This window comes from Chionomys nivalis, chromosome 16 (assembly GCF_950005125.1).
Source record: "Chionomys nivalis chromosome 16, mChiNiv1.1, whole genome shotgun sequence".
NCBI lineage: Eukaryota > Metazoa > Chordata > Mammalia > Rodentia > Cricetidae > Chionomys > Chionomys nivalis.
This window is the reverse complement of record NC_080101.1, coordinates 57,969,112-58,041,200: the sequence shown is the minus strand read 5'-3', so window position 1 is coordinate 58,041,200 and position 72,089 is coordinate 57,969,112. Positions and strand designations below refer to the sequence as shown.

The window sequence follows — 72,089 nt, the reverse complement described above, 5'->3', positions numbered from 1 at the left end:
ATTCACTAGACCTCATTTCTGTCTGCATATACTTGTCATCCAAGAAGCATAAAAATTTCCCAAGGTGAAGAGATTGCTCAGTAGTTAAGAGCACTTGCACTTCATGCAGAGAAACCTGGTTTGGTACTCCAGTCCCAGGGTCTCATTCAGCACACACACACACACACACATGAGAGAGAGAGAGAGAGAGAGAGAGAGAGAGAGAGAGAGAGAGAGAGAGAGAGGAGAACAAGGTAGAGAGATGAAGTGAGTGTGTATGTGAGAGAGAGACAGAGACACAGAAACACAGAGACAGACACATACATGCAGACACTCACACAGACACAAAAAATAAAATAATAAATATATCTTTAAAAAAAATACCCAAGCCTCACACAGAGATTCTGAGGGCAATACTTTAGAGTGAGGCCAACTCCAATTCCCAATATTTAAAGGGACCTAAGCAATCAGAAGTTGAGAACTCAAGGCAAGTAGTCAGAGGGTGTCATCAGCCTGTTTTCTTCTTGTGTTCCTCCATTTGTTGCCCAACATTGCAGTGGAGGTGACCTTGTCATTCCTCTCATTCACTAGCACCTAGATTAACGGAGTAAGAGGAATGGTAGTAAAAACAAGCATAAAGAGACAGGCATACGCAATATCAGCCCCAGGCCGAAGGACTCTAAAGATTCCCCTCACTGGTGGTGAGACGATGAGCAGAAAGTCTGCTGTGGAGAAATCCAGTTAATCAAGTGAAACATCTGCATTTTCCAAGCTAAGGTCTTGTCTTCTTCGTGATCCTTTCAGGGCTACTATATAGCATTATATATACACATAATGATTCCAGGAAGGAATATGCTGACAGCCCAAGTTCTAGATTGACTTCTCTCTACAGGGGACTTGATTTTTGTTTAAAAGCTGATTCCTACTCTCTATCCGATCCAGTTCTTCTACTGAATTGCTAGCTGTCCACTAGGACTTAAAGGCTTTCTGGACTCTAGTTTCATGTGTCCGACTCTAGAGAAAACATGTAGCTCTTGTCCATCTCTTCCTTCGTATATCTAGTCCTTATTTAAAAAAAAAAAAAAAAACCTATTCCAAGGCTTGTCTATCCAGGGATCGCTGATGATCTAGGTCTGAACTTCCCAATGACAGTTTGAACCAAACCATCTAGGAGCCATCTGGAAGGTTGTAGGCAGTGTTGCCTGGTATTCATACTTCCAGAGCAAGGAATGAGACACAATAGAGCAGTTACTCTTATTGCCCTATAGTGGCCCTCTACTCAGCCAGCCTTGACAGCAAGGTCAGTGTCCCTAGACTTATGACTCACATTCTATCTTTTGTCACAGTCTCAGCAAGCCCAACTCAAAAGCAATAGCTGAAATGTTATACCAAAGAATATAACTCTGAGCTCTTTCCACAGCAGCAAGGAAACTATAAAACAAAACCTCTGAAATCAAGCATGAGAAAAATATCCTATACACTATGAGCCCTCATATCTTCTGCAACAAGTCTGTGCCTGGGCCTCTAGACTGTTAATGAATTCCTTTGAGATGTAGGTGCCAGAAGCTATGCCCCACAGCGCTGGTGTCCTGCATGCTTGCTGAATCAGTGGCACTGGATCCCTTCCAGGTTTTACCATGTGTGTCCTCTAGACCTGTTACCCAAGTTGACCCCAAGGCTTCTTGAGGCCTAGTACCCTATGCTAGGAACTGTACAAGACTGTGGGTGGGATAGTCCTGACACCATGACACTAGACAGCAAGTCCACAGAGAACATTTAGTCCTTTATTCTAGAGCCATTCTGCCCTTCTACATCACTGGGCTTCTGACGGTTTAAGGCAACCTTCAAAATCTCTGAACTACGTGCAGAATGTATTTTCATTATCTTGACAAAGAGCACCGAGCTTTCTTTTATTCATGCCCATTCATTTATCAAAGGGTAGCCTGACCGCATCATCTCCTCTTCTTTGTTTCCTTTTAATTATAAATTTCATATCTAGTTATTTTGGCCTCTCTGTACTCACCTACAATAAGGCTGTGGATCCTTAAATATTCTGCTTAAAAGTTTCTTCCACTAAATGTCCCAGCTCACTGATCTTAAACTTCTCCTTCTACAAAGCCTTCAGGCACGGGCATAATGAAGCCAAGTTCTTTGCTACTCTATAATAGGGATGGCTTTTATGGAAGTTTCCAATACCTTTTCCCCATTTCTTGCTAGTAGCATCAAAATTGGTTTCATTGTTTATATTTCTCCCAGAATTACATAATGCCTAAGAAAACTTAGGCTTTCCTTGTGGCCCTTCTCCTCTTCCAAGACACTGCCAGAATTCCCTTTAATCAGACTTTCTAGCAGTATAGACCTTTTATTTGTTTGTGTGTTTGTTTGTTTGTTTTTCGAGACAGAGTTTCTCTGTAGCTTTTGGAGCCTGTCCTGGAACTAGCTCTTGTAGACGAGGCTGGCCTCAAACTCACAGATATCCGCCTACCTCTGCCTCTCGAGTGCTGGGATTAAAGGCGTGTGCCACCACTGCCCAGCGACCTTTTCTTTTAAAAAATGATTTTAATCATTTTGTACATGACTACTATATTTACATCATTTAACCCCCTCAACTTCTAATTCCTCCAATGTCTGCTTTGACTCCTCAAATTTATGTTATCTTTTTCTATAATTATAACTGTTACATACACACAACTTAGCTCAGTTAGAGTCATTCTTATATACTTTTGTTCATGGCTTGAAACTGGATAACTTACCAGGAAGTTCATCCATAGGAAAAACCAATTATCCCTCTTTAAGCAGTCATTGATTGCTTTTATATACTCATGGGGGTGCAAGGCCTTGTGAAATTCCCCCTAACCTCGATGGCTTTGTGGAATGATACTACCATTATGCAAGTCTTGTTTGGTCAGCCATGATGTTTACATTTTATGGGTGCAGCTTCCCTGTCCTGTCTATATGACACTATCTATCAGTAGACATCCTGGTCATCTATCTTTTCAATTATTCTGTCCCCTCTTCCAGGATATTCTGTGATAGAAGTAAGTGATCAGGGCAAAAGACTGTACTTTTAGGTAAGAAAAGAAGCTGAGCATATACTGTTCTAGGGAACCTACCTATGACGAAAAACCTACTCTTGTAATGATTAAATGAATCTATTCATGAGTACAGAGCCCTCATGGCCTAATTATCTCTCAACATTATTGAATTAGGAGCTAAGATTTGTACCAGGATTTTTTTTTTTTTTTTTGGTCCACCAACCAACTCCCAAGTCATGATATGGAGACTTCTTATTGCTTATGAATGTTCTGGCTCCCATAGGTTCATTTCTGCCTAGCATTTTTCTTTAACTTAAATCAACCTGTTTCTCTTTATCTACCTTTTGCCTTAGGGCTTTTTACTTTTCTTTCTGTATGTCTTTCTTTCCTCTTTTCTCCAGTGTTTAGCTGGATGGCAGATGCCTGGTTTCTGGCCCTACTCCTTCATTCTCTTCTTTCTTCCTTTCTCATTTTTTTCTCTTTTCCTATGTATCTCTCTGCCTGCCAGCCCCATCTATCCTTTCTCATACTGGCTATTGACCATTCAATTCTTTATTAGACCAGTCAGAAAATGTAGTAGGCAGGCAGGTGTAACAGCAACGCATCTTTACACAATTAAAGAGATATTCCACAAAAACATTACAAATGTTATGGTTTTCACATAAAAGGACATTTATCCCTTCAGGTCTTGCAGAGGACTTTGATTCAGTCCCAATCATACATGCCTAGTGCCTTATAATTTACTTTAACACCACCTCCATGGAATGTGGCATCTTCTTCTGGCTTCTGCAGGCATATGCATGCTTGTGGTTCATATAAACTCACCAACTTGCACACACACAAAATAACTCCTTTTAAAAGAGAATTTCAAATGACCCAGAAATACTTAAGGAGATGTTCAACATCCTTAGACATCAGGTAAATGCAAAATAAAACAACTTGGAGATTCCATTTTACACATGTCAGATGGCTAAAATAAAAAACACAAGTGACAACTCATGCTGGAGAAGATATGGAGCCAGGGGAACAGTCCTCCACTGCTGGTGGGAGGGCAAGCTTGCACAGCCACTTTGGAAGTCACTGTGGCTACTAAAAAACTGGGACTCAATCTACCACAAGACCCAGCTATACCCCTCTGGGCATAGACCCAAAGGATTCTCAATCATATCACAAGGACACTTGCTCAACACTGTTTATAGAAGCTTTATTTGTAATAGGCAGAAACTGTAAGGAACTTGAAGTTCCTCAGCTGAGAAATGGAAAAAGAAAATGTGGTACATTAATTCAGCTGTTAAAAACGAGGATGCAGGGACATTTGCAGGCAAATCGATGGAACTAGGAAAAACAAAAACATCCTCAATGAGGTAACCCAGACCAATAAAGACACACATGGTATGTACTCACTCATAAATGGGTATTAGCTGTAAAGTAAAGGATAACTATGTAACAATCCACAGACCCAGAGAGACTAGGTGACAAGGAAGGTTCAGGAGGGAATGCCTGGATCTCCCTGGGAAGGGGAAGGAGGAGAGATTTTGTGAGTGAACTGAAGGTACATTAGGATGGGACAATGAGCACTCAGGTTGGGAGCAGTTAAAGAAAAGTGATGGAAGAGACTATTAGAAACGTGGGGGGGGGGGTAACTCAGAGCCAGGTAAAAACCTGATGCAAGGGAATCTCACAGGCACCAAAGATGACCCCAGCTAAGACTCCTAGCAAAAGCAGATACGTAGCCTCAATTGACCATCTTCTGTGACCAAATGGGTACTTAGCTCAATTGTCATCAGAGAGGCTTCATCCATCAACTGATGGAAACAGAAACACATACAGATCCACAGTCAAACATTAGTCAGAGCTCAGGGAATCATGAAGAAGAGGGGAAAAAAATTGTAGGAGCCAGATGGGTCAAGGACACCACAAGAAAACTCACAGAATTAACTAACCTGTGCTCTTAGTTGGCTCACAGAGAGTAATCTGTCAACCAGGAAGCCTGCGTGAGACTGACCTAGGCCCTCTGCGTGTATGTTATAGTTATGATGCTTGGTCCTCTTCTGGGATACCTATCCTTGGAAGCAGAGACTGTCTCTGATTCTTTTACTGGCTTTTGAGACCCCTACAACACATACCGGATAGCCTTGCCAAGCCTTAATGTATGGTAAGGTGCTTAGTCTTACTGCGACTTGGCATCCCATGTTTTGTTGAGACTCATTGGAGACATGTCCTTTTCTAAACAGAGACTGAGGAGGAGTGGATTGGGGGGGGGTGAACAGAGGAGGGGTGAGTGTGGAGGGACTGGAAGGAGAGAAGGGAGGGGAAACTGCAGCTGGGGTGTAAAAATAAAATAGTCTTTAATATCTAAATAAATAAGCAATTGACTGTAAATTTGGCAATTTTAGGAAATTATAGCATCATACCATGATTCTCAATGGATCTTTATGTTACAAGAGCATTCTTTAAAACTGCTGGTCTAAGAGTTTGCTTGTAGGACAATGAGTTTTTTTAACAGTGCTTTTAATTCATTCTTTTTTGTTTTGTTTTATAGTTTGTTTTGTTTTATTTTGCTTTGTTTTGAAACAGGGTCTCACTATGTAGCCCTGGCTCACCTGGAACTCACTATGTATACCAGGCTGAATTCAAACTCAGAGAGATCTGTCTGCTTCTGCTTCCCAATTACTGGGATTAAAGAAAGGCTCATGTCTGCACTCCCAATCCCTTAATGCATTCATACAGTTATCTCATGGTTTTTGTAAAATACAGGTAAATGTACTTCTTCCCCTCAGTGTTCCTTCTGTACAGAGGGAGGATGATGAATCAAACAAATCCTTCCATACACCATGCAAGGCATAAGTGTTTGCTAGGAAACAAAGAAAAAAGGAGAAGGAAAGGGGGGAGGGATTGCTTTCATGATTACTTCTGCAAGGCTAATTAATGTGCAAAAGACCTATTCATTCCTTCTAACTGCCTTACCTATAGTTAGGCAAAAGAATGCTGTCAAAACAATATTTTTCAGAGTCTATTCTGATAATTTATTTTTCACCTGCTTTAGTGCTTCATAGAAAGCACTAAAGTTATTGGATTCAAAATGACCCATGAAATATTACACATTATGACTGTCTTTTTAAAATGCAATGGTTTTTTTTGTACGTTAGTGATGTTGAAAGTCATCCAGTAAATAATCCTGGTGTAAATCTGCTCTGGTTGACTTACTTTGAGAAATTCTTCATGAGAGAGAGGTCATTCAGACAAGTGTTCACAGATGTTTTGATCATTGGGGTTCATATGAAGAAAAAAGCAGGGCCTTCTTGTGAAAACCACCTATCATGTCTTCTCAGAATCTGAGACAAATTTAGTCATAGATAAAACCCAGAAGAAATGCAATTGAGAAAGAAAATGCTTGTCAGTTCTGAAGCTAATAAACACTGCCAACAACATATCGCAAATTTTGGTGTGAGTTATTATCAAATATAATAAATAGAGGTAATTGTGAAATATTTTTAAAAAGAAGTATAACTTCCTTTCCTAAAAATACTCAGTTAACAAGGAAGTGAAATAAGGTCTTCCAGTTCTCAAAACAGGTGGGTCACTGGGGAACAAGGTAGAAAGGCAGCCTTGAGAAAAACGGAACTCTGCCATGGACTGTCTCTGCCCCAAGGTAAGTAAACATAAAAATGTGGAAAGACTTTCCTTGGAACTCCTTAGTCTGTTGTCAGTGTTCATTCAATAGATCTTCTTTTTAATATAATTATTAATGCACATTAATTTTATATATCAAACTGATATATTTCACTACAGAGCTTGTCCCTTCTTTTCTCCTTTGCCTTTCACCCTTTCTTCTCTCTGTGTCTATGACTCTCCCTGTTTCTGTCTCTCTGCCTCTCTCTTCTTTACCCTCTACTTCTGTCTTTTCTGAGACAAGGTGTCACTTTGCCGATAAAACAGGGACACTCTATATAACCCAATTTGACCTAGAACTGTGGATCCTCCTGCCTCAGTGCTAGGATGACTAGTCTGTATCAACACACATAGATCCATATTTCTTTAAAGCTACAGATTTTCTCTCACATGACAGAGGCAAAGGTATTGTCATAGTCTAGGCTGAGGAAATCTCACAAATGCACACACCCTTGATGCACAAGTTCCAGGAGGAGAGAACACTGGTCAAGAGACCAAGAGACCTAGTCTCTGGGCATTAGTTCAGCCCCGCTTTTCAGCTTTTCGGCTGTTGTAGGCGAATAATTCAGGATCAATCCAGGACAAACAAACAATCTTCCCACACCCTGCCAACTTACTCATCTTAGAACTCACACAACGCATTAGAACTGAGAAATGATGCATTTTCTTTCTCACATACACATACAGAAGCAGAAAAGCTTGTCACGGCTACAGCTCCTCCCCTACTCTCCTCAGGTATACCATAATTGAATTTACATTTATTTTTGAGGAATTCATTTAAAAGATAGACAAGGAAAACCAAGTAGAGACTCAAAAATAATCTATTTATGCTACTAGGGGATTAAAATGTACTATTCCACAGTCTTTATTCTAAGAGGAGCAAAAGTTCATTTAAAAACTTTTCAAAAAAAATTTAAAAAAAAAACTTTTCATGTCAGAAACCACAATGTACAAAATATATTTAATATATTTTATGAAAAAAAATCTGTAGGGAAAGGAAGAAAATTTTAAAGAAAAACCATAGTGTTAAGAGAAGTATAAATACAAGCTATAAATTATTACTTACAGGGAATTTCACTCATCTTCAATTTCCAGTAAGGTTATTTTCTTCATATAAGGCATTTTCCCTTTTCATGCTTATATGTCTGAAAATCTAATTAATATGTTTCAAATTGTCACCAACAAATCAATGATAAAGGAAACTATGGGCAAAGCTGCTATTTAACAATACTGTTAGAGGAGAATTCTTTCAGACTTAAAATTGTTTCATTAAGCATGGAATCAATGAGCACATATTTGATTAAGTCAGTGTTAAGTCAAAATCAAAACATAACTAAAACAATGTAAAAAAAAATTAGAGCCCTAAGTCCACCTGATCATATCTTTAATATCAAAAATGAGGAATAAAATGTGAAGATTTGCCATCCATGACTGTACTGAAATTCTGTAACATAACCAACTCTTAGGATGAAACAATGTCTTGATGCTAGAAGGTTAGTTAAGATGCCTTCCAAAATTGATCCATGAGATTTTAAGTCCATGATTATGAAGCCAGAAAAACTTAACTCAGCAATAACACTAAATTGCTCTATAAATATTGAAGAAGTCATTGAAAAATGTTTCCTAAGAATAGGAGGGATAGTTTGGTGGAAGAAGGTGTCATATTAACAAAGATTGAGAATCTATCAAATACTTATTAATTTGTAGATAAACATTTTCTCCATTGATAAAATAAGGCATTGATTCAATATATTTTAAAAACAAAAAACTCAGCAAATTCATAAAGTAAAAAGAGAGCTTTCCTATATCATTATAAAACAAATACAGTAAAGCAATTTGTCCAACAACCTCATAAACAGCAAATATTATTAGTGAGAAATGAGGCTAAACGTACTGATTTCCACTTTTCTGTTATTATCCTACTTTCAAAGAAGCTATGAAACTGGAGGCTCACTATTGTTAGTTGTTCGGAAATGAGAATCAACAAATTTTGCCATTAAATTTTAATAGATGACATGGTTTAAATAATGTGTAGAACCATTCATTCTTTAGTACTAAAGGAGTCTATATAAAGACTTGCCATTCTAGCCAGAATTTTCAGATGTGAAGGCTGGTCTCACAAGTGCAAGGATTCGTTTAAGGTTTCCAGTCAATGATAAAGTTGGCAAGACCAAGGCTCAGGACTGCTTACTTCTTTTTTATTTTCTATTTTGTTTTAGATTTCTAGTTTTGAACCTATATTTCTTTCATTTCTCTCTAAATTTTCTTATCCATTTTATTCTACATTATGCTAATAATAACCTTAGCTATTTCTAGGCTTTGTTAGGTTTATCTTAGAGCATTAATAAAGCGTTCCACCTCACTCTAACGCTTTAAATTGGAGACACATCTGTCAGTGGAGATATCCAGACTCCCTATGCTGTGGCTGGGAAATCCTTGTATATATTGTTCTCAGGCAATGGAGAAAGTCCTGACACAAATAAATAGTTCTGCTAGCTTGATATACCTAGAGTAGAATAATTCCTTCTTCTAGTTTTGGTTTTTCCTTTCTGTCCATATAAAATCAGAAACTACTAAAAAAATTCCTTCTAAAACCTTAAACACACATGTTTTTTATTCATTCATAAAACTTCTCTGAATAAAAGATTTTACCTCCTAAATATTACTTCATTAATGCAAAAGTTACACTAAATCATAACCATGTTTCTATAACCCAGTCTACAAATTCAATTCAGAAACAAGTAGATCCTTAAAATAAAATTTAAAAAAAACTTAGTTTATAAATTCATGCTTAGCTCAACATGGTTTCCACCATCAACATTAACTATTAATGCAATGAGGAACTAATTTATGACATGCAAACAAAGTAGATAGTGCAGAAATCACAAAAGTGCAAGCAGTACAGTTTAGCTGGTGAGAGGAGAAATAATTCAACTTGGACTTTTCAAGAAGCAGAGGCAGAGAGGAGGAAAACAAAGAACTCAGAGATATAGTGGGTTTTCTCTAGTCCTAGAGTGCTGAGCAACCTAGAGTTGACGTTGCTAGAAAGACACCTGCACTTACACCCACTCAGCATTCCTTATGCATGATGAATAATTTGGTCATCCTCCTAGATGGCACTTTTCAGAAATGCCTCTCTCCCTCCTCGTGTCTCTAACCCCCTCCCCATCTTCCTCTGTCTGTTTCTTCTGTGGTTCCTACCTTGTTAAGAAATTTTGCTATAATCCTATTTGAAGCCAACCATTGTGCTAGGTTGCTTTCAACCTTTCTAGCTCTGCCTTCCCCTACAGTTGCACTTTCCCCTGTGTCCTGCATGGTTTTAATTAGTTCATAAATATGATGCTATCTCACTTATATTGTTTTATTCCTTCCTTCTTTCCTTCCTTTATTCCTTCCTTCCTTCTTCCCTTCCTTCCTCCTGCCTCCCTCCGTTCCTCCCTCCCTCTGCACCCCCTCTTTCTTTCTTAAAGAGCACACACATCCAAACTATTTGACTCATCTCTCTTTTCAAATCTGCCTTTTCCCACCCTGGTTCTTTTCTTCTCCTGACTTTGCTTCTCCTGAGCCATGATTAGGTCTTAAGTAGATGTCTCCAGTGACCTCCATCTTGCCAAGCCCTTTCCTACTGGCTTTTTAACCTCATTTCATCAGTGAGAAGCTTGACTGATTATTCACTTGGCTTAAAGTGCACTCCTGATTTCTTCCTATCTTCATTGATTACTCTACTCAGTTACTTCAATTCTAGTTTCTTTTGAAAGTCCATTTTTTACCAGCCTTTTGTTTTGTTCTTTTGTCACAAATAATTTGGTTTCTTCGCACAAGGTCTTGTTCTGTTGCCAGTGTCACTCTTAAATTTTCTATCCTCCTTCCAACTCCTAGGATTACAGGAACTCCGTATTCTGCTCTCCAACATCTTTCAGTGCTCAAGTTCTTCATTGCCCAATTCTCCAAAACTCCTTTTACCTTCAATGGAAAGATTATGTTATTGAATGTGACTTTAAATACCACACAGTCTTGGTCTACTTTCAAACCTATGTCTGCTGTTCACTATTATCATTTTAATTCCAATGCCATATATGTGAAGGCTAGGCATGACACATTTTGATTATCATGTCGTGGGTGGGGCTTTCCATCTTCCCAAATGTTAGTCTCTTCTCCATACCACTTAAGGATTCAAGGTTCCACTCAGGTGCTCAAAAAAAAAAAAAAAACCTTCCACTTTTCCCTGGCATTTCTCTCCATGACCTATACCTGATCTGCTAACATATTTTGATGACTCTGTCTCCCAACTTTATACAGGTTCTCATCTCTCCCTATTACCTGCCTTGTTACCTTCCTAGCCTAAGACTAATTTCTTCTACTTCGATGATTACAACATTCTCCAAACTGGTTTCTCTACTTTGAACCTAATCCAACCCAGTCTGCTCTCAGGCACAAAAGGTAGCTTTTTAAGATGTAGAGGCTTGAAACAAAAAGATCCTCATCTTCTATTAACACTAAATTCTCAGGGTTATCTACAAAGCCCTGTGCATCTGGCCTCACAGTTCCAGTAAGCAAGCAAACTCTCTACCTTGGGTCTGCAGTAGTTATTCTATATCGTTCATCAATTCTGCGAACAAGTGACAGTACCTCTCATTTGTTCCAAACTTCATTTTTTGTCAGAATATCACTAAAGCTCACACTTAGCTCACAAGTCACTGTATAATGGAACAAACCATGACTGAAGGCTTCAACTGTCAAGGCATTTACCAACCATATATTTTGCTATTTGTTCACATGGCATTTGTTGTCATCATGCAACTTAATTATTAGCCTTTTTATTTTTTTATTTATCCCATACCAGAATAAAAGCTTAATAAATATTCAGAGATTTTCTTTTCCCACTGTCTAAAATTATACATAGCGTATGATAGTTAGTCAATAAATAGCCTTTGGAGAAACAGAGATATATAGAAGATTTATAGAAGATATTTGAAGACATTTATAGATATATACAATATAGTTGAAGATTAGAGACATATAGCCATACTTGACCTTTTGTCTTCAGAAATTTAGATCTGTGACCCTGATGATATCTGGAACACTCATTGTTCAAACAAGAAAATTATTTGCACATGTGGAGTTATTCTTACCCTCTTCCAGTTGTTAAAGCACTAGAGAATTCACAAAGCAAGATCCGATACTGTTAACACCAATTATTCTTAATCATCTCTCATATTAAACAAACAGATAAAATCTGTAGCCCTTTCTAATGTTATTTTATTTGATATTGTGGATCTCTTCCAGTTACTTTGAGAAGTGGGTTCTAACAGCTGAAGTCAGCTATAAACCAAGCATCTTCAGCAGTATACCCCTCTCTTTCAAATATCTACAGGCTTCATATCACCTTTGTCTGATTTTGCAAAGGGACTATCAGCATTATCACAGAGTAAACTCTCTCTCTCCCCCTCTCTCTTTTTCCTTCCTCCCTCCCCCTCCTCTCTGTCTTTTATAGTTGCTTCAAACCCCTTTTATTGTCTTTTGACTTTCTTCTTTCATTTATTCAGTTGATTCAGCATCCTCCATGAGCAAGTATAGGTAGTAGTTTAGAGCTCAGCCTAAGAGCAAATTACCTCAGTTCACACACTGAGACAGACCGGTCATTAATATATTACTTAGTGTCTCCATATCTCTGTTTCTTCTGAAATAAGAATAACAATAACATCCATCAGTGCAAAAAGCTGCAGAAGCAGTATTATTTCTTTACTTCTATTCTGAATCTATTCTCCACCCATTCAAATTTGAACTTGTGTTGTGAATCACTCTGTCCAGTTAAACACATAAGACATAGCCTGAGCCTGGGTTTCATGAGGCCCTGGGTGTTCCTGCTCATTCTCTTTCAAATCCTGCTATGGGACTGACTTCTCTGTAATATTGAATGCATGCTAGAAAATGGTGGAGAATACCTTAACAAAACCTAAGGGAAAATATTATCAACATGAAAGTCTGTAATCACTATACATTTCAAATGCGGGGAGATAAAAAGATCTTAAGAAAAACTTCTCAAAATATTAACTAGTATGCCTTCATGTAACACTAGAAATTCAGAAGAAACTTCCAAGTGAGTGGGAAGAATGAAATAAAATTCTTGAAAGTACCACTGAGCTAATAAAACCAGAGTTATCAGAGAAAACAAGAACTCAGACTGGTGAGCCCAACACTAACATAGGCTCTGAAGTTGAGCTGAATACTTTGTGCTCTCCTGGAGCAATAAAGCTGGAATCAAAGACTGGGTCCTATGATAAGAGAATATGCCAAACATTCACTGTTTTATACTGAGAGACTAAAAATTGTCTCTTCATCCTAAATTATAACTAAGCAAATTAATCCTTTTGTGGAATTCCAGTTTAGTCCTCACAATTGGATTATCTGTGCAATGAAAATAATTTTATGGTTGGGGTAGGGGTCACCACAACATGAGGAATTTTACTTGAGGGTCACAGCATTAAGAAGGTTGAGGACCACTGTTCTAATGGAAAGTATTTATCATAGTATAAATCCAATTATTCTTAAAAACTAGGTTTAAGGTCTATGTCTATCTCACATTGTGATTATATTTACTACCATCCATAAAAAACATAAAACCATGAGAAATTAACCAAAAAGCAATACACCCACAAATACTTTACATCTTACTACAAATAGAGTTTATATTCATATGATGAATGCCTAGTCAATAAAATGTACACACATGAACAAATACACACTAAAAACAAACAAATTAGTAAAGTGACAAGAGGACACTAGTGTGAAGCATGAAAAAACAAATGGAAAACACGGTGAAGAACATCGGAGACTCTTCAAGAACAGTGAGAAAGCATAACATATCAGAAATAGGTGTGAGTTTATAGTAGAGGATGGAACTGAAGAAATAGCTAATTTCTAAACTGTAAAGCACACTGAACTGTAGGCTCAAGAAAATTTATAAATACAAAACAGTAAAAAATAAACTTGTGCCACTGCACACTAATGAAACACTTTGGAAACCAATGGTAATAGGAAGAATCTTAGAAAGCAGCCACAGGAACAGAACGCACCATTTTCTAAGACTCACTATATTCTGGTACTAAAATAATTCTGCCAGTAAGATTTTACAGTGCATAATCTCAGAATAGGAACTCTAGACTAAATGCTTTCTGTGTGACAGGCTATTTCAAAACCTACAGGCTTCTTCCCTTGGCCAGCGTCTCACACCTTCCACACAGGGATGTGCTCATAAGTTACAGGATATTTGTATCATTTTGCTGGTTTGGGGGAGTGGAATTAATCATGCAATGGCTGGCTTTAAGAAAACAATGAGAACAAAATTTTAAGAACATATGCACACACTCATGTCTTGTTGGGAAGAAAAAACTATTACACTGCAATTCATTATTCTTAAGCCTTTTCTTCTCAAGGTTAAATATGTGTACTTCTTCATCCATTCACTCAATTGTTGGTCATCTGTGGAGCATCTATTTATTTGACTAAATTTCAGAAGCTTATTCTTATTTCTTATTCTAGAAGGTGAGGATACATCTGTGGAAAATAAAAAAAATCTCATACCGTTTGTGCTATAGTGGTAAGAAAATGAAAATACCCATAAATGAGTGATCTGCTGGGGATGGAGGAGATTGTGTGTGGAGCATATGATATTTTCCATTGCGCTCACTCTTTGTGGCAGAGTGTAAATAAATTGGTGAGGGAAATCCTTGAGATAAAGGAATTTCAGTTTATTAAAGGTTGGAGTGGAGCTTCCAAGGAGTAAAAACGCTAAAGAAGGCTATTGCTATAGCTTATAAAACCAAGACTACAAGACCAAGTCCTCAGAAAAATTGAGACATCATTTAAACACTGGCAAGTTCCAGTAAGCAATGCAAACCATCAGCCTAACCTGCAAGACAAGAAAGCCCAGTGATGCCAGTTTGCATCCCAGCCTGCCTCAGCCCAAATCCAAGTCCTGTGGCCATGATTGTCCCCAGCAGGCTGGAGCCTCATTTCAGCTCACCTGCCTGACTGCTGTGAACCATGAGTCTTCCAAACAGAGATCATCATTTCTGGAGGATTCTTAAAACTTCTTTATTTATTATTTTTCACTATATTCAAGAATATGCCCATTATTAAATCACAAGAATCTACTAAATAACAATAGATTGACATTCTGAAAACCTACTTTATGAGCTGTTTTCAAATACTTAGTTCTAATTTTATTGTATTTATCGGTTTATTAATCTGTATGTGTGTGAATGCCATGACTAGCACATATGTGTAGGTCAGAGAACAGCTTGGAAGAGTTGGTTCTCTCTTTTTACTATGGGGGTCACAGGTACTGAAATCATGTTGCCAGATTTGACAGGAAGCACCTTCATTCACAGACTTATCTTACTGAACATCAAAAAACATCTTGAGTATTAAATAGGTATACACATCCAGGAGGAAATTTTGGAGAAAATTCATTTTCTTCAGATGCACGTGGTAACATATTTACATTAATGGCTGAGACACACGGAGACTCATTGTTGTCCATTCATTATGTCACAATATAAATGGTCAGTTTTAGAGAAGTGTTTTCCTGCAGTCATTCTATCCTGACAGCATGACTGAAATATGAGTGGCATGAGATACTTTCAAAGTATTTAAAATATGGGGGTATTTAAGAAGATTATTAGAACTAAATACAAATATCTATTAATCAATGAATGTGGCTTGATAGTGATCAACTTAGATGCATGTGATTCAAGTTAAGGGAATATTTTAATTTATAATTTCCAACACAAACTCAAAACCACCATCAAAACAACTCTTGAAATAGTTTATAAAGCATGTTTTATAGACACAGTTTTTGCAACACAACCTTCCATCTGCCAAGACAGTTACAAAATTGTATTTACAGGGCCACCTAGAAACCACTGGCAGTCACCATAAATACTGCTGAAACCAAAGAGCTGCCATAAATCAGTGTTCCAAATAAAACTGGGCCAAGCTGAATTGCTTTCTAGATGTGATCGCCTCCCCAAGACATGACTTCTTTATTCTTCAGAGGGAGTGGGGACATGAAAGGCAAAGCTACCCTTACAGTGAAAATGAAAACATTCTAGCTCCTGGGCTAATGGTAATAGTAGTAGAAGTAGAAGTAGTCGTATAATAATGAAAGGCAACATTTGAATGTTATATGTAGGAAGCTTTTTCATGTTTAATTGTCTTTCTACTATTAGGCTTATAGTAGTTCATCTTTTTATTACAGAACACACAACTTGTATACACACGTGCACGCAGAGAGAGAGAGTTGATTTTAGGACGACCTGCACACAATGTTTATAAGAAAGTCTTATCATTATGTATTACAGTTTTTAAATATTTATAGTTATTAAACACAAGGTACCAATTTTCCCTTATCTTAGAGCTATGTTTTGAACATAGTTTTATATGTTAGTTAACACTTTGGTATCAGATAAATATGATGTAATAGTGAATTTCTCTTTCGAATATATGACAAATTCAATGTCTGTTAAAGGTGGAGTCAATTCACATTTTAGATTACCAAGAGGTGGGATGGTCCACCTAATCTATACTCTAGTTTCCAGTTGATAATGCCAGAGTGAATGATTGCATCCACCTCTCATGTGATATGTGATACTCTTATTGAGCCTTAGGGTGTTCAAGTACTGTGCTAAACATTGAGTGTACAACCACAGACAAGATGGCTGTCTTATTTTGAGAACTATGAAAGTCTAATAATATGGTTTGCGCAGCAAAACCATCTATCTAGTCAACAGATATGTATTAACTACATAATGCAAGGCAAACACTCAATATCACAAGCAAACGAGAGGGCTAGTTCTCAGAGTACATTACAATGTGGAAAATTGTTAAAACAATCAGAATATAACCAATAAGCACTTGATAGGAAAAAATGATCTGTTACATATGGATGGCCATAAACAGATTGCACCCAAGGGAGCAAAACTTAAGTTTAATTTTAAGGATAAATGGGATATACCTATTGACTAAATGACTTTTATGAAGATTTAGTATCCCAGTGACAGGAGAGGTCATAAGCCATGAAACATATTGTGTGCCACGCAGTTCCAGGAGAAGCACAAACTAGAAACTGGAAGCCCCTGAAAAAGTGACAACAGTGTTTCCTAAAACATTTTAGTTAGAAAGGTTTGTGTGTGTGTTGCTGTTTTTCTTTTCTTTTCTATTGTTTTTAATGTTACACATTTTCTTCTGTTCCCCTCACTTCCTTACTCCTCCCTTTCTACCATCTCCCATGATCCCCATACTGCCAATTTTCTCAGGAGATTTTGTCTTTTTTCCTTCCTATTTAGATCCATGTATGCGTCTCTTAGGGGCCTCATTGTTGTCTAGGTTCTCTGGGATTGTGATTTGTAGGCTGGTTTTCCTTTGCTTTATGTCCAAAAGCCACTTATGAGTGAGTATATACGATGTTTGTTTTTGTGGGTCTGGGTTACCTCACTCAACATGATGTTTTCTAGATCCATCCATTTTCCCTGAAATTTCAAGATGGCATTAATTTTTTCCACTGTGTAGTACTGCATTGTGTAAATTTACCACTTTTTTTTTATCCATTCTTTGCTTGAGGAGTATCTAGGTGATGTGGTATGTCCTTCTGCATATGTATTGCTTTTATTGGATAATGAATAAAGCTGTTTCAGCCAATGGCTTAGTAACTAAGTGAGAAATCCAAACAGAGATAGATATAGAAAGTAGGCAGAGTCAAGGATATGCCATGTAGCTGCTAAAGGTGAAAGATGCCAGAAAACCTTAAATTAGGCCACAGCCTCATGGAAATACATAGATTAATAGAAATGAATTAATTTGAAATATAAGAGTCAGCCAGGAGTATGCCTACACTATTGGCAAAGCAGTGTGTTTGAAGATGGGCCACTTGTTCTTCCTCTTCCCAGAACCAAAGTAACCACACAGAAACTATATTGATTAAAACTTTGCTTGGCCCCTTAGCTCTAGCTTCTTATTGGCTAACTCTTACAATTTAATTTAACCCATCTCCATTAATCTGTGTATCACCACATGGCAGTGGCTTACCAGGTTTCAGCATGTCTGACTCTGGCAGCTCCATAGTGTCTCTCTGACTTCGTCCTCCTCCTCCCATGCTATAGGCCAAGCCAGTTCTTTATTCATTAACAATAAAAGCAACACATAAACATAAGGACCTCCCACACTAGCAGCATTATAATTAATATAATTTCTGTATGATTATTCAGGTTTGAGTGGCCAGGAAGGAAAGAGCAGTCTCTGGTTACATGTAGGTTGTTTCCAGGTTGTGGCTATTACATATAATGTTGCTATGAACATAGTTGAGCACATGTCCTTGTGGTATGGATGAGCTTCCTTTGGATATGTAACCCAAAGTGGTATTGCTGGTTCTTGAGGTAGCACAACACAGCAGCATACAGAATAGGAAAATATCTTCACCAACCCCACATAGGGCAGAGGATTGATCTCCAAAATATGCAAAGACATCAAAAGAACAAATAATCCAATTTAAAAAAAAATGAAGCACAGACCTAAACAGAGAGCTCTCAACAGACGAATCTCAAAAGGTTGAAAGACACCTAAGGAAATACTCAACATCCTTAGCCGTTAGAAAAATGCAAATCAAAACAACTCTGAGATTCCATCTTACACCTGTCAGAATGGCTAAAATCAAAAGCATTGATGACAGATTATGCTGGAGAGAATTGGGGTAAGGGGAACACTCCTGCATTGCTGGTGAGAGTGCAAACTGGTAAAGACCCTCTGGATATTTGTATGGTGATTTCTCAAAAAAATATAAGTTTTATATTTAGATAGCTAGACGAAAACCTAGCCCAAGGCAGCAACAGTTAATGAGAAAAGATGATACTGGCAAATAGTGGCTATCAGAGGCTAGAGGAGTTTCTTTCACTGTTTCCTTGTTTAGAACCAGGGTTTTAACTGGAGCTGAAGTACACACTCGGGGAGGGTATAGAGTGTGGAGAAGGAGATCGGCAGAGTGCATGTTTGTATGTGGTGAGCTTTGGAACTCTCTGGGATGTCTAAGCATAACACACCCTAGCTCGTTGGAACCACCCATGGATGGCTAACCTGGAAATGCAGAAGGTAGCTTACATGTAAGGCTGTGGTTAAAGACATCAGGGTGCATCATGTGACACAGAAAGGGAATCATTCAAGTATGGTGATAAAAGCAGCCCTGCCAAATGGAAACATGATAGTGGATAGGCAGACAGAAAAACATAAAGAAACAAAAAAACATAGAAGTATAAAATTGGAATAGTTTAGGAATGTGACATTAATGGAAATGAAAGGTAGGAACTCAAAAAAGAATAACATGCTTCATTCATGTTGAGTATAATCATGTAAAAAAAAAAAGCATCAAACACGATTTACAAGACTGTATCCAAACTAACTGCTCTGTAAATAAAGTGTTAGTTTAAAAATTCTTGGTCCTCTACAAGACATATAACTAGTCACAAAAAAGATATTTATATTCACATATGGAGAAGTATTGGCAAACTGGGCTCAAAAATGCAAAGCAGGAGGAACTTTTCACACAAAACTTCTGCTGCCTGCATTTCTGTGTAACTCGCATTTTAAATAAGTATGTTTGAAACAAAAGAGCCCAATCATGCAACTGATTAAATAACCATTAAAGGAAATATTGTCATTTAAGTCACTTTAGAATAGAGCATTTTCATATTGCATATGTCTTTTGGAGGATGCTACAAGAAATAAATAAAAATGTTAAACATAATTTCAACTTCCCTTAGAAGTTATGGTTTCAAATCCTATTTGTATTTATATTCTATAAGAGCTGTATAAGCATCTAGTGTTAAATATGTACAACAGAATATAAGTAATTGAGATAAAGCCAATATTTCCAGAGGAAGAAAGTTATGACTTCATGAAAATTAAGTGAAAAAACCAGTATATGACAGAAGAGTCTAGTAAGCCCTAACAAAAACCAAAGACCAATGTAGTGAGAATACTGAGATCTACTTTTATTACGTGGATTCTTTCAAATAAGAACAGAAATCAACATGAAGCAGCAATCTGGAGACTCACGGCCAAACACAGCAGACTGTGGAACCATTATATGGAATGTGATCTTCTTTGGGTTAATATATACTTTTATGGGGGTGATGTGCAATATGGTATCAGAATGTTCATTAAATCAAGGTAATAAAGTTTCACATTTTAAATAGTGAAAATTTAAAAAGTGCAACCTGAAAATCTAAATCATGGGGAATTCACAGAAATTTTGTGAGCACTTTGACATTTTTGGCCTTTAATATTACTTAATCTATAAATTAAAGGTAAATGGGGCCTGCATTGATTCTGTGGTTAAATTTTGTTGCAATATTTAACCCTTAAGTGAATACAATCAAGCAGAATTTATTTTTCTTTATTGTACACTGAAGTAGTTGCTCACCTGGAATATTGCATGGCACATAGTATTATTTGGTTAGCTGTGTTGAATTCAAAGGGCCAGAAAGGACAGGCAAATGATAGTCTATCTTTATTCCCAAACAGAAATGAACCTAATAAACGAAACACAAGATGACTGAAGTCCCTTGTATAGTTGTAGTATATTTAGAGTTGTCAAGGAATTCACAGGCCAATGAAAGGTGTAACATCAACGGTGTGTGTCTTTGCTGTGTGGTCTTTATTGCTAAGCACTATCAGCACAACGAGAGTACAGACAGCCTGTTTCTGCACTTCAGTGGAAGTAGGAGAGACCAGATCCTTGGCAAGAGGGTCCCTCAGAAATGCATTACTGTTTAAGTTGCTGTTTTTCCATGGGGGAGCAAAGTTCCAGTTAATTCCATCTGCTGATATGCTGCATTGAATTAGCTGCACCTCAAGAAGGGAAATAGCTAGAAGACAGATACTAAAAAGGTTTGCTTTCAAGAACGGGTTCGTCATGGAGTTTATCTCTTTTGGCAAGTTGAAATTCAACAAAGATCTCATTTAAAATAATAATAATAAAGAAATAATTGTACCAAATCTAATCCAGGTCATAAGACAAAAGATTTTAAAAAATGATCCTGGGACTATTAAAGTCATAAACGAATGCTGTAGCTCCTGCCCAGATTGAAATACCAGCTACAAAACTGAGAATTTAACTAGACTGACGTCAACGGTTTCGTAGATACTAAGAACTTTTCTTTTTTTAGTTTTTTTCTTTTTAAGTTCTTAAGAATCCTCTATTTTGTTGTTTTTTATTTGGTTTGGTTACATTTAGGCTTTATTTTCAGAATCATTGGCTTAAAAAAGGGCTAGCACTAGCAAATGCTGGCAAATGCCTGTAGTCATGAGCTTTGGATTATTCTTGCCTGTTCAATAAACAAGTACACACAATAATGTTTGATTTATTTGCCATTTAATTGTTTTAGTCTAATTTTAGGACATACAGCCATGTAAATAAACCAGAAGATAGGTATATAAAAGCTCACATAAATCAAGTAGATGATTATGAAGAAAGCAAAATATTTGTTTTTGGTAAATGGCTTCAAATTTTCATAAAATTTGTTTTAGAAATTTAGTAATTTGGTTTAGTTTACAATTACCATTAAAGAGATCTGTTTTTTAATTTTTCTTATTTTTTAATAATAATATTAATTTCTTTTCTTTTTTTCAGTCCTGCCCCCAACCTGCATCCAGTGCCCAGCCTGCCCCACCAAGTTGAGACCTCACTTTTGACAAACAAATTATTTAAAATTTATCTTCATGTGTGTGTTTGGGTGTATGAGTAAGTGTGTGGGGGGATATGCTATGTGACAGCGCTTGTGGAGACTAGAGGCCCTGAGCTGTCAGTGCCTGGCTCCCGCCTTTCCTGAGGCACTCTCTTGCTGTCTCCATATGTACACAGCCAGGCTAGCTGGCTCATAAGCTTCCAAGGGATTCTCCTGTCCCTGTCTCCTTTCTCATCACAGAAGCACTGGACACAGGCCACCATTATCTACGAACCCTAGCTCAGGTTCTCAGACTTTCACATCAAGAATTTACCTGATGGCCATCCCTGTAGCCCTAGATTGCAATAAAGGATTTAGAGAATAAAAGGTATACAAGTTAACACTTTAAAGGAAGCAAATCACACACACACACACACACACACACACACACACACACACCACAACATATATAAAGGAAGAGACATGACTAAAAATCTTCTAGTAAAATATCAAGATAATTACTAATTTAATTAAAGACACAGGAAATCAAAGTAAACAATTACCTCTTCATAGGACATAATATTCCAGCATTATATCATGCCCTACTATCTGTCTATAGAAATCATTTTCCTCTTCAAAGGACATAATATTCCAGCATGATGTCATGCCCTACTATCTGCCTATAGAAATCATTTTCTGTCACAAAAGCTTCAATCACTTAGTATTTTTGTCTCTTGAAAATTCAGTTTTTTGGAGTTCTTACATCCATGGCAGTTAGGGTGCCAGATAACTGACACATATCGTAGTGTGACGGCAGAACCTAAGAACTTATGGAGGTACAATATCTCTCTAGACTGCTTTACTAATGTCATTATTGCCATCCACATCACATATAAGAGGTCGTGATTATCCCAAGAATCTAAAGTAACGACAAATATTTTGGAATAAACCTGGTGTAATGAAAAGAGAAGAAAATCAAGCTAACCTCTAATGTGACAATAAAAGTATTTAAATGAGATAGCATTCCATAATAGAGAATATTTAAATTTCTGCTAAGTGTGAGGACTGACTTGTACCAGAATCTTAGGCATATAATTGCCAGTCAGTAGTTGGGATTCTAACATTCCTATATATTAGCATAACTTCACTCAGAGTTCTGATCTCTGTGATCAAAGCAGGTCAAGACTTGTTCAACTAAGTTCTCCCTTTACCCACAGAGATAAATGGGTAAAGCATGTGATTCTGGAAGCAATCTACTGACTCAAAGGACTCTAGACTGACTGGAATTGCAGCGGTTATCCGAGAGTGCACAACAGCACGATATCTTCAAACAGCTGGGCAGTGCAGAAGGAAGTCACTGAGTGCTTTAAGCAACACATTTTCTGTATTCTTCAAACTCCTTCCAAGGAAAAATTGTTTTAGGAACAATTTCATTGACTAGCCTTATAAAAGGCAGAGGTTTAAGGCATAATCCCTTCCCAGATCTACAGATATTGTAAAAGCCCCAACTCTCAAAGACATATTCATTAGCACACAAATGAACTAAGTAAAACAAACTTCTTACTCTATGGCAACTCTTTCTAAAAGGTAACATGAGCAATAATTGACCAAGTAATACCTGTGCCTACAGTATCTGAGTGTTCAGGGGATATTTCAAAGTGTTGTAAAACTATTGTTACATAGCAGATTCTATTGTTGAAAATTATAAAAGTCTGAAATTAAGCTGGAGGGTAGGAAAAGTATCGGGTAAGTTTAGTTTCTCAAGTCCATTCTTCCCACTATTGCAGAACCTAATTTTGCCATTTAATATGCAGATATGCTTCGACACGTCTCAAAACTGAAAACTTCCCCTGCGTCCATTTGTGAAATCTGGGGCCGCTGTTTTCATCATTACCAAACATCTCTGAAAATTTCCCCACTCTATTCCCTCACTTCCATGCCCTCTGAGTAGACCTACACTGCTCCATTTGTGTGGCTGTCTTCAGGATGAAGCAGAACAAGGGGACATGTGCTCCGATCCCCCTCTTTCTCACACTCTGTGGATTTGGAAGATACTTATTACTAATTTGAAAAGGCATCCTCCTTTGCTTTATGAAGTTCTTACTTTCCTACTTTGCTGCCATTGTGTTGGCTTTGTTGGTGGGCACACATTTTGTTCCCCCATTTACTTGGCAGAGACTGCGGCACTAGGTCTTTCCCCACATGTGTTATGACTTCAGTGTTTTAGCATCTACACTCATGAACTTCATTTTGTTCCCATGGCTCTAATAATCCCTGAGATTCTCAACAGCAGAGTTCCTCATTTCTAACTGAAACTTCAGAAAAAAAAAAAAAAAAACTATTCATTTTTCAGTCTTGTGTGGCCAAAGCAGAGTCTTTGGCCCTATCCTTGAACTTCATTCCATTTAACTAAATATGTTTATTCTCGAACTCCAGTATGTCTTCCAAAATTTGAATAGTTTCATGGGACATTTTTACAGAGTTTTAGAAAACACAGTTTACAGCTCCCTTTGTGCTATTGTTAAAATCTGATAAAATTAGCTGAATCTCACAAGTGATGTAAAGAACAAATATATCCCGGTTATGAGTATGATTAGAAATTCCAAACTGAATATTATCAAATCTAAATGTAGTAGCATTGTCAATTTATGATTTATTCAGGAATGTAACAAGAAAAAGTTACGACACAAATAGAGGCTCAAATACCATTTTCTAATGTCCAAAATTCATTCCGTGCAAATACATAAAATGTATATCTGATTTTAAATTATAGGTCAGGAAATTATTGCGGTTTTCCTCTTGAAAAGGTGGATTAACTCTTGTACACTCATTTCACAACAAAATGGTCTTAGACTCTTTTACTCCCTGGTTAAAATAGTGTCTTATTTTATTTCTTATAACACACTGAGTTTTTAAATGACACATTTGACATCATTTCTTTTTCCATATAAAGCCACCTTAAAGACATTCATTACTATTCATGTGAGCATCGTCAACTCAGCCTCTAAATTCATGAAGCTCAAGAAAAAGTCAGGAGTCTCCTTGTCCAGATACAGTTCAAATTATCTATGACCATAACAGTAGACCAAGAATGGATTTCTCAAAACATAGGTCCCAGTCAAGCAGTGGTGATTCACGCCTTTTATCCCAGCAATCGGGAAGCATAAGAGGCATGTGGATCTCACTGAGTTTGAGGCCAGCCTGGTCTACAAGGGCTACCTCCAGGACAGGCACCAAAGCTACACAGAGAAATCCTGTCTTGAAAAAACAAACAAACAAACAAACAAAAACAACAACAACAAAAAAAATAGGTTCCAGAAGCTATGCATCTGTGTGTGTTTGAAATATTTACTATTTTAATCTTTTTGCCTCAAATATTAAGTCATAGAAACTTCAGCAAATTCCCTTGAACAACATAAGAGTTTAGATCTCATAGAGCACAGATATGCAGATAGATAGGTGGATAGATAGATGATAGATAGATAGATAGATAGATAGATAGATAGATAGATAGATAGATATCCTATATGGTCAGGAAAATGAGTATAGATAATTAGTCAAAAAAGTAAATTTTCACTGTGAATGTTGGTATATGCATAGAATCTCAATAGTCAGGAGGCTTAAAGAGTGAGTGCCCGTTCAAGGCAGGCCTGGGCAACAGAGAGATTAATAATTGACTATTTGATTAATGATTGTAAAGTGTAAAAGTTAAAAAGACATTTGCTAACCTTAATAATTTTCTCTCTTAAGTCAGCATCCTATCATTTATTTTAGTATTTCCTATTACTCAGTGTTAATCATTTTTTATAACTGTCTTATTTCTTCTCTTCTTCTCCTCCTTCTTCTTATGATTTTGGGGATGGAGCCTAGGGGTTCATGCAAATTAAACAAACCCTCAATATTGGAGCTATATCCCCAGTCTTGTTTTCACTCTGTTATTTTTAAAGACATGATCTCACTAATTTTACAAAGCAGGAACTGAAAATTTATTTCTCCTGCCTTCGACTCTTGAGTGGCTGGGATGACAGGTCTGCACCACCAGGCCTGGCTTCCTGCTTCACTTATTCCATCATCAATATTCTAAAACTTCATAAAACAGTTATTCTTTCCCATCAGTATGTTCAGTCTACACTATAAAGCAAACAACTGATTTAGGAATCTGTATTGATTCTTTCAAAATGACACTTAATTTTCTCGGAATCCTCTTATAATATGATATGGTTCAATAGTGTTCATTAAAAATAACCTTTAAAATTCCAAATGCTTTCAAAATATTTTCTTCAGAAGACACTCTTAACACTTAGGAACAGACAGAGTCCTATAAAAAAAAAAAGTGATTTTCCTCTCCTGGCCCTCTGTTTTCACCTCCTTCTCCTCAGGATTCGTCTACAAACCAGTCTTGTTCTGTCCGTCTTTCTGGTGACTGCACCAGGAAGGAAAAGGATTTCCCCTTTGGTTCATTGTTGATAGACATTCTTTGACTCTACCCCCAAAAGTCCAACAGCATAAGAGGCAGGTGGGGGTGGAGGGCGGGGGCTCAGAACAAGAGCAGCTTGTTACTGCTTCAACCCCAGGGCCAGGGAGTTGCATATTTTTATCACAGACCTGGGCATGTTTATGGAATTAATCTTTAACAGTAGCTGCAACTTCTTCTTTTTCTACTTCCGAAGTATCAGTGACATTTTTGGAAGTGCGTGAGTCTTCCCACTCGGCCTGGTTTCCTGATTTCATTTGCCATCTCTCCCCTGTTTTCCTTGATTTCTCTGCCTGCTTTTGTGGACATCTTTATTGTCCTTCCTTGAAGCATTTTCTCACCGCATAGTTCTTGTCCCATGGCAATATTGGATTCTAGTCATATCCCAGGTAAACCGTCTCAATGGAGGGGAGCTGTCTGGGGAACAGGGAGAAAAGGCCAGTGGCTGCAGTGAAGATGAGTCAGGACCCAAGAGAACAGGGCCCAACTCATGAAGGAATGCAGAAACAGGGAGCCGTGACAAGGAAGAATGATCAGGGTGTATTATGTGAAATTTCCAAATAATCAATAAAAATATTAGGTTAATAAAAATGGTAGGTGCTCTCAAATTCCCCGATGCTATGAGAGGATGAAAGGGCTGTTGTAGGCCAGAGAGACTGTGGAAACCTCCCTAAGCAGCCTCTGTAGTCACCTGGTAACATTAATTCAGGAAGAGCACTAACAGCACGGGTCGACAGAGTACCAGCAGAAGGCACAGCCAAGCGCCCGGCTTGAACCTCTTCATTTCACACTCTCGCACAGAGCCGGTCCCTTTTCACTGTTACACCACAAGAGAGTTTGAAGCTCTCTCTGTACCAGCTCCGAGTCTGATCTTGTTCAGATGTCAGTTTAGGAACCACAAACCTTCCCAAGATTCCTTAAAGACTTAAGGGCATACCCAGAACTCCAAAATCACCTTCCTTCTAAGTATCCTAGTGTCTACACCGCAGGATTCGTGGACTTTTCTTACACAGGGGAGGATGGAAGCTGACTTTGAAGCCAGCCTGCAGAAGGATTTTGTCCTGATTAGGCCAACTGTGTTAACATAGCTCTGTTCAAGGAAGCCTCTGTTCCCACATCTGTCTTTGAACTGCAGATAAGAAAATGGCATGCCTCACAGAAAGCTTCGAATGCCACAGTACATGTAAAATGCTCACCACAGTACTGGCATAGATCAGATGCTAGATAAATGGGAGCCATCAGCGAGATCTCTGATCTTTCCTGCTGTTGGTTTGCTCTACCCACCTTCACCTGAGCAAGGTCTCTGCTGCTTATGAGAAACAGCAGTAAATTAGGAATCACCTTGGTGATTCACACCTACTACAAATTTTTTTTTCAATAAAGCAATCAAGATAGATAGTTTATTAGTCTGTCAGGTAAACGCACCTGTGGGGGTTAGTTAGCAGTTACTATGAGTAACTTCTACGCCCCCTACCTAATGAGTTTTAATTTTCTAAAATACCACTGACCAACTATACTAGGTGAGCTCACAAGAATTATTTTTCTTTAAAGTCTCACCTGAGCAGGTGCATTGCACAGAAGACAAGAAGGAAAGAAACTAGTTAGAGAGCTTGGAGGGGCAGAGGGCGTGACCCTCTTAATCGTTCTTCACTTCCTTTTTTTTTTTTTTTAAGATGACTTGGCAACGTCCGCCACATCAGCGGCAGAAGCAGCTACGCCTCCTCAGTGGAACTGACTTGCAATAGCGAGCCTTCACACTGCTGCACTTTTGCGGCTTCTGTGGACATATTATCAACCGATGGTTTTAGCTCCCAGTCTCCCAGGCTTGCCAAAGCGGTTAGAAGTCATTTGGAAAGCCTTTTAGCCGAATCTCTCTGATCCAGAAGGCCAGCTGGCTTCTCCTGAAGTACTTTCGAAATTTGCAGCGACCACTGATCCTGGTCCAGGTGCATGGAGAAGACGCTAAGGGTATAAAACCCAAACATTGAACCTGAAGACCCAGCGCAAAGTAGAAACTGAAAGTACCCTGCCTACTCTGCCGGCAGAGCCTACGGAAGTTCTGGCAAAGTCAGAGCGCCTGGCCAGCGGGTGATGCATGCGGCCTCTCCTGGGATGGTTGGACTAGGCGCGGCGTGGGTGAGAGGAGACAGCTGCCGAGACTGTCCTGCCCAGTACCGGCGTGCGGCCACTCGGCGGATGACCGGGGTCCAGGGCGTGATTATGGGTGTTGAGAGCTCGCTCCTGCTGCAGTCCCAGTCATCATGACTACACCCACCTCCCGCAGACCATGTTCCATGGTAAGCGCTGCTCTCCGGTGCGCACGTAGGTGCGCCTAGCGCGCCGGGGACTCTGGGACACTCCGGGACGCGCAACCCGCCCCCGCACGTCCGGGAATAGCCCGGCCTTGCACTTTGGACCGGCTGGGAGCACGGCCTCTCCCATGGTCAACTACTACCCGCGCTGAGCTCGGTGGCCCAGAGACATTGGCACCTGGGCGTACAGCCCGGGGCAGGCGGGGAGGAGCCCTTCCTGACGCCGGCTTTTGATCCCCGGACCCAGAGACTCAGAGTAGGAGTCGCCCCGTGGTGGCCGCCTGCATCAGGTCTCAGTAGTCAGTAGCTAACAGTCACACTCTGTCCCTAGTCAGCGACATGCCCAAGCAGCCCTTCCCCGTTTCCTGACAGCGCAAAGTTACTCACAGGCTGCCTGTGTTCAGGGAGTCGCTGGGCTCTGGTAGCTCACAACTTCATGCAGAATGAAAGAGTCGCTCCCGAGGATGCGCTTTTAAACCCTAAAGGACAGATCACTGGAAAACCCCCTCTTCTCCCCTCAGTAATTCTGGGAGTTTCCGACCCGGGCTGTATGTTGCGTTGTTTACTGGGAACACAAGTCCTGCGGCTGGGAATTGTAAAAAGCCAGATCCCCCCCCCCACACACACACACACACACACATATTTGCTACAAAAGGGAGATAGGACTATAAGTATCTATGAGTACAAATTCTTAGCACCTTGATCAGTATAACAGCTTTGCATTTGCTTGAAATAAGTAAGGACTTTAAATGGACAAAAGCAGAATTGACAGTGGCTGGAATCCACTTGTAGCTAGAACTAAAATAAATAAACAAATGCTGAAAAAAAGCATAGATGAGAACAGAATGGAATGTGAGGAGAGAGGATCTACTCGAGGAAATGTTTTCCAGTAAATACTTCCTAGAACCTGCTAGGGTGCCGGAGCAGGGAGCCTGCCCAGTGGTATTCCTTCCGAAGCTCTGTGTCGTTTCTTTCCAGGCCACTCCTTTGGGTCCTATTATTTCCCATCTTTTAGGTATTAGAGAACCAGGAACTGGGCATAATGGAATAGTTGTCAGAAACCAAATAAGAGGTGTGGAGACCGGAGAGACTATGCAAGGAAGCATGGAAGTACTCTTTGTGAGGGTGCGTCCAGGAGTTTAATTACAACCAGAAAGAATGTCCCTGTTTCCTTTACAATGCCCCTGGTTCTGAAATCGCTTCTTTTAACTCCTGACTTTAACCCTTGACTAACGTATGATCTGGGGAGATAAAAGGACAAAAGAAAGCAAAGGTATATAATTTAAATATGGAGGCTTAATTTAGTCATTAATTAGTCAAGCATCATATGGTGTGAGTACACAGAATATGAAAATCTTTAATTCATGAGTTAAAGTGAGTGGCTTGCTTCATTTTTGTCCCAAAATGCATCCCCTAGGAAGGAGCTTAAGCTCCATTTAGGCTGTGTGCTGTGCTGGTCTTTCTTTCTACCGCTTTTTTGGGCAGTAAGTAAATGAAGATTCACTATTTGACCTACAGTTGTGCTGCCTCACTTAAGAATTTTATTATACATTTTATTTGCTAATAAAGTGCAATCATGAGAAACACAGAATGACTAGGAATGAGTAGGAAGCTTCAAGAGCTCAAAAGGAGAATTAGAAATTTCACATCACTGCATATATATCTAAAATAAAAATGGAAAGTTCTTTCATAGAACCAATGTGCATGGCCCACAGGTATGAAGTGTTTTTATCCTGACTCTTGACAAATAAGTTTATTCTATGTCCAAATAGTTACCGTTTTCCTTGAAATGGGACCAGATGCTGTAGTTTCAGAGCTTCATCAGGAAGTACCTTGGTGATGTTCATGCAGAAAAAACTATTTTTTTTTACTTCTTTTGACTATCTGTACATGCAGTTATAGGAAGTTCATTGAGTAGCTGAAAGCTGGATTCCCAGACAAGTCAACCTGAGCATGTCAGATGTAAATCCTGATTTCTCCTAGGAACACTATCTTGGAGAAATGTTCTCTGGGCTCCAGATTCTTCACTGTAAAATGTGAATGACCTGTATGCATGAACATCACAAAGTGGCTGTAGAACTGAATTCTCTGTTTAAATAGACTTACAAAAGAACATTCAATGAACACTCCTTAAAGTGGATGGGAAAAGCCCCCAAGGCCTCAACCCTAGACAAAGGATTGCAGGCATCCAGAAAATGCTGAGTGTGGGAGAAATTGTCTTCCCCAGGGAAAAGCATGCCAATTGTTTATCCCAGTGGTCAGCCTGGAAAATATATACGCAAGTAAGATTATACAGACTGAGCAGGTAGTGTTTATGTTTTTAGGAATATATATGTATACACAAACATAGATAACAACAATGAGGAAAGAAGTCATGAATTTGAAATAGAGTAAGGAAGGGTATATACAAAGGTTTGGGGTATGAAATGGATGAGAGAAATAAAATTATTTTGCAATCTCAAAAAATAAAAGTAACAATTAAGGAAACTGATAAATGACTGGATATGATGGACTGAAGAAGCCAATTTATTTATGTTCACTTTGACCTCATAACTTAAGCAGCTGGAGATCGAATGTATTATTTGGCTTACATTAAAAACCAACAAGAATTTTTCGACAGCTATCATTCTGGTTTAACCATATTCCCTACTGAAAACAAATTCTCCAGTTTCAAACCCTTCGGGAGATTTCAAGACAATCCTACAAGCCAATGCATGTCTTGTATTGTTGCTCCAGTTTGTCTTATCTGTGACCTAATGAGAAGTTCAGGCTTAGAAGTGTGCTATGAAACAAAAAGAAGCAAGATATGGCAAATATTGAATTCCTTTCCCATTGAGACAATAGTGTTAGAAACACCCTCAAATCAGAAAAATCTTAATTTGTGACTGTGCATGTATTTGGAAGAAACAACTGGAATTACAGAAGAAAGTACACACTATTGAGGATAGAGCCAGGAACCTATGAGATAGGCATCTTGGGCCCTTTTGTTTATGAAATTATGCCTGGGGCGATTTAAATGTGAAGGGTTTCTCTACTTGGATTATAAAATAGAATCTGAAAAGTTAAAGTGTTTGAGAGATGAGAAAGAAGAGAGATACATTAACAGATCATTGAAAGTTTGAGATTAGGTATAGGAAGTTTAAATGTAATTCAGCTATTTAGTCAGTCACTTAGTCCATTGTCAGATCAAGACAAAACCCCCAATTATCTATATTTTAAAGTCTCCATGGTCTGTGAATAACTACCTTGCTTAATTGTTAGGATCTTCAGGAGATGAATTGTATTTTAAGAATAGTTTTATAATTGAAATTTTCATGTAGCACACATGTGCAAAAAGTATTCCACCAAACCAACACTATAGAGCATTGACAAAATGCTGTCCAGTGAACTATAAGTCCATATGAAGTATAGTATTATTGAAAACTGGCATGAAGAAGAAAACTGGTAATCTTATAAAGTAAAACAAAGTAACTTACTAAAGCACAGAAAATTGACTTTTGAAATAAGATTTAAGTATAGATGCAAATTAATCTCTTTATTAATAACATCATCACACTCTTCTTTGAGTTCAAATGACATCCCCTATCTCTTTCCTCTGTCTATTCCTCCCAAAGCCAAGGCCAAGAATGAAATAAACAGCATGTTGCTATAAAAACTTATATAGATATGATAAAATGTGTTAATAATTGATCAGTGTGTATCCTGGCTGGCAAAGGGTAATAGGAGAAGAGTAGATGTTTGATACTGTGGGGAAGTGGCTTTCAATCAGAATACCAGTGTGATAATATGCTATCAAGTGACTGTGGGCATTTTAAAATCAAATCTCAATGAAGTAGAAGACTCAGGTTAACATCTAATCTTAGCAACCATTGTTTGTGTGCTACAAAAAGTAGGCTGACTTGAAGGTCTCTCTTTTGTTATATATAATAAAATATGTAGCATATACTTATATCTATACATATATAAATAGATTATCATCTTGATAGATACATAAGAAGGTAGATAGATGGACAGACAGTCCAATTAAAAGCACCTAGGATCATAATCTTTGATCTGAAATGAATTATTTAGTGGAGAATTTTGAATAGATTTTATGTCCATTCCTGGATTATTTTTTGAGTCTATCAAGTTTTAGTTTTATATAAATATGGGAAGCTATGAGTTATGGGGTTTGGAATTAAAATATGATTACATCATTTCCATTCTTCCCTTTCCACCCTTCAATCTCTCCTATTTACCCCCATTATGCGCCTTCAAATTCATGGCCTTATTTTCTTTGTTATTTCATTCACATACACACATATGGGAGAAGGCGGAGAAAGAAGGAAATGGAGGAGAGAGAGATTTATAAATATGTAAATACAACCTACTCATTCTGTATAATGTCACTTGTATATATAATTTTTCAGGGTTAATGACTTTGTAATGGATAACCAATTCAGGGGTGTAGGCTCTTGACTGTACTTAACATGCCTTAGTTGTCTGTAGTTCTTTGTCTATGGTTGAGGTTCTATGAGTTACCAGAACTTCTACCAAGCCCATTTTCTCTATTTGTTAAAAAAAAAAAATGAGTCAGTTAGATTGTAATTTATGGTGAACACTTCTGACTTTTAAATATCATTGGACAATAGTATAATATATGACATATTTATGGAGTACTTTACAGTTGTTAGGCTGCTGTCAATGTCAGTTCCTTGGGTTTAGAAAAACATTGTTTAGACAAACAGAGAAGATGCACATATAATGCTGAGCACTACATGTTATAATGCTATTTGATGTTGCATGGTAAGTATGTCATTAACACAACCAAGTTCATGGAGCTATGAAAGCAAGATGTGCAGACTCATGAATAAATAGGTTGGTTCTAATGTTTCTAGGTACCACTTGGTTTGCATCTTAATTATTTACCCCAGGTGATTTGAAATTTCATTCCTTTTGATTGGACAGTTGTCTCTAATTGTCAAGTCTTACAAAAAGCAATCATAAACCATCAGCTGAGAAAAGCATGAGTCTATTGCTTGAGATATTCCTACCATGAAAAGAATTAAGAGACAGCATTCCTGAACAGAATCTAAGTCTTTGTGAAAATATATGTGTAAAATTATAAAATATGGAGAAGATCAGAGTTTGAGGAAGTTAAAGTTCTCTAAGATTCATCATTACAAATAATGAACCACCATAGTGCAGAAGCAGAGAGGTACCACCCACATCACTTTCTCCAGAGAAGAACTGGATTTGCCTTCATGAGGGCTATAGTTCGGTATAAATAAGCATTCATATGACGTCTTTCATGTATTTTAAATAATGTGTGACTTTTCAGCATGTTTGCTACAAATCCAACTGACAAAACTGTCACACTCTCCCCTACTGAATATCTTTCAGAAGTCTTTGATTTCCCTTGTCAGAAAATTTTATTATATATATAGGGGGGAGGAGATGTTTATGTAAATTTTTTTCATTTTACATACCAATCCCATTTCCCCATCCCTTTGCTTCTTCTGCCCCCTACTTCCTCCCCATCCCACCCTACATCCACTCCTCAAAGGGGGTAAGGCTTCCTTTGGGGACTCAACAAAGTCTGTCATACCAAGTTGGAGCAGACCCAAGTTCCTCCCTCCTGCTTCAAGGCTGAGCAAGGTATCTCACCATAGGGAATAGGCTCCAAAAAGGCAGTTCATGAACCCAGGATAAGTCCTGGTCCCACCACCAGGGTCCCCCCTGCCCTCCCCACAACAAACCAAGCCATATAACTGTCACCCACATTCATAGGGCCTAGTTTGGTCCCATGCATGATCCCCAGCTGTTGGTCCAGGGTCCATGAGCTTCTGCTAGCTCGGGTTAGCTGTCTCTGTTTCATTTTTATAGATCTTTCTGTGCTATGCCAGAATTGAGATGTATGTTTAAAATTATTAGATATAGGTGTTCATTACAGCTGTAAAACATAATCTCGTGTAACATGTTGTGGCATCTACCTTGGGCTCATTAACTGTTGGGTGCAGTTTCTTTTAGATATATCTTTGGAATTCCTCCCCTGATTCTTGTTCTGTTGCCTGTCACATCGTCTGACTGCCACATTCAAGATAAAGAAGGTAAAGCATATGAGAGTGTGCTGATGGTCAGCATCGATGAATTGGTACGTGCTTGTTTTGTTTCCTTGCATTCTCACCTTCTGGGAAATGTGAATATGCTTTTGGTATTTAGTCCTATAATCAGAGATGCCCTGGGATTCTTGTCCAGGAAGGAGGTAAGTAGCTGCAATCATGCCCATATTTCAGCCTTTCAAACTTGATTATTTTTCTTAGAAGTGTGAGTCAAATTCTTCCTTGTAATGTATTTATATAAGATGCCTAATGTCATCTACATATTTTATTTGGTGAGGCCGATGAATTCCCATCTTTAAGACAGAGTCTTTTATACATTAGCATAAGATGTCACACCACCCGACTGTGTATTTCTTTGGTTTCTTTCATCAGAGTTTGTACTCTTCTCCATACAAATCATATCCATATCCATAATCAGTAGACTTATATGGAAATATTCCATACTATAGCAGGATTCTAAATAATGCTGGCTTTCATTTCAAATTGCATGTATTTATTGCTGGTGTATATACAGACTTTTGTTTTTTGTAAGTTAACCTTGTGTCTTGCAATCTTTTTAAGATCACTACTTTGTTGCAGGAGTTTGTTGCTGATGGCATTTCTTTGTAGTTTTCACATAGACAATAAAGTAAAAGTTATCATGTAAGGTTGATTTAATCAGTAGACTTACCTTTTTCGTCAGACTGAAGTCTTATGTGCCAAGCAAAATGCTTCCCTAATGTTCTTACGACAGAAGACATTGTTGAAGGTCTTCTTTTCTTCTTCTTTAATATCCACTGAAGTGGACTGGTACCTTGGAAAATTGTTTTGCCTCTGGAAGAGGTAGGGAAAATGCAAAGTGGTTAATGAATAAAGGGACGTAAAGTTCTATGTTGTTTGCCAACTGACAGGAAGTGAAAGCATACCCACCACACAGTACTTTTTACGATTTCTATTTCATGATATTGGGAAATTGAGTGCTTTAAATGTTGCTTCTAAATTGATCTTTTTCACCTAGATGATATACGTCTGATTCAATTGTATTACCTGTGCACAGAAATAAATTGTATTATTTCAATAGCAGTCAACAAGTAAAGGTGTATATTCAAAAAATGTAAAGATGGGGACTGAGGGAAGAAACTGTTGTAAATTTAACAGAGGAGGTTTATGTAACCAAGTCATGGCGCATCTTTTCCTGAAAATATAGAGTAGGTTATTTCAACACATTCAGCCAGAAACCAGAGCAACTACAATGATGTTACTCCTGGTGGCAAGGCATGGCTACTCTTATGAAGAAGAACTGAGAAGGCACGGGAGAAATCTCAGTAGGTCCAACTAAGTAATGGCATGGCAGTGTGATCCTAAAGATGTTTTTGTTAACCTGAGGAAAAGAGAAGAGAAAGTCACCACGAATTGCTACTACCAACAGACTGCAGAGCAGGTTTAGTCACTGAGAGCATGCTAAAGGCTTGACAGACCTTAGTAGATTTTCTTCTGAGGGAGACCTCATCAGTGCTAGAGTATATAAAATGCTTGCTGTGATCTGGTATTCTTCCTCAGCAAAATCATTTAATGTTTAGAATTCTCAAAAAAGAAAGATGCTTTTATCACATTTCTTTTTGGTAATATTTATCTGCATGTGTCTGTATGAGAGTGGAGTAAGTGCTTCTGAGTGCCTACAGAGATCAGATGGGGCATTTTGTCCCCTGCAGCTGGAGTTAGAGGTGACTGTAAGCCACACAAATTCCAGTCCTCTAAAGACCAAGCAGTCTTTCTTCAATGTTGAGCTGTCTATTTATTTTACTTCACATTTCTTCAATTGCTAGTTACAAAAAATTTTGCATGTTTAAATTATTATTGGTGAGGGAGTGTAGAGAGATGATTTAAGGGTTCAGAACACTGGCTGCTCTTCCAGAAGGCCTCTGGTTTGATTCCCAGCACTCACATGGCTAGCAACCATCTCTAATTCTAGTTCTCCAGGATTGTAGCATTCAGGAGGCAGAGGCAGGTGAATCTCTGAGTTTGAGTCTACCCTGGTCCACAGAGTGTATTCCAGGATAGCCAGAGCTACACAGAAACCTTTCTTAAAATTAGATAGATAGATAGATAGATAGATAGATAGATAGATAGATAGATAGAAAGATAGATAGATGATAGATAGATAGATAGATAGATAGATAGATAGATAGATAGATAGATAGATAGATAGATAGATGATAGATTGCTCCCTTTCTGAACATTTCTTTAGCTGTGCCAGTTATTTGTAACAGTTGTTCACAGTATATTCTTCACAGTTCTGTGCATCAGTTAGGGTCTCCTTTTATGTTTCTGGTTTTACTGGTTTAGTTCTCCCTTTGTCTCTAACTAAACATTTGCCAATTTTGTTTATATTTTCAAAATAGATTTTCAAAATATTAATGCATTTATTTGATCTATTTTGGTTTATAATTTCATTTATTTTTCTCTTAAGTTTATTTTCTATGAACTTTATCTTTATTTTGTAGTTTAGAATCTTTGAAGTGTATTGTTAGCGTGTTTATTTGGAAATTTTCTATTTACTTTTAATGTATTCATTTATCATTATAAACAACAACTAAATCATAATTAAAGAGGTGTCTTATAGATTATGATACATATTGATCTTCTTTTAATTGATTTCTAGTTTAATTCATTGTGCTCTGCAAAGACACATGATATGATTCTTTTTTTAAAAGTTTTATTGATATTTAATTTGTAACCCAACACATGATCTATGTTAGACCCAAGGGGGAAAATCATTTCCATGACTGCTTCATTAATCAAACTTCATACAGAGGCACACAAGAGCCTGGATTGACAGCTGCTTCACCTTACACTGGGATCTTCGAGAGCAACCCTTCACTGACTTTTGAGGTTCCTTTTATGAGGAAGGGGAAGGGTGGATAGGAAACAGCTGTGGAGTTAATTGACTGTTAGAAAAGAGGTAACAAAAATAAGGGCAACAATGCATCCTTTGGAGGGAGACTCATCAAAGTGTCTGGGAAGACACGTTTTCACAAGGCAAAAGGGCAGTCATCTATCACAGGTTTAGGAGTTTATCAGGCAAACTGGTGGCTAGACATCATGGGGTCACAAGTTCAGCATAGGGTGAAAAGTGTGGTTTACAGGATACAGCAGATTCAGGAAACTGAAAGTTATTCTTGTAAGATATGGAGACTGAATAGTGATATAAGATAATATGGATCTTTAATAACAGTGTGGCTCTTTTTTTGATTTCTCTCTTTTCATTGATTTTACTGTGCCTGCAAAAACACATGATATGATGACTTTTAAAAAAACTATTGGTATTTATTTGTACCTAACATATGATCTATTTTGGAGAATATTCTGTGTCTCAAGAACGAAAATGTATATTCTAGTGTTGTTGGTTGAAATGTTTTTTAAATACCTATTAGGTCCTTTTATTCTATAGTATGATTCAACCCTAATTCTTACTTGCTGATTTTCTATTTGAACTATTTGCTTACTGTGAAAATCAGATGCTAAAGTCTCCAACTAACTAGCATTGTAGTGAATCTCTACTCTTAGGTCTATGAGTGTCTGCTTTATGTATTGGATAGTCTAGCGTTGGGTGCATATGTGTTTATAATTATTACATATTCTGTTCATTGATTGCTTTATTAGCATATTATAACCCATATCACTTTATTTTTCTTTGCATTGTCTATCTTCAACAGTTTCAACTTGTGCTTGCCTTTGCCAGTGGAATGAGTTTCGATATATAGTTGTATAATTAGGCCTCACTTTTTTTGTTGTTATTCATTCATTGACTCTGTGTATTTTGATTGATGACCTACATGCATCTATATTCAAGGTTATTATCTATAAATTTAGGCTTCCTTTAGTCATTTTGCTGTTTTCTTTTTCTGTTTTATAAGATATCTCCATTTCTTCAAGACTTAATTATTTTCTTTTGTGACTTTTTTGTCTATGAATTTGTTCAGTAGTATATTCAAAATAGTAGTTAGCATCCTTATTTCCAGTGAAGGACTCTGGTCTTGTGGTGGTGAATTCTGTCGGTTTTTGCTTTTCTAGAAAACACTTATTTCTTGATTGACAGGTTTTTTTTTTTTACATCAGAGTTTTAATGTATCATTCCATTCCTTTCTGGCATATGTGAATTTTGTGGATAAATCTGCTGTCATTCTAAAGAAGTTTCATTTATAGGTGACATCTTTCTTGCACTGGTTTTAGAGTTCTATGTGTCTTGTACTTTCATATTTTGAATATGAAACTATTCTGGAGAAGGTCTTTTTTGAATGAGTGCAGTCAGGATCCTTGAAGTTCCTTGGATCTGGTTATCTGTGCCCAAATTCAAAGATGTGGGGACTCTTTAACTTTCATTCTGTTAAATTTCTCAGTGCTTTCTGTATGTGTGTTCTTCTAGAATTTCTGTAATACAAGTAATTGTTCTCCTAATGGTGTCTTAAATATTTTAGTATTTCTATGTACTATTTTAACATTTTAATATTTCTACATATTAATTGTTCTATTCCTTCATTTTTCTGTTGTTTTCTTTAGTTATTCTATCTTCCAAGTTTAGAAATTTTTCCTTATGTTTCTTCTATTTCTTTACATTTAAGACTGAAATATACATTCCTGATGACTTGATATAATTTCTATGTTGACTCTCCTGCTCATGATTTTTTTTTTTTGCTTGTTTGCTTTTGGTTTTGTTTTTCTCATTTCACTGTGTCACCTATTCACATCCTCTTGTGTTTCTTTAGCTTCCTTATTTTGATTCTTTTTTTTTCATGTGTTTTATGGATTTTCTTCCAATTGTGATCTATTCCTGAAGAATCAATCTGTACCTCACTGGAGGTATCACAGTTCCTTGGCTTTTCATACATCTTAGTTTCTCTGAAATAACTTATGCGCATATAATGAAACACTTCTCTTATTTTATTAAGTATCTTTTCTTTGAGGACAATTTTTCATTTAAATAAGATGTAAGGTATCAGTCAATGCTTTGTCTGATTCTGGATAACTTACAAAGTTTAATGTTTATGTGATTTCTTTAGGTGTAACCAATGACAAAGAGCCTATGAGTGCCTTGATGGTCTAGATTGAAGTGACTCATAAATGTAGTAGTCCATTGTTTAAGATGATGTGGACTTCTAAATGTGTATGCCCCCAGGCCCTACAGACCAATCACTTGTGGCACTTGGATATGTGATGGCAGCAGTCATGGTTACGCTGATACACAATCTGTAAAACTGTCTCCAAGTACCACAAGACAGAAATGGGTAGTGACAGTTGCTAAATACCCATCATTCTGAAGCTATTTTGAAGAAAACAGAGAATTATCTTCTCCAGATCCTGTGATACAGAAAAGTGCAGTCTCTGGGTTACAAACCAAGAAGGGATTCTTTTATAGGACATGTGAGACAAGCACAATGATACCAGTGAATTTTTCACCATTGGCTTTCAACAAGATCCATGTCCTGTGGAAGAGATCATCTTTAGTTTTCATGGGAACAAATGTAAATGTTACTACAAGGTATGATCCTGGTGGCTAGAGTTCTGGAGCTTCCAGACATTTATTTGATATTCTTTAGGTCTAGCATAGCAAGTGTCAGTGATGCTGGAACCTCTGAGATGTCCTTGAAATACAGCATCCACACCCACACCCTTGCCCAGTTCCAACTGAATAAATATGGGTGATATTAGCTTCTAACCTCGGCCATGGATTGAAGAAAAGAACTTCGATACATTTACAGGTTGTGTAAAAGTGTGACAGGGTTTGTAGACTGGGTTGTTACTGTTCTTGAACTACAAGATATGGATGAGATTGTCCCAGTTTCCTTGAAATCAAGTATAAGAGGTATATGGGCCATGTAGGACTCTGGAACTATAAAATGCTAAGGGATCTGGTATTTGTCTTGTGATGAGCAGCAGAACTACAGTTCCTGATGGAGTCATAGGCTCTCATAGCATCCACTAGGTTTCCAAGCGCTATATTAACAGAGGAGAGTAGGCATCCTCACCTCATTCTTGATTTTAGAGGGAGTGCTCAGCTTGTCTCTACTTAATACAAAAATAACTTTAAGTTTGTTGAATATAATCTTTTCACCAAGTACCTGCAACTTTCTGATATGAGTAAGTTTGAATGCTTTTATAAGTGTTTTATAAACCACGTTGTTTAACCATCACTTGTATGGCTGCACTGTTGAATTCTTAGTCATCAGTACAGATTTCTGTCTATATATCAAAACAGCATCATTGCTAGAAATGTGCAGTGTCTGAAAATGGCCCAGTCTAATTATTGTCAATTAAAAGTAACCATAGTGTTATAAATTAGGTTCTAATGAATAACAGGTTTTTAACTTCTTATATCTTTGCCTCTATTTCTTTTCTGGGGTTCTTCACAGATTGAATCTCTATTTTTGCACTTACAGCTTTCAAATAGCTTTTGATCCATACCTTTTCTATGAACTTTAGAAAGAATTTAATTCAGATATTAATAGAAATATATTGCCACCTATACTATATACACTAGTAAACTGATTATGTATCACTTTTAGCCTGTTCTGCTTCTGTTTACTTAGCTAATTCATTAGCATTTGATTTATCATTGAATCCTGACCTCCTGAACCACTCTTAATAGCCCCCTCTTCTTCATCTCACTCATCATTAAATTTCTTACCACTTAATACATTTCCATATCATTTGTATAGTCCTATTCATGCTGTTAACTTCCCATATGGTCAAGACAGGCCATCTTCTGATCTCCCTGAGACTAATTCCACAGCATGGCTCTGCCTCATTTCCCAGTCTCTGGGTGTGCATTTTTTCTCATTCTGACACTTGAATTATTTTTCTTAAATTTTTACCATAAAAATGATACTCTATTGTACTTAGCTCTTTTAAGCTGTGGGCTTCAACCTTGCATTTATCATAAATTGTTACTTTAAAATATGTCTAAATAGGGATGGCAAGACACTCAGAGGAATGAGTAAAATTATTCAACAATTTAAAAAGTAGCCTGAAGACTTGAGTTCAGTTTCTGAGATTCACATAAAGGTTGAAGAAAGCCAATTATAAAAAAGATGTCCTCTGGCCTTAATCCATTATATACCTACACACAAAATAAATATAAATTTGAAAAACAGTACAATTATGAACATACTGTTTAAATGTTTGCAAATATAAAAAAATAAGTTGACCAAAATGGAAATTAAATTATATCCAACTAGGCTGGACTGTTAAAATATTTCCTATATGTGAACATAAGAACATGAATGAGAAGCTGGAGAGATGGCTCAGTGGTTAAGAGCACTGGGTTTTCTTCCACAGGACCTAGGTTTAATTCTCATGGAAGCCCACAGCTGTTTGTAACTCCAGTTCCATGGCACCCAACACCCTCATGCAGGCAAAACACCAATGCCCATAAATAAAAAAATGTAAAAGAATGTGAATGAATGCAGTATAATTTAAGGAAGCAAGTTGTCTTTTAAGAGCTAAATATTTTTGCCTTACAATAAATTATTTAAAAAGACAAAAATAAAAATTAAAAGAAAAACTCACATTGAAGAGAAACAGGGAGAATAAAAATATTACAAACCTTTAAAAATTCTGTGTATATTTTCTGAAAGATTCAACAATGTGTTGCATACAAGAAATTTACTTTTAAAGTAAACAAATCCATAGAGTCAAAGTAGAGAGATGATAAAGGTGAAATGACTATTTCAGATAAAGCTAAGTCTAGGCCAATGATGATTGTCAGGGATAATAATTGCCATTATATAATAATAATATGCCCATTGTTCTGGAAGGAACAATAATCCTTAGTGAGTATGTGCCTTTAAAAGGCATCAAAATCTGGTGTTGAGAATAATAAATTGCAATGCTTCAAAACTAGAAGAACTAGTTTTCCCCTTCATTAAAAGAAAAACAATGTTTGTTAAATACAGTTTGGAATCCTTTGTCATGACTAAGCATGATTGATATTATGTGTTTGTTTCCATAGTCACACAGTCTAAATCACCCAAGTTTTGGTCCCATTTCATTAGAACTCAAACTTTAAGTCCATCTCACTAGATTAACAGGATCCTTCTTTTACAACCTTCAAAGGTTCTACATTCTACAATACTGTTCCATTAGACTCTTTCTTGATAGGCCTATGCATCCTGTGTCCATTACTTCTAAGCTGGTGCCCAACAGTTACTAAGTATATTATTTCTGTACTAAAGAGCTTCCTCTCTTTTATTAGAAATAAAAGTAGGACACAAGAAGACAGGAAAAATTCTAAATAATCATAGACATTAACGTGGCAATAATTACAGACGATAAAAAAAGTTTAAAGGTAGTTGAATAATTTGACATGAAGAATTTTTCAATTGCCAACTCAATATGTTCTATTTGACCTCATAACCTATAAATTTGGTGCATTATAATCTCCATGATTATTTAACCTTAATACAGAGATTTTGTTAACTCAATCAGATGTTGTGTTAAGTATTGGATTTACAGCTTCTTGTGTGCAAGGCAAGTCCCCTATCCTTGAGCTATACATTTGAGTTGTGTGATAGAGATATTATTCACATAGGTGTGATATAATCACCTGAAGACTTAAGAGTAGAACACTTTGTCTAGCTGGTGAAAGAAGAGTAGGACAGTGATTTTTGAACAAGGAAAGGACTTGAAGAACAATTGCTAGATTAAAGAAGGCTACATTAGAATGGATGCTGGCATCCACAGGACCAGAGAGAGTTTCCTGATTGTTATCACTAGAGAATGGAGACCTCACTCTAAAGATTCAAGCAAGTGGACAGGATTACAAGTATAACATCATGAAAGTGCATCCTTCCCCAAGCCGCAACCTTGACTTCCAGCTAAAATGATGTGAGGAAGATAACCAATGAAATTATTCTGGATTCTTTCCTGGGCCTCAACCTTGACTTCCAGTCAGAATGAGGTGAATGAGCTAACAAATGGGATTAACTTATAAGCAGTCTCCAGATAATATCTTAGACTGGTCAGCCCCTGGATTTCATCCACATGACACTTTGAATTATAACCCAGCAGAATATCCCTGTACTTTCCCCAGAAATAAATGGGATTTTTCATAAGCCATTGTATTTCAGTAAATGGTAATAAGACAAATGTAAAAGAATAATAAATTGAATGAAGAAATTTATAAATTCACTATTAAATACTTTAATAATTTCTTTTTGCTAATTGATAGATTAGCCAAAGGAAAAATCAAAATCAGAAGTGTATCATTGAGCTAAAAGGCATTAAAAATCACCCCAATCCAATTGCATTTATAACATACTTCAAAATACAAGAGCACAAAACATCTTTTTTTTTTTTTCCCACAAACTCACATGTTGAGATAGTCATCAAGACTTACCATATTTGGGGAGATAAAATGCATTTTGTTTTTTTTTTAAGTGAAAACCATGTAAAATATACTCTGAAATCAAAACATAAAAGCTGGAAATTAACAAAATCAGAAAGACAGATGGCAAACAAAAGGAGATTAAACAACATATCTTCAGATAATGTATGTCTATTATGACCTCTCAATATTAATTAAAAGTTTTTGAACCAAGTTAAATGAATATTTTCATTGAAATAGTCACGGGTCATAGTATGAGTGTTTAAATCATTGGTTACATGCATTAGGAAAGATGAAAAATAGAAAATCACCAATCCAAGTTTCCAACTTAAAAAAACAGAAAGAAAAAACTCAAAACTATTTGGAAAAAGAAATACTACTAATAATTGGAGTGTAAATTGCAAAGAGAAAATAATGTTCCTCATGAGTAAGAAGACTCATAACTGATAAAGCTCTTCCTGACCTCTGGAATTAAAACAGTTCTAAACAAAATCAGTCGGGTTAGCTTGTAACACCTGAAATTGAATTATCAAGAAAGATTAATTTTTATTTATGTGCATTTGAGTATGTATGTGAGACAATGTGTGCTACATATAAGCTGATGTATGTAGTGCGAAGAGGGTGTCATAGCCCCTGCACCTGGAGTTACAATTGGTTTTGCACCATCTGACATTGGTGATGGGAACCGAACTTGGATCATCTGCAGAACCAGTAAGCACTCAATTGCTGAGTCTCACCTCCATTCCCTGTAATTGGAGTTAAAGTTTATAAAATGCCAAAAGGTTTTTTTTCTGTATTTTCTTTTTTTTAATTGATTTTATTGAGCTATACACTTTTCTCTGCTCCCCTTCCTTAACCAGCATAGTACTGAATCAAAACAAACTCAATAAATTGACACTATATAAATTCAAGATTCACTATAAGGCTAAAGGAATGAAAACAATACATTCTGAAAACTGAATATTCCCTGAAACAATGAACAAAATTAAATAGATCATTCTTTCTCCCTTAAAGTCAGCAAAGACAGACCGCACAAGAAATGCCATAAGCACACCTGTAAAGCCACAGAAAATAATCAAGGAGAAAACATGTGGCCTTTATTAGATTTGATAAGTTTTTAGATATAATTTTAAATAGTATATGCTGTTCAAGAAAAGGATGATAAATAGGTCTTCATTAAATTTTGCCCTTTGCACACATTGGAAAACTCACAGAACTTTACAGCCCAAAGGATGACTCAGCCTTGGCTTGTGAGTTATAGGGATGATGCTTCACTAATGTAAGACATTCACAATTGGGAAAATTAGGCTGAGAAAGGGAAGGAGTATATGTGAATCTTAGTTTTCCTAGAGAGCTGAAATGTTTTCTTAATGTCTAAAATCTTAAAATAAATATAGTTTCATACATTAAATAAAAACTGGCAGTATTTACCTGGATTCTCTAAGTCTCATCTCTTTGGGAACATAGTAATTTCCACCCCATGAATAGCACGATGGGCAGAGGGTTTTAAGAACATTCTCATTTGGGAGTGAGCTTAAAGCCCACCAACTGCACACCTCATCACTGGAGTCCATTAACCACACCTCATGACTTGCCCTAACAGAAGACCCATTAGACAGGAGCACAGGCTTGATGATGGGGATAGCTGTTCTGGAACACTTTCTTTCCATTTTTCTGTAAGATAACTGAGAGAGGAGAGTGAGGAAAAGTGAGAAGGTGAGAAACAGCACAAGAGAGTACTCACAAAATCCAATAAAACAAGAGAAAATGAAGTGCAATACAGTGCAGGGTAGCTGGTTGCCATAGCAGTCACTTGGATCACTCTTTTCTCCTTCTTTCCTTCCTTCCTTCCTTCCTTCCTTCCTTCCTTCCTTCCTTCCTTCCTTCCTTCCTTCCTTCCGTCTGTTCTCTCTCTCTCTCTCTCTCTCTCTCTCTCTCTCTTTCTTTCTCTCCCTCCTTTCCTCCCTCCCTCCCTCCCTTCTTCCTTCCTTCCTTCCTTCCTTCCTTCCTTCCTTCCCTCCTTCCTTATTTTCTTCCTTTCTTCCTTTATTTATTTTTTTTTTTTAGAGACAGGGATTTTTCCTGGTTGCTTTGGTCATTTTGTAGACCAGGCTATCCTCCAACTCACAAGTGCCAATATTAAAGGCATGTGCCAGCACACCCAGCCTGATTCATTTATTTCTACCAGGAATTTCCCTCTCTGCTTTGCTGTCAACTAATTTACTTTTCTCATGACTCTTACTTACAGTCCAGAAGACTTTATTCTGACTGCAGATTCCGCCATGTTAGTCACTACAGGTTTGCCATTGACTATTGTAAATAAACTAATCACTGAATATACCTTATTACAGTACACTAAAGTATATAAAATTTTAAAAATTACATGGCAAAGATATTGGCATGCTTGAGTGGCAAGTGGCTGTCTTTTCTCATGACCATATCAAAGTAACAAAGTAACAAAACAATAGGAAGGGACAATGGTAGCAGCATGGTAAGAGCCTTTCTTGGTTGCCTACTGTGCACTTTGCATAGCCTCACACTGTAGAAGGAGCACAAAAGAGCTTTCTGAGGTCTCTTTCATAAGAGCATGAACTCTTTTCATGACATCTCTACCCTTATGACATAATTGCTTTCAGAGGCCCTACCTCATCACACTGAGTATTAAGATTTCAACAACTGAGTCTGGGTTTATGCAAACCTTTAGACCATAACAGCAACAGTGTAAAATAAACCAAAATAATACTAATAATTATACAACTAACAGTCTTCACATGTTCTTTATATGAATTGAATATAATAATTAACATAACTGTGTACTTGTGACCTTGCCGTCTGACTAGTAGACTGCTTACTGTAGCTGGACCGAGCTTAAGAATTAAGCACTCCCTTCTCCTTCTGAGTGACAGCTTAGTCTGCAGAGCTTGATTGTGTTGCTCCACTTGGCAACTCTTTTTAGAAATATTTGTTCTACTGCTGACCACCTCACTTTTGCTTTTCTGAATCTTTGAATATATTGAACCTGGTACTGGTACACTTTGTGTACCTAAAATAAACCCAGGAGGACACAAGGAAAAAATCCCACGGGAAGAGCATAGTGCTAAAACATGAAAGATCTTAAGCTTATCACTTTGCAACACACACACAAGTACACACCACACATACACAGACACACATGCAGTGGACTAGAGTTGAAATCTAATATAAAAGCCCATGTAGGTTATAAACAGTCATAAAGTAAAGCATGTGAGCAGTAATGATTACAGATTCACAGTTTGCATATTCTGTGTTTCTGATTTGATTGCCACTTTAACATAGTATGCAACTATTACTGCATGTTAACCTTAAGGCTGATCAGTGATTATCATCTCCTAAATTGCAAAAATTAGTTTTTCCAGACCTCTTGAAAATCTTATGTTCCTTAATGGTTCATTTAATTAAATATTTCTTAAAACAGCATTTACTAATTGTAATCTGCCAATGGAAAGATGCATGATGCATTCTACTTTTAATGGGCTTCAGTAACTAAAAGAGGGTATTTCAATTTTAATAGGACACCGAAGAATGAGTAGATAGTAACAAGGCAAAACTGAAAGGCAGTTGTCTCATATCAGAAAGGACTACTGCAGCCACGGATGAAATCCTGGCCCTGCAGTGAAGTTTTTGTTGTTTTTATAAAATACTTCTTATGGATTGTACATAAACTATTAAATAATGTGTGCAACTATACAAAAGAACTGTCTTTCATCCTCAGTCTGAGACCTGTGAAGTTAACAGTTTTGAAGGAGAGATAAGACTCTGACTCTTGAAGAAATAATTACAAAACAATGGGGTAATTATGGCTTAAAATGTTGAGGGAACCAGATAATTTGACCTGGCTGCTTAGTACTTATACCTAAACGTGAATGGCTCCATCAAGAACTCAGATCGAAATCTGAGTAAGTTTAGAAAATGTAGACGTGGAAACATCCCAGTTTGAAGAAGTGAACTGAATTTTGGAAGACCAAGTGATATAGAGTGAGTAGTTTTAACTGCAGAGTGGTAGAGTTAGATGTGCCCTTGAGAGGACATGCCCAGGGAGAACCTATAGAAAGGATGTGCCAGCATTGACATTTGAACCTACAGAAAGGACATCCCAGAATTGACCAAGTCTAGCTCGCAAGGGAGGCCTCCTCCACCTTCTTTTGCCTGTGTCTTATTTATTGGCAAGACTTGTTTGCTTTATACTTGGCCTGTAGGTGTCCTACAGCTAGTCCTTTGATGAGTCTGGCATAGATAATATACTTGTGCTTTAAGGGCTACTTCATCAAATTTATATTAATTTTACTAGTTTTAAACCCACTTCTAAACATTGTTTTCTGTTTCAGTTTTTTTCTATATGATTAGAAAGTTGAATCTCAGCCAGATAGCTGGTTATTACATAACATTTTAATAACGTACTGATAATATCTGCGCTCTAGTTGTTTTTCTATCAATACACATTGTTTGTACAAGTTACTAATTTAGTTGTCATCACTGGTATTAAAGGATGTGATGGAGAAATGAAATTTACAGAGAAGAAAATTTTCTGTTCACCATGGTGAGTACAGAGAGCAATGCCTTGTATATCATATGTCATGGTACAATAGACACTGCATCAATATACAGAACACATGCTGGTCATGTCATAATGAACAAATAAGTTAATCTTTCCTGACAAATTTCTTTATTTCTAGAATGAAGATAAAATCAGCATCTATACTTGACTGAATTGGTATAAGTATTAAATGATTTAATAGACAAAGACTGATGGAACAATGCCTTGAATTTGGTAAGAGCTTATCAGTCATAGCATATAACTCAGTATAGAAAGAAAACGCATGCAACAATGCTTTCCAAACTTGTTGTCCTACGGCCATCCCTAAGAAGAGATGAGAATAAAACCCTGTCGCATTCAAAATGACTCTAAGTTGCTTGGTCCAAGCAAATAAATTTCTATTAAGAAACATATAAAATGATTTTGCATTTTGTAGATGCAAATTCACAAACTTGTCTTTAACTTCTGCCTTCGAATTTTTACCAGCAATTTATTTCTTTTAATAAAATACTACCCAGAACTCCAGTGAGGCCCTAAACTATAGCTGGCCTCCATTGTAGAATGTCCACCTTTAGGTGAGCCTTGAGTTAACATTTGGAACCCCAAACTTCATGGACTAGTGTGTGTAGGAAAGCCATTGTTCTCAGGAAGCACAAGATGTTCAAGCATAGGCTCCCTCCTATCGCTCCAACCTTAGTGGAGAAACACTGTACTGGAGGTCAAACATTTGAATCAGAGACCCTGCTTTGCCACTGTCCATTCGACTTGTAACACCCCATTTAATTCTTTCAGAGACTCGTTTTATTTCATTCATAATTAAAATTTTGAATTGCATAAAGTCTGGTGTCTATTCTTATTATAACATTATTCAATTTCAATACCATGATTAACTTCAGGTCTACAGGTTTTTCTGCTTCGTTGATGTAGAATGACAGTCTACTCTGAAGTCCTCGAGAGAGCCATCCAAGCAGAAAAACCTTACAATTCCAATCTACATACTCAGAGCAGTGTATACAAACCTTAATGTCTGTGGCACGGCATCAAGTACAGGTGGCTGTGTTGCCAGATTTCCAATAACTAGGCAGTGTGTCTGCAATTGACATGAACACTGTTATCCAAGGAAACCTGCCAAATGTTGACTCATATTCCTGCAACAGCCTTTCTTATCATCAGTCTTACATAACTACAACTTAACTAGCACAAAGTAATAAAACAACACATTGTACATTGAAGTTGACTCAGTAGTAGAGCTGGGAAGGCACCCCCCCCCCCCCAGTATAGAATACACATTCACCTTCTGCAAAAGGGATCCAGTGTAGATACAATTTCGTAAAATTGTTTAATAACCAGTATTTATGAGTTGCTCTTTTGAGATCTTCCTTTATTTTGCATTTAATGTTATTATTTCTAGTCAGCTTTACCAACTGATTTTTTATGCTCTACCTTAAAACAAGTTGTACACAGGTATTTTCATAAGCAAAAATTTAGCTATATTAATGTTTCTTATCTAAGTATTTGGTGGGGCAGCTTCAAGATGATATTCTGAAATACTACTTTGAGAAACAACATTGTAGAGGTTCTTTTTGGAGGAGAGGTCTTTGAATTTCCCCCCTTGGATTTCTCTACAATAAATGTCCATAGACACTAATTCTTAAAACATGTATTTCTCTATTTCTGCTACTGTTTTAACTATAATCAACACAGAGAGAATAAAGCGTGTTGACTTAGGAAAATAAGCTAAATAAGCAGAATAGCCACTACAGGTCTCTTGAGCTTCCCTTGACCTACTTACTCTTGGCCACAAGAGTGGGAGATTAACAATATTACACTTTGGTTTAATTAAATATTTTGTTATTTACTATAATGTAATACACATTAAAATTTCTACATAATTTTTAGTAGAATGCATTTTCTGGGTATTTAATCAGTGTATTAAGTCTATTTCATTTCTTGAATATCAGGAAAATACTATCCATGTTCATAAGAATGATATAATAAACAAACAGGAAGATTACAGTTTCTGATCTCAGATAGCTGTCTTCGTTACCTTAGAAGCATAGGGTAACTAAAGAAGAGACTTGGGGTATAAAATTTTATAGGAATTGTCTGAGCTTTTACAAATGCCTGTTATTTGTTACCTTAGCAAAAGTTGTTTATTGATGAGAACTTGTAAAGAGTTAGCCAAAATATTAATATATTAAACATGGTTCAGCCCACAAATTTTCCCCATATCCTTTTGGCAGAAAACAAAACAATTTGGGAGTTGATTGCCATATAATTTACTTTACACTGAACCATGCCTCTCTATTTAGTAAGACATTGCCAGGTTGCAGCCAGAGCCTGAATTCAGTCAACCATCCCAGCTGCAAGCTTCCAACAAGGCAGAATTATGGCAAGTAAGCTTTCTCCTCATTCTGCATTTGTTCTGCCACTTACTCTTTTCCTCTCATGATTCATGCTACCCATCACAGAACCTGCTTCTCAGGCAAAATGAGTCTTTCTGAGTATTTCCTAAACAAGTACTTATCATTACAAAGCAGGGCTGAGACCATGTCATAGCCTGGGGCAGTAACTTCCCCCTAGTTGTTCCAGAACACAAGGCTAATTCCTTATCTGGAAACTATTCTTTGCAGTTTGCTTACCCTAATTTTCACCCTATATATGACTGTTACTTTTCTAACAGTATAATTAATTAGGATTGCTTACTATTTCCCAAACAAGCTATGCATTTTTGGACCCACAGTGCCTTCCCTCCGTTTTCTCATTCTGGAGTTCCTTCTCCACTGTTCTCTTTCCCCATTAGTCATATATTGAAATGTAGGAAACATCTAGGCTTAAGCTCTTTCAAAAAATTTATCAAAATTTGATCTTTTTAAAAACCACTTACCTTGATTACTATGAAGACATGTCTTACTGCAAAATACTAATTTATATTACCTAAAATATTTTAAAGTAAATGTATGCATTGGTAAATAAATAAAAAGCATCACCAATATATGGAAGAGGGTTAAGATTTACATGCATTTTTGAGAGAATTTATCTTTATAACTCTATTAATTTAAATGACTAAAACTTTTGAATCAAGTTCATGTATACAAACACAGCATAGTGAATAACATATAAGCATTGTAGGCTACCTTATGTGTGGATTTTAGCAATTAAGACATAGTTATGTGCCGGGTGGTGTTTGCACACGCATTTTTTTTTAAAGATTTATTTATTTATTATGTATACAGTGTTTTGCCTGCATATCTGCTTGCAGGGCAGAAGAGGGCACCAAATCTCACTACAGATGGTTGTGTGCTGGGAATTGAACTCAGGACCTTTGGAAGAGCAGTCAGTGCTCTTAACCACTGAGCCATCTCTCCAGCCATGCATTTAATCCCAGCACTTGGGCGGCAGAGGCAGGTGGATCTCTGTGAGTTTGAGGCCAGCCTGGTCTACAAGATCTAGTTCCAGGACAGGCTCCAAAGCAACACAGAAACCCCGTCTAGTAAAACAAAGAAACAAAAAAAGACATAGCTATGCATGCTACAATAGCAATAACCACTGATGTCAGGTACTTAGTAAGAGATTAGGGGGTAGGAGTGAATCTCTTAAGAAAGTGGAAATTGAATATGTTGTTACAGAGAGAAAGGCTGAAACTAAACTAGGATTAAATAGGGAGGGGTGGAAGAAAATGATAAAGGAGCAATAATGGGTAAGGACAACTAATAGTAAAGGTCACTTGAAAAACTATATAGGAACCTACTGTGGAAACTTCTAAAATGTATGCATATATGAAAGAAATCTAAGTGGAATGACCAAATAATAGAGAGACAGTGACCCAACTAGATGTCTTACACTACCAAGTAAAATTTCCAGGGTCAGGAATGGGTGATATCTTGTTGAGTCATTGGATAAAGGGGGCCATGAAAACGCCAAACATCACAGGTTATTACCAAAGTTATTTATTGTGTGCTTGCCACAAACTAATAGGTAAGGCCCGATTGTTGAAGACAACACACATTTATAATGATTTGCTACAATCTAGGATTCTGCGCAGCTTATTATCCTAATCCTAACCCTAATTCTAACCCTTCCCCTAACGATGGATATTTTACTGTATCTATAATTTTCATAAATGTTTCTTTCATTAGCAAAATGGATGTAAAATTTCTCTCAGGTTTTCTTATAGTTTGACACCTTTTTTGTATTTTTTCTTCTTATTATTAAAAATTTCCACCTCCTTCCCTCTTCCCACTTCCCTCCCCCCCCCCACTTTTTTTTTCAGTAAAAAATATCTCATTGTCTGGAAGTGCCATTGGCTATTCATTTACCTGCTGAGAGGTGTTTTCATTGCTTCACAACTGAGAAAATAACAAAGTCACTTTAAATCTCTGTTTGCAGCATTTGTATGAGCATGCTTTCAAATCCTTTGGGTAAATATTGAGGATCAAGATTGCTGAGTTAAGGAAAAGTTTGCTTAATTTTATAAGATAAACAACAAAACTGCCTTCCAAATGGAAGTGCCATTTTGGATTCCCACAGGCAATAATTGAGAATTCTTATTGCTCCATACCCTGTCCAGTGTTTGGTGTGGTCTGTTTTAGATTTTAGATATTGCAAAAGTCATGAGAGGGATGTGGTATTCCATTGTTTTTTTTTCCTTACCCTGGTGACATGCAATGCTGAACATCTCTTCATATATATTGCCATCCGTATATCTTTCTTAGTGAGGTGTGTGTTCAGGACTCACAAGTTTCTTACCTTTTTGAATGGGTTCTTCTTTATCTTACTGTTGTTTTAAGACTTCTATTTAAAAATTTAAAAATATACTATATTTGCTGATTCTTGTGAAACTTTTCCCTAGTCTGCAGTATATCTTCACATTCTCATGACACTTCATTTTTTGCAACACAAAATTATAAAGTTGAGTGGGTTTTCACTTTCAATTATTTCTTTCATACTCTTAAAGGATCATATTTTTAAATTATTGCATTTTAAAATATCAGCATGGAAATGGTCATCTAGGTTTCCCCTATATCATACTCTAGGAGGACTCTAGTGTTTTCTATCACATTATGGTTCATTTGATTTTATAAAAGGTATAATATTTGTGTCTCCCTTCTCTTGGTGTAAGAATGTCACCCCAAACCACTTGTTGGAATGTGGTGTTGTGTTTATTACCTTTCTTTTCTGCCACAGATCAGCTCACTAGTTTCAAATAGGTGTACCTAAAAGGTGTTGAGTGTCCCATTGGCCTTCTTGTTCCTCTTTTCTCTGTGTCACAGGATCATGATGATTGTATTTCTAGTGTGTCTCCAGATGAGGCAATGTCTGCTCTTGAGCTTTGTTCTTCAATATTGTTTGCTATGAAGAGTCCTTCCTCTCAACATAAACATTAGAATTGTCTTTTTTTTTAATTCTCAAAAGGATTCCGTGGCATTTCATCTTGGATTATAATGGCTTTGTAAAGTAGTTTGAACATTGAGCATTCTTTCCATGTATGAACATGAGATGTCTCTTTCTTCACTATTCTTTTCATATCTTCTGAGTTTTAAAAACAGTTTTCTAGATATAAATTTTCTTTTCAAGATATAGGCCATAACATCTCATTTTAGGGATGTTACAATATATTTACATCATATTTGACTGGTTTTTGCTAGTACAGTCATTCATCACATAGGGTGTTGGTGTTAGGATAGTTTCAGATACTAAAAGTCAGAGATATTCATATCTCTCACATAAAATGAGAAAATTTCTCCTAGCCCTAGTGTTTTTTATTTCTAATGGACTTTATATAAATACTTATTTTGTATATGTAAACACAATCATGAAAATTTTCATTAATCTGTTGATATGATCAATTACATTAATTGGTATTTGAATGCTAAATCATCTTTGCTTGGTTAGGATAAATATTACTTGAATAGGCATATATTTTATAGGATTTAGTATGCCAGTGTTTTTTGAGAAGTATCCATCTAGGTTCATGAGACATTCTAATCTATAGTTTTCTTGCAACATCTTTGTCTAATTTTTGTATCATGGTAATGATATGGGATGTAGTGGTGAGCTGCGGGCAGGTCTGCTTTTCGTCCCACCCAGCTCCCGCATGGCTAGCTTTACACCTGACATAACAACACACAAATTGTATTCATTTAAACACTACCTGGACCATTAGTTTCAGCTCTTATTGGCTAATTCTCACATCTTGCTTAACCCATTTCTAATAATCTGTGTGGCACCATGAGGTGGTGGTTTACCAGGAAAGATTCAGCATGTCTGACCTGGCAGCTGGCTCCATTGCATCTGACCCAGAGAGTAGAGGCATGGCAATTGCCTCACTTCCCCCTTCCTCCCAGCATTCTGTTCTGTCTACTCCACCCACCTAAGGGCTGGCCTATCAAATGGCCAAGGCAGTTTCTTTACTAACCAATGAAATCAACACAAAACAGAAGACCCTCCCACATCAGTGGGATGTCCTTCTGCATATGTGTTGCTTATATTGGTTAATGAATAAAGCTCTTTTGGTCAACAGCTTAGCAGAGTAAAGCCAAGTGGGAAATCAGAGCAGAGACAGAGAGAGTAGGACGAATGAATCAAGGAGATGCCTTGTAGCTACTGCAGGAGAAATACACTAGAACCTTACCTATAAGCTACAGCCTCAAGGCAATTCATAGATTAATAGAAATGCATTAATTTAAGATGTAAGATCTACCTAGAAATATGCCTGTACCTTTGGCAAAACAGTGTTGTAATTAATAAAGTTTTGTGTGATTATTCAGATCTGGGCAGCCAGAAAATGAAAGCAGTCTCCATTTACATGGTAATGCTAATCGTTTGATGAGTTAGGAAAGATTTCACTCCTTTATTTACCTAGAAGACATGGCTGGCCACTAATGGAATTTTTCCCTTAAGATTTGGAAGAATAGTTAGTAAAACTTGAGCATAGTATATTCTAGAATATTAATAATTATATAATATTTAAATTAACTAAAGTTTATTCAAATCTCTCTTTTGTATATGTGTTGCAAGATTATTTTATCCAAATTACTTGTTTATTTCATTTAAACTGTTAATATGTGGACATAGAATTATTCATAACAGTTTTAATTCCAATTGGCTCTAAGTAATGTAGCCTTTTCAATCTGTTATTAATAATTTGCATATCCTTTTTATTTCTTAATATGGCAAGGGGTTTGTTGATTAAGCTTTTGATTTGGGGAGAAGGGTATCTACTTGTCACCAAATGATTTTTGAAATACTATACTGCATTGTATTGCTTTTGCTTCTTTAGTTGATTTTATTCTTTTTGTTCTCTAAAATTTGTTTCCTTAGATAGTTTGGATTTAAATTACTTTATGGTCAGTTTTCTCATTCTAAAGCGGAGGTTGATTATAATACACATTATTATTTTTATTTATTACATAATTATTTTTAGTACTTCCTCTCCATATTAGCTTAGTTTTCCTTTTGTGGATAAATACATACAAGCCTACACGACCTTCCATTTGGCATTTACAGTATGGGATGCATCATCAGAACAACCTATTTCCTTAGCTTTACTTTTAACTCACTATCTTTAACATGTACCTATCTGTTTGACAACTGTTCTTCAGTTTGACATCATCCCAAGTTGTTTTTGGTCATGGTGTTTAATTACAGCAATTAAAACTGTAGCAAAGATACCTGCAAGACATTATTCAATAACAGATGACAAATAAAATCTGATACTCAAACAAATACATACTTGACCTCTTCCAATCCAAACTGGTATATAGTCGACAGTTGACTTTTGCTTGTAGGACTTAGAAAAGGTTTCTTAAGAAACCTTTAGATTGAACATGTTCTTCAGATCGAACAATTTGACTTTTTCTACCACTATTCTTTTTTAGAATGCTGTATCTTTTATCTACCAGATATGTTACCTTATTTTGATTTGTTTTTATTCAGCCACCTATTGCTATGCCACTTTCACTCCAGAGGGAGCTAATTGTAATCATAATTTTCTAGGTTTTGCATCCCTCTACCCCTTTATCCCTAGGCAACTTTATAGTATGGCAGTTGGTTGAGTGCCCAGGCCTAGACAAGCCTCAATGGGGTTCCTAAGTACAACTGGTCTGTAGGCGCTCATGACACTTGTCTATTGCTATGATAAATTTTATGACTAAAAGCAACTTGGGGTAGAAAAGATTGTTTCAGTTTACAGTTGTAATTTATCAAGAAAGGGAAATTGGGCCAGGAAAACAAGACAGGAACTTGAAAACAGGAACTGAAGCAGAGACCATAGAGATATGCTTCTTGCTGGCTTTCTCCCTGTGACTTTCTCAGTTTGCTTTTCTAAAAATGCAAAGATCTCCTGCCAAGGGTTGGAACCACCCAGATTGAGCTAGGTCCTTCCACATCAAACATTAATCGTTAAAATGCCCTAGAGACAAGTCCTGTAGACAATATGAAGGAGGCATTTCTCAATTCTCAATTTAGGTTCCACATCTCAGCTAACTCTATTTTGTGTCATGTTAACAATGACAAAACCAACTAGGGCAATACCATTTTTTCATAACTTTATAACTATAAAATTGGAAATTAATGGTGGCTATCAGATTAATGTCTGTTTCTACCACCACACAATAATACAGTGAAAAGAGAAACCATATATAATTTTTATTATAGTTGTATTTCTACTACTAAATGGCTCATGGTAGGTGCACAACAAGTATTTGATTAAGGACAAGTGACTTTTCCTTTAAATTATCAACTAAGTGCCAATTCAAAATATAGTCTGCTAAGCTAAAAATTTTGTACCAACTGAAATAGGATTCTGCAAACAACATACAACTTTACAAATTTCACACAGGGAACAGAAGCTCAACATTTTATAGGCTCCTTCCCATGAGACTTTTGATGGACTAAGATTTTTCCATGGATAGGTTGTGATGATGGTGATCTGAAAATAAGAATATTTTTGTAGAAAACAAATTTCCAAAAACTAGAAAGAAGCTTAATATTGAGTCTTCCATTTCTTTGTAAATACTTTGTATCCCGAAGACCAGTCTCAGAAAGCAAACACAAGGAAGCAGCAAACAGGAACTTAGGTAGGTACTGACTAGAAGCAACAAAGGCAACAGATGCATACAAGTGTGTTCAGAGTGCATGTGGCCATGAGGATCAGTGGAATCACTACTGCAATTCTCTCCTAGAAAGAAGAACCAAAAGAACTTGTCTTCGGTGGAAAATACAACAATTGGCTAACAAAGCATCTGGCCTGCTGACAATCTTTCTCTTTACTCCCTTTGGTTTTGGTCAGTTAACTACTGTCTAACAGTAGCTTTGACTACATAACAAAGACACATACCATACATTGCTCAGACTCAGAGGTGTACTCTGTGATCCATTGTTTCCAAGTAATTCATTCTGAGTCATGATATAGAAGAATATGGTTGTCTTCGCACATGGCTACAAAATCTTTGAAATAGAGTTCAATTCCTTCCTCCTGAAGGTAGAATAGAATTAATGATTTCATTTGAGCCAATGAAATAAGGTGGAAAAGACAGTGTGTGATTTCTAAAATGGAATCAGAAAGGGTAGAAAACGTCTTTCTTTTGAATGTTGAACACTGAAGGAAAGCTGGACCCCATGTTTAAGGACTCAAGAAGGCCTGAAGAAAGGTTCCTGTGGTAAAACCCCAAGAGCTCCTATTATAAATAAACTAGCGAGGTACCTTGAGAGTAAATACTCATTAGTCAAAACATGATGACTACAGGTAAGGCCGACAGCAGATGTAGATCCAGAAGTCTCTCCTAAATTCTAACCTTCAGAAATCACAAATTTTTTTTTACTATTTATGCTACCTTTACTGAAATTTATTATGCAGTGATAGATCGTGAACCAACTGCTTCCTGATGCTTGTCCCCATACAGAAAAATCAGAAGAGGCCAATTTCAAGACTGAAGTGTTCTCTGGTCTAATCTGTTTATGTCTGTCTACAACTGAAGATTCAGTATTTAGATCAAATTAATATTTATGAGCAAAAAATATATTTCCCTGCAATAAATTATGTCATTCACACATACCAAATTCTAGACCCTGGAAATTTATGGTAAAGGAATCCTTGAAAATGTGATTAAATCAAAGATTTGACATGGAGCAATTATACTGGACAAATCAGAGGAACTCTGCTATGTTCTTATAATACAGAAAGCTGAGACACCAGAGACAGACACAAATATAAGGCAGGAATTCTAGGGATGCTGGCAGTAGATAGAAGAGCCAGATTATGGATCCTCCCTTAGAACCTTCAGCCAATACTTTGATTTTAAATTTCTTATTTCTAGGAATGTGACAACATTTCTTGCATTTCTTTCTCTCTCTCTCTCTCTCTCTCTCTCTCTCTCTCTCTCTCTCTCTCTTCTTTCTTTCTTTCTTTCTTGTTTTCTTTCTTTCTTTCCTTTGAACCAACATGCTTCTGGTATTTGCTAGAGCAGCCAGGGGAAGTGGGCCCATTCGCCCATGAAGTGGGAGGCTCTTCTAAGTATTAGTTGAAAAATGATCTAACCAGCTTTAGCCTCCACATATAAAGTCAGAACTACTATTTATTGATTCTTCCAAAAATGAAGAACAAACATAATACATAAGCAAAGTAAACTGGAAGAATTTAAGTAAAAAGATTAGGGCCAATAAGATGGCTTAGTGTGTAAAGGTACTTCTGTACAGGCCTACAGACATGAGTTAAGTCTCTGGTCTCATGGGTGACAGGAAAGAACTCCCAAGAGTGCTCTTCTATCTTCCAGACGTATGCTGTTGTAAGCACACAGATGTACTCTCTCACATGCACACACTGAACAGATTACCCATAAAAGCAGTAGAAAATGCTAAAGCTGTTCTTCTTAACATTCTTTAAGAAACTAACATAAGGTTCTGCTATCACGGGCCCAGTTGCAAAGGAGTGTGCGGATTTGTGGTCCAGGATTGCATAGAATGCAGGCAGCATTGCGTGACTCTCCGGTGCATTTGTAAAATAGATTCATTAAAAGGCTTTCTTGACACCTTCAAACAAACAACAAAAAAAAAAAAAAGAAAGAAACTAACATAAAACGAGCCCAGATTAATACAATATTAGAGAAGCAAAAATTGGAAGAATGTTGAGCTCCTTAGATTTTCAGGGGAAAATGAAGACTAAAATATAAATTGGAAATTAGAGCCTCATTAAATAATCATTTGTAATGTTTTGTAGAAAAGCACACATAAAGCAAAATAATCAAAGAATAAATATACTCAAAATTATATAGAGGGTATAGTCTATGATCAGTGTTTGTAAATAAAGGTATACCAGGCCTGACGATGCTGTTGTTCGGAAGAGTATTGATAACAGTGACACTTTGGACAAGAAAAGTCAGTTAAATGTTTAAGTGGGGTTTAATAGGCCATTGTAGTAAAAACATGGAACACAGTAGAACTGAGGACAATTTGAACTATGCAGGCATTGCTCAAGGAATTTCAGAGAACACCAGTTGCACTAAAGACCATTCTTGTAATATTTTGGCAAAGACTATAGATATTTTCTGCCCTTGTCAAAAAAAATTCACCTGAGGCTAAACTGAAGAATTTTGAATTAATAGCATTGGCAGAGGAGATTTCAAGATGGTGTAGCACCGACCGTGCCAAGTGATCACTCAGGCATATCTGCAACGAAGAGAAGAAAACACTGCAAAGAGAAATACAAAGTGCACAGTTTGAAGAGGAAAAAGAAACCAAGAAATATAGTATTGGGGCTCAAGCAGATGAGAAGATTAAAGGCCTGATGCTGAACAGAATAAAGAGAGGAGTAACCTCCAGGCAAGACCCCCTCCCCAGCTAATCCTCCAAACACGTGAAAGGAAAAGTCTGAAGGATTTCCTTGGCTGAAAAATAATGGAAGGTTTATGCAAATGTAATTCGAGGAGGAGCCAGCTTCCAACGCCAGCAAGTAGGAGAACTTCTGGCTTTATAGTCAGATTCCAACCCCAGCAAACAGTAGTTCTTCTAGCTTTAGAGTCAAGAAAAATACAGGAAAGGGGTTATGGAATCTGCCTCCGTGGTTTAGAAAAGCCCTTCAGGTGAGGCATATAGCAAGGGTGTCCTGCACAGAGGCCCAGGGAAGTCATTGCATAAAGCCTTGAAGGAGAAGCTTGGGTTGTGATGGAGATGCCAAAACGCTGGAGAAGCTATGGCCTGGGGTACTTGTCATGAGGAGAAGCAACACAGGCTGTGGAACCAGCCCAGGAAAGATAAGGGTGTTTTCAGTCAGCAAAGCTGGAAGGTGTGGGAGATAGGAAGAGCTATCTATTCAGCCCTTTGACATTGGGCAGAGAGATACAGAATTTGGAGTTTGCCCTGTGGGTTTCAGACCTTCTTTGGTCCAGTGGTTCATTAATATGTTCCTGTTCCTCCCTTGTGCTCTGGTATTGTATATTTTGTGCCGCTGTGTGTTGGATTTATGTGATCAGTATTTGATTTTTGCCTTTACAGGGTTTTACAATTAAGAAATTGCCTTAAGTCTCAAAGAGACTCAGGACTTTGAATGTTAAAAGTCCTGAGGCTACTTGGGAGGCAGAGGCAGGCGGATCTCTGTGAGTTCGAGACCAGCCTGGTCTACAAGAGCTAGTTCCAGGACAGGCTCCAAAACCACAGAGAAACCCTGTCTCGAAAAACCAAAAAAAAAAAAAAAAAAAAAAAAAAAGTCCTGAGGCTCATAGACCATGGAGACTTTTGAAGTTGGACTGAATGCACTTAACATTATGAGGTGGCTACAAGCCTATGGGGACCGGGGAGTGGAATATGGTGGTTTAAATGAGACAAGCCCATGGGCTCATATATTTGAATATTTAGTTCCCAGTTGGTGAGATAATTTGGGAAAAAATAGAAGCTGTGGCTTTGTTGGAGAGGTGAGGGAAGGCTTTGAGGTTTCAAGTACCAAGCCAGGCCTAGTCTCTGCCTGCTGCCTGTGGATGAGGATGTGAGGCTCCCAGCCACTACTCCAGTGCCCTGTCTGCTTCCTGTCATGACAGTCATAGACTAAATCTCTGAAACTGTACCAAGCCCCTCACTTAAATACTGTCTTTTAAATGAGCTGCATTGATCCTGGTGTCTCTTCACAACAACAAAGTCTAATTAAGACAAGAGGGTTAAACAAGTAATAGAAATAAAACTGAAAGGTATAACCTAATGAAATCAAAGACCTTTTCTAGGAACAAATTCAAACGATAGCTCACAATGTTTTTGCACTTCTGTTATGGGTTTTCCAAATTTAAAATAAACTTGGAATTATGTTGAAATGAACCAAAATGCCTATAAGAATCTATTATGTTGGTACTGGCCAAATCAAGAGAAAGGAACTGTTTTCTTTTGCTATGGATTCATACTCAGAAATGCTATTTGTTGCTTATTTAAAAACACGGTGGGAAAGAGAAAGATGCCACATGACAGAGCTCACGTGGAAGTTTTTTTTTAATGGGGGAAAGTGAATGGGAAAAGGGGGAAGAGAAGAGGGGAGACCGACCTCTGTGGATACTAGATCAGAAGGGAAGAGGCAGAGAGAGAGAGGGGAGGTGGATGGAGAGAGAGAGAAGAGAGTTGGGCAAGGTCCACTCCCCCATTTTTTTTTTTTGGTTTTTTTTTTTTTTTTTTTTTTTTTTTGGTTTTTCCAGACAGGATTAAGGTCTACCTTTTAAAAGGGAACATAATTAGCCAGGCAGTGGTGGCCTGCCTTTAAACCCAGAATTTGGGAGGCAGAGGCAGGTGGATCTCTGTGAGTTCGAGGCCCTGTCTACAAGAGCTAATTCCAGGACAGCAAAGGAGACACAAGAAAAAAAAAAAAAAAAAAAGAAACCAAAAAAATCAAAACAAAACAACAACAACGAAAGAAACATAACGAATGTACACAGGAGGTACTTTTAGTGGCTACAGCTGAGGATGTGTCCTGCAGGACCCCAAGGGCAGGCCAGTACAGATACCTAAATACTAAAACTCTGGATGGCCTTGAATAACAGCTTTAAAAGGCAGCTCTGACATCTTATATGCCCATGTTAAAAGTATAGTGCCATCATAGTTCTTGGTCAAACTTGTGGCGAGCAAGTCATTCAGTACAGCATCCTCTTTTGCAGGCATACAAAGCTGAATTGTATTAGTTTTCCAGAGCATTGACCTAACCAAAAAGGATTCTAAAATACTGTTATGAAATTTGCTAGAATGCTTCAAGAATTTAACTGGGTGACATATTTCATATGAGATTTTGTATGTGTAACCAAAGAAAACTGCATATACAACTTGATGTTATTCTTGTGATTAAATAAAAGGTGATAGAAAAATGACTTAGTAGACAAATAATTTCTTACTATGTTTATCTCTAATTTGAGGATAGTTTTAAGAATTACATGTCTTGCAACTGTCATGTTTAGAGCATGAACTACATACTGCATGACTGGCACAGACACATCTGCAAAGCATGCTTTTCTAAAGGTGAGACATTTCCATGCTCAAATACCACAGGAAACAAGGTCACTATTACCTAATTAGCTTCAATTCAGGGTGTGCAGAAAACTTTGAACAAGGGCCATCACTAACTGCGGAATCTTTAAACAATTATGAGTTCAGGCACAACTTTTTATGAGTAAAAGAGTAAAACATGTATTTTGAAGCCAGCAAAGCTCTCATCCTTTGTGCGAGCAATAAGAACAATCTACACTTTCCTGAGTAGCAGACACACATCACAAACCCTTTACTAATCTTGCCCTTGCTCTATTTACTGTTCCAACAATATCAACCCGACTAAAGCTGTCTGGAGTCTTGGAAAAGTACAAGAGCCTGGTATTGCTAGTTTGTTGGACAGAGCTAGTTCAACTTGTTCTTAAAAGTTTCTGAATCTTATTTGAGGTGATCCTGTACATGTTTCCTTATTTTTCATGTAAAGAACACTATTCTTGATGCCTTGTTAGTAGAATCAGGCAAATTTACCTTCCATAAAGTGTTCATATTAATACCAAATATTAAAATGTCATTTTGCAACTATGCTAGGGACATCCTCAGTGTTAACCATATTGTTTTATATTATTTATTACAGGACAAAATGACAGGAAATGGTAACAATTGCCCAAATAAAGAACCAAACTTTTTTAAAAAACATCCATGTGATGATGCAAAGGTAATGATAATTTGGAATTTATCATATGAGCTTGATTTTGTACAGACTTGTTAGATAATGAAATAAATGCCACAATCTTTTTTTCTTAATGACAGGATTATTACTCATCTATTATATTATGCTGTTGTCTATTGTATGTTAATTTTACCAATATCCTCTCCATGACAGATTAAAAAGTAGATAATTTGTTCTTCTACTTTCCTGGTTTTTACCTTGAAAATACTAAAAACTGAATATTAAGGCACAAATGTCTCCCCCCCCAAAAAAATATATGAAGGTCTTGTTAAAGTGATTGCAATGCACACACACACACACTCTCTCTCTCTCTCTCTCTTACACACACACACACACACAAACACACACACACCAAGTCACTAGTTTTAGACACCTTGAAAATTTTGTTTTAGTATTTGCTGAAGTTTATGCACAAATCAACTCCAGTTGGTCAATTATGATGGAAAAAAAACTTTTAAGTTTGTAATTTACCCCAAAGAAAAAGACATGCTCTTTAATATTCTTCCTATAAAACATAGCTATTAACACCACAGTATTACAAAACCATCAATTCTTTTCATTTATTAACTAATTTATCAGAAAAGCCTATGGCTTAGGTTACACGGCTTTTCTTTTTCTTTTATATTACTATCAGCTATTCTTCCAGAACTCTAATTTTCAAAAATGGTAGCAAGACAACCCGTACATACCTTCCCTCGCTCGTGTCTCCAGCAGCCTTCTTCTTTGGTTATCCTGTTAAAAGTATATAGTCTTGCAATGTGCTCACCCACAAACAATAAAGCCACATGTACGTAGTGGAGAAACGACTATTTAAAAGCCAGATAATCATTAAACCAAAGTGTAGGCACTTCATGTTCTGATTCCTCAGAGCCAAGCAGTTTCATTCCTGTTACTTGTCAGTCACGTGATTAACCAGAATAGAAAGCTGGGGTGGAGGTGGGGTTTTACTAAGGGACAGGACTCTAGCTTTATGTTAATTGACAAACTAAAAATTCTTACACAGCCCTTTTGATTTCTTTTCCAATAGGAAGCTGCTTTTCTAAATCGTGCTGCTCGCAAGTTGAATCAGTTTCTTAAAATGAATATCAGTGAAGAATTCAATATCCACTTACTAACAGTTTCCCAAGGCACACAGACACTAGTGAACTGCACAAGCAAGGTAAGCGTGGGTTGTTTACTGTGAACCAAATATCCATCATCTCTGTTAGGATGATGTCATTTCTTTTCAAAAGGAAGCTCTCTTGCCCTGGCTACAAAGTCAGAAAGCCCATTTGAATCTGCTTGAAAAGCCTAACCAGTCTGGGACACTGAACAATGAGCATGCTGGCTTGTGGGTGATGGATTCTTTCTTCTTGTTGTTTTGATCAACACACACATGGGAGAGCATAGGCAGTAGGTGATTTGCATACACTGGGCATTAGGAAGTCCTAGGCATTCCAACTTGAATTATAAAATTCCAAGTAGACAAATATGTGAGACAGAAGCAAGATACGAAGAGCCTGGGACCAAGAATTTAAAAAGTTTAGGATATTTGAATCTGCAGAATCTCAGAGATAAAAGCATGTTGTTGTTTTTTTTTTTTCCCACCAACTTTTCCCATGTTATGTATTGTTGTACACGACCATTCACAGTGAATGCTGGGGAAATCTCCTCACACACAAAACTCAGCCAATGCTTAACATTCCTTACAGAAAGTGATGGAGTTTCTGTAAATAACCTACACATATCCTCCTATATGTTCTAAATTGCATGTGGACTTCATAAAATGCCGACAGGAACGTAAATAATAAATATTTAGTTGTTATGATGTGCAATTTGAAGAACAATGCCAAGAAAGAGTGTACACATGTTCAGTGCTGTCCCCTCAAAGTCTTCAAGCATACTTAAATTGCAGTGTTTTCAAGGATGGAAAACCTACGGCTGTGTATTATACCAACACTAATACCATGAAGTACCAACTTAATTTCTCCTATCCAAGTATAGCAAGTTAGTTAAGTGTACTTCCATCGGTACTTTAAGAATGTTCTGTTGTCCCCACTGAAAAAAAGTTTCCCCTTATCTATCTTCAAAATCTATTATCTACTCTTTGAAGTTATTTAAAAGCTACATGCTGGTATTACTTAAGCATATGATTAGTAGAGATATGAATTTGTGACTAAACTAAAAAGAGATGAGTTCAAGATGTAGCCATTACTACTGTGTCACCACCGGCTCTTCCCTCTTTGTGACTTAGTATCCTCATTTCCGGACAGAGCTGAAATCAACAAGGTCGTAGGGTTATCAAGTAAAGAGAATAAAGTAAAATATGTGAAGTGCTGAGAGTAATATCTGCCCTAGAAAATATTCAATAACTGGTTCTTCACTAAATGAGGAATCATTCATTATACCATGCCACATGGCTCAGAGGAAGTATGGCCACTGCCCTCCAGAATCTTCTATATGTAGGCATCTTTTCTCTACACTGTACCAATAGCATTTAAAAGTTCTTAATGAGGTAAGAAAACCAACTTATGAGGCAGATGGCAATCCTACTTTAGTAAGCACTATGTTTTTGTAGCAGACAATAAGGTACCAGTTGAATCAGACAAATTATTATTAATCTAATTATTTTTGGTGTTGAATATTTTCACTAAATTTTTTAAATATTCAATTAAATCATGTAAAAACTATACATTTTATGAATGTTTCAACTCTTGTGTACACTGATGCAGGGTGAAAGCGACAAATGAAATGCTGAGCCCAAGTAGACTGGCCTTTCCTGTTCGTCAGAAATCATAATCATCATAGGTCATACTTTTAAGATGGAATGCAAGAGTTGTCATCCTAATATACAAAATGTTAGGAATACTCTAATATGATGAAAAATGAAAAGCAAATATTTTGAGACACAGCTTATTTAATAGTAAATTAAATTTTATGAATTTATTTCTTTAGGAAGAAAAGAATCCAAAGGACCAGAAAAAGAATGACCCATGTTTCCTGAAGAGACTGCTGAGAGAGATAAAGACCTGCTGGAATAAAATCTTGAAAGGCAGCATATAAACGCAGGACATGTAGATGGAGTTGCAGCCTCAAGTTTGTACAATGGAAGAGTTGTAATCCTCCTGAAAGTTGCTGGATGTCTCCTGGCCAAAGGATCAGAGCACCTGGGAAATGCACAGTAAGGTACTAGAAGATGGACACAAACAATACAACCGGGTGCTGCAGTCAGAATATACATATGGACAGAGATCAGCTGTACTGATGTTGCAAAGCAATTGTGCCATCTGCAATACTTTTTTAAAGTTTCCCAAATATTTTAGAAGATATCATATCTACAAAAATAAAGCCTACAAGGATTCAAAGTCACCACTGTTTTCTCATCAAAATGATGTGATGGCCCACTGTGCATCATGACCCATCTGAAGAGTGGAACTGTTGCCTTGTAAGCTGCAGATTCTGGAGGACTCACAGTGATGAATACTGCTCATGGAAACAAGACAGTCACAGCATAAAACAGCAGCGGCAAAAAAAAAAAAATAGTTTAAGACACTTAAGACAGATATCAAAAATTGTAGTTAAACATGAATGTATAACACATGCCTTCAGTAAAGAACATAGCACATCTTTTTAAATAAAAGAACTTTTAAAGATAGAAATGCACTTATTCCAAAGATACTGAACCTTAGTATTCAGTCACTTTTGTCATTTATGTATACTAAAGCTTGTATACTGAATTTTCAACTTGGGAAGTATATTTTCAAGATAATAATATATGTTAGACATTTAATTAATGTATATATTTAATTTTGACATCTCTATATAAAATATTTTCATACAATACTACCAATTGCCTACTTTGAATAGTTTCTCCTTTTAAAAGAAATAACCCATGTTAACACTGTCAGGCTCACTTAATCCCAAAGGTTTTTTAGCTGCCGAATTGCCACTTGATGCTACTTTCATTTAACACTTATCTTTTAACACACCAGTACCAAGAATAGCCTGAAACTAAGACCCTACAATTATGCTAACAGAAGAAATACCAATTTCTTGTTTTGTAATAGTGTCTCATTTGTATCTCAGGCTGTCTTTGAATTTATGATACTCCTGCCTTAGTTTCCCAAGTGCTGGGACTACAGGCATGAGCCAATATGCTTAGCTAGGAACACTACTTTTGTTACGTACACTTCTGTCTTTTACAGGACATCCGTGTATATCCTATGTATATACCTGTTTCCATCTTTCGATGGCCTGCAGTCTCTCTTCAGCTGTAAGGGTGAGGAGCACCACACTGCAGAGGTCTCGTCTCTAAAAGAGACGGCAGTCTGCTTGTGCTGAACTCAATTTGTTTTGCTCTGTCCAGCAACTGCAGCATGTAACCATGTGCTGGATGTTTGTACATGATTTACACATGTTCCACTGATGTTCCATGTGGTGGCCATGCCTTCTTGCTCTTCCTCTTCCCCCAACCCACATGGAGTTCATCTTCCATGGTACAGATAGTTGGCATTAACACAGTTTTGAAAGAACTGATTGTTTAAAGTTTGTTTCATAATCACTGTTTGCCCAAAAAACAGTTCTTACAGTTGTCAGAACAAATGATACTTTAAGAAATTTAATTTCTTTATTGGACTTGGCTAGTGGGTTGTTTCCATGATAAAATAGGATCTACTAAGTGGTTGTCCCCTACCTTGAAGAAGTGGTAGAATGGGTAAGTCATTAGCTAGGGAACTGAGGACATTTGCATCTAAAGGTAAACTCTAAACCTGCAAGATGTCTGTAATGCTCCCTATCAGTACCAAAAATATTCCGATTATGGCAAAATAAAGGCAATATTTTAAATGCTTATTAAAAGTTATTCAAATTTCTTCCTTGGTTTTTACTATTTATTCATAAAAGACTTGAACTGTGGGCAAAACTTTTGCTCCAACAGTTCATTCAATGTGTGTGCTAAATGCTTTATAAGGAATCCACACTTTTGTATTGTTTTTCCCTCAGTGTTTCCCACCTACTAGCGAAGTAGAGAGTGACAAAGGAGTCTGGTCACTGAGCATTGTGAGTATATTTTTATTCCAAGTCTACAATTATAGGATTGTCTCTATGAATGTTTTAATCAAATATGAATGTAAATGTTTTAAATGAGCATTTTCTGCTACAGAGGGGGAAAAAAGCAAAATAACATCAATGAAAATTTTATTTTAAATAAATAAAGTAAATAAAACAAATAAGAGTCTATGTGCTGGATAAACTTTTTCTGTGATAAACTGGAGGTTCACAATTTATAAAAATGTATTTAAATACTCTCTTTGATACAACTTTAAAGTTTTACATTAATTCACCATTTTCAAAAAGCTATTTTTTTAAAATAAAAGCCACTAGCACAATGTAAGGTCAACACGACTGATAAAAGATCAAAATAATAGCACTATATTATAAAATTTTACAAGTAAATACTTTTAAAGGTCTTCAAGGAATATACAAATGACATATTCCTTAGCATTAAGGCAATTGCTTTAATTTTTAAATGATTTTTTTGTGCTCAAATGTGAGTACAGGTGTGTATGCATATGATGTGGATGTCAGAGGCCAACTTTAAGGGGTGGATCCTGTCCTACCTTGTTTCTGAGGGAGGCTTTCTCTTGTCTATGTGCTTACTTCAGGATAGCTGGTTGGTGAGTTTTTGAACTGTTCCTGTTTCTGTCTCTCATCTCTCCATAGGAGACCAGCAGTTTACAGATGTATACATCTGAGTTTTCAGGTGGGCTCCAGGAATCCACCTCAGGTCATGCTTGTGCGTCAAGTACTTTCACTGGACAAGCCATCTCTGGCACAGGATAATTATTTTTTAGAAGACACAAAAGATTGTACAATACCACAATCAGAATATCACATGCTGTTTAATGTGTTTTAGTTTGTGCAATGTTCAATCAAGGGAGGCATGCCTAGTTCCTCAAATAATTTTTCCTAATTTTTTTTTGTGTGCGTGTGAAAAACATTCAAAATTCTGCTAGTTTTTTTTTTTTTTTTTTTTTTTTTTTTTTTTTTTTTTTTAATGTAAAGTACTGGCTAGTCACCATGCTGAGTAACAAACACCCAAGACTTGTTTGTCCTTCCTAATGTGTCTTAGTCCTCGATGACTGACCTTTCTTCATCCTGATAATCCCTGTAAAGCTGAGTCATGGTAACCCTGAACTGGAAATCTTTCTCCTAGGCCCTGCTTTCACTTACAGGTAGTTCTGACCCTAAGGATTTCCTGCAAACACGTCTCTCTTTAAATCTGGTTCCTGGACCCCTCCACGTAACAGGCTTTATCATGCTTTGTACTGGTAGAGCCTTTATGTGTTTAAAAAGTGTAAGCAGCACTGACTTCCTTTATCCTTAACTGCTACTGGCTGTGTTAGTCCTAACTTGTTAGTTGTTCGTATTCTTAAAATGTTCCCCGAGGCGGGCTGGCGGAGCCAGCGACAAGCAGCGACAGTTTCCCACCAGCGGGAGGGCACGCGCCATGCAGCAGGTACCAGACACATAAACACAAAGATAGGCATAAAGCATTTTATCAAGGGAGAGAGGGAGAGAGAGAGAGAGAGAGAGAGAGAGAGAGAGAGAGAGAGAGAGGAGAAAGAGGGAAAGGGACAAAGAAAACACGTGCGCACGCCGAAGAAACAGAAGAGGGAAGGGGCAAGATGGCGACAAGCAGGTCAGGGGTAATGGGAGTGGGCGTGGCTTGTCCCTTAAAGGGACAGAAAAGCACAACAGTTGTTCTTAGGACTTTATTTTAAGGAATACACATTATGACTTGACAAAATCAATCTTAGTACTTTATTTTAAAAACAATTATCACATAATTGCTTAAAATGTTCTATAACCTCTGAAAAAATGTATCATCTTTGCTGTCAATTAAGCACCTTATGGGCAAAGATGAGGCTAACAGCTGGGCAGTGGTGCACACGCCTTTAATCCCTGCACTCGGGAGGCAGAGGTGGGCAGATCTCTGTGAGTTTGAGTCCAGCCTGGTCTATAAGAGCTAGTTCCAGGACAGGCTCTAAAGCTAGAGAGAAACCCTGTCTCAAAAAAACAAACAAACAAAAAACAAAAACAAAAAAGATGAGGCTAACGGATAAACGGTTGAAATGCATTCTGCCAATATCTTACTAAAACTCATTTAAGTAATTATGTAAAACATTCTTTAATGAAATGTAATTTGCTAAAGATGGACATGATATGATTCTGTAACAAAAGTAAGATAACATGACTAGAAACAGTTTTCCGCTCGTAAAAATCTCCATGGTATTTTGAGGCCTAACTATTATTTCTGTGACAATTTTCAGCCTGGATTTTCAGTAAATAGAATCTATGAAGCTACTGTAACACAAGACAACAAAACAGGTAGGTGCACTGATCACTGACAATTGGCATCCAGTACCCATATATAAAAACAGCTGGGAATAGTGATGTACATTTGTAGGAGGTTGAGGCAGGAGGATTACTTGAGTGCTGGATTTTGAAGTTATTATGAACAATATGGTAAGATCTAGTTATTTGTAGCTTATGCTATTGTGTAGAGAGCATACTGACTGAGCGGCTGTGTGCCAATCTGAGTCCTGCTCCAATAGGAACGTGCACTAAGGAATATGAAATAGTTATAGTTACCCTGGGCATTGGGAAGCAAAACGATTGCTGAAGGACAGACACTGGAACTAAGAGGATTACAGTATTTCTAACCCACATGTAATCTGTTGCAAACTCTTTTCTCAAGATAACAGATTGGAGGGCTCTTTGTCTCTTCCATGTGAAAGTCCCTTTAAAACTGCCTTAGAGTTAATGAGACAAGAAAGGAATGCTCATTTGTGGATGTTTAGAACATCGAAGCATAATCAATGACTAAACTTTGCCTCCACAATAAGAGAAAATATTTGAACCAAGAATAAATAGTGTTTTATTTTAATGATAGTGCTTAGAGGATGAGAGATTAGTGATGAGGAAATGCACCCTCATTTTATGTGTGTAAGCTGTACTTGTCTAAAATCGAGCACTACACAGTGGCACAGCCAGCTGTCAGCGAAGATGGCGATTTCTGCTTCTCATCACCTAGACACCCAAGAACATGCCTCATTCAATTCATGCCATCTTATTCCCAGCTTACCTGACATCAGTCAGTCTGGCTTTCCATTCTGTTTATTTGGTCTTTAGACAGGCTTAAATATAACCTTGGCTTCCTGATCCTATTGACTTTACCTCCCAAGTGCCAGGAATGCAGGAATGTGCCACTGATGCTCATTTCATGCTGTTAGGAGGACTGGACCCAAGGCTTTCTGTGAACTAGGTGAGCACTCTATGGACTAAGCTACACTCCTATGACCAATTATCTCTTTTCTGACAATGTTCATCTCATTCTGGAAGTACAGGTTTTCCACAGGCTTCAAGCATATTGAATAATCATCAATAGAAGCAATTAGAAGTTAAGGTAAATAAAAAAGTACATAAAAAACTAGGTCACCCTGTTTTAAGGCTTGTGTTCAAATATTACTTTCTCAATGAAATCATCCCTAAAGGTCCTACCAAAATGCAACTCACCTTCACTTCCCTTTCTGTCTTAATCACTCCCATACCTGGGTTTTCTCCACAGCAGCTTCAAAACCTATTATAAACTACATATTCATCTGTATTTTCAATCTTCCTCCATTAGAATTTCCAAAGTTCACAAT

The 72,089-nt window shown here is 37.1% G+C and overlaps 1 protein-coding gene across 1 annotated transcript; it reads left to right on the top strand.

Moving 5' to 3' along the window:
• Positions 1-28,162: 28,162 nt before the first annotated feature.
• On the top strand, positions 28,163-66,601 carry Il7 (interleukin 7). Its single transcript, XM_057790814.1, has 5 exons — positions 28,163-28,174; positions 34,189-34,322; positions 63,307-63,387; positions 64,430-64,561; positions 66,337-66,601. The coding sequence occupies exons 1-5, from the start codon at positions 28,165-28,167 to the stop codon at positions 66,442-66,444; spliced, it is 465 nt and encodes a 154-aa protein (XP_057646797.1). The 5' UTR covers positions 28,163-28,164; the 3' UTR covers positions 66,445-66,601.
• The last annotated feature ends 5,488 nt before the right edge of the window (positions 66,602-72,089 follow it).

Bases quoted from the DNA above. Each gene is read 5' to 3' on its own strand.
- Il7 (XM_057790814.1), top strand. The intron at 34,323-63,306 runs GTACGTGCTTGT...TATTTATTACAG, and splicing joins TGGTCAGCATCGATGAATTG to GACAAAATGACAGGAAATGG. The intron at 63,388-64,429 runs GTAATGATAATT...CTTTTCCAATAG, and splicing joins ATCCATGTGATGATGCAAAG to GAAGCTGCTTTTCTAAATCG.